This window comes from Nicotiana tomentosiformis, chromosome 10, assembly GCF_000390325.3.
Source record: "Nicotiana tomentosiformis chromosome 10, ASM39032v3, whole genome shotgun sequence".
NCBI lineage: Eukaryota > Viridiplantae > Streptophyta > Magnoliopsida > Solanales > Solanaceae > Nicotiana > Nicotiana tomentosiformis.
This window is the reverse complement of record NC_090821.1, coordinates 72,095,763-72,167,851: the sequence shown is the minus strand read 5'-3', so window position 1 is coordinate 72,167,851 and position 72,089 is coordinate 72,095,763. Positions and strand designations below refer to the sequence as shown.

At 38.9% G+C, this 72,089-nt stretch overlaps 2 protein-coding genes and 2 long non-coding RNA genes across 5 annotated transcripts; 3 read left to right on the top strand and 1 right to left on the bottom strand.

Annotated features, from left to right (window-relative positions):
* Positions 1-25,326: 25,326 nt before the first annotated feature.
* Positions 25,327-27,272, bottom strand: LOC104102670 (protein ASPARTIC PROTEASE IN GUARD CELL 1). Its single transcript, XM_009610449.4, has one exon. It carries the CDS (start codon positions 27,157-27,159, stop codon positions 25,693-25,695), a length of 1,467 nt encoding a protein of 488 aa, XP_009608744.1. The 5' UTR covers positions 27,160-27,272; the 3' UTR covers positions 25,327-25,692.
* Positions 27,273-30,282: 3,010 nt separating this feature from the next.
* LOC117278350 (uncharacterized) lies at positions 30,283-31,986 on the top strand. Of its 2 annotated transcripts, none has more exons than XR_011411628.1 (2): positions 30,283-30,665; positions 31,843-31,986. It is a non-coding gene; the product is annotated as an uncharacterized lncRNA (long non-coding RNA). The 2 variants fall into 2 exon arrangements; XR_011411629.1 differs by lacking the exon at positions 30,283-30,665 and adding an exon at positions 30,680-31,098.
* A 1,039-nt stretch (positions 31,987-33,025) lies between these two features.
* LOC138891439 (uncharacterized) lies at positions 33,026-34,486 on the top strand. Its single transcript, XM_070187121.1, has 2 exons — positions 33,026-33,413; positions 33,621-34,486. Exons 1-2 carry the CDS (start codon positions 33,026-33,028, stop codon positions 34,484-34,486), a joined length of 1,254 nt encoding a protein of 417 aa, XP_070043222.1.
* A 3,107-nt stretch (positions 34,487-37,593) lies between these two features.
* LOC138900647 (uncharacterized) lies at positions 37,594-38,967 on the top strand. Its single transcript, XR_011411764.1, has 3 exons — positions 37,594-37,717; positions 38,040-38,103; positions 38,880-38,967. It is a non-coding gene; the product is annotated as an uncharacterized lncRNA (long non-coding RNA).
* Positions 38,968-72,089: the final 33,122 nt, after the last annotated feature.

Here is a 72,089-nt window from a genome sequence, read left to right as displayed (position 1 = left end):
TCTCGGTTACCTACCATGTAGGGTTTTGCACACATAAAGAAGGGAGATCTTGGGATTTTTTGACGTTAGTTACTTGGGTCAATTGCAGATCTAGAGGAAAGTAAATATTTAACTAATAAATCCCCACATACAGTGCCATATTGTTTGATAAAAAAATATATATCTTGGTTCAAATAATTAAATTTATGTGAACAAGGGTTAATCTTAGCTAACAATAATATCCTTAGATGAGATTCTTTAAAGAAGCAATGAATATCGTGTGGATCTGGTCGGACAGTGATAATATCATATAATAAATGATCTGGGAATCAGGAGCAATAATGTAACATTCAATAATAATGAACAACAATAAATGATATTTAAGTAGATAGGAGGAATGAATCACCCAATAAAGGATGGAATAAGTGGAGCTTCCTCCTGACAATGAGTGATAGACAGATCTTTGAATATTCGACTTATTCTCGGATCTGATGGAAAAGCATTAACAAGAATCTCAGTGAAAAGGTGATGTTTGTTTCTTAGCAAGTGAAAGCTGAATCTTTAAGTCAAAATGTGCTCTTTACAAATGAATATCACATGCCTCCTAACAGTCTCTCTTTTCCAATTTATATGGGACATGTTTCTATAAACCCCAATAGTACAAGTGCAGAGAATATCCACTAGAATATTCTCTTTAATATTTTATCTTGAAAACTAGCCGTTACAGCTCTATCAACGGTACTCGACCTCGACCATTTTTGACACCTCGACTACGGCTCTTGTTGACTCTTCGACCACAAACTTTGCTGCTTCTTGGGCCATCTCGACAAGCGACGACTTGGAAACTCTTTCCTTAGTATTATCCTTGCTTAAATATTCCGAAGATAGATTTTGACCCATACAACAAGTCATAAGTCTCTGCTAACAAATTTTATTCTATGCCTCACACAACTGATATTAGTTGTGTGAGATTTTATTTTATCTCAGAATAAAATGAACACAAGGTTTTGTGGACCCAAATATGTAAGAATTGTGACCACTTTGTTGAGAGACAAAAACAAAGCCTCACACAACTGTTTACCCGTAAAATAGTATAGTTAAATTTATTCGTGGTTTCTAGACAAGTAAACTAATTTGATCCTGAAATAATGTAATAATTGAAGAAATATGCAATACTTAGCCTTAAAATGTAGATGAAACAACAAAGATGGCAGTTTCGGGAACAAGATTTTCGGACACAGCTATGATGAGATCAAAAAGCAAGAAAGTAAGATTATATTAAGCTTTGTATAGAAAGTAGTGTAAGTTTAGCAAGAAAATTTGTGTCCTCTATAATGATAACTGGGATCATTATTTATAGATGTGTCTAGGGAAGGAGGTCCTAGGATCGTGCCCTCCTTTAAAGTCAATTATGAAGGTCATTGATGAAGATGTAACGGTGAATATAAATGCCAAATTCTTTGTATCGGGAAGTTGCTCTTAATGCTCCAGAAAATTTCTTATTAAATGCTACCAGGCGCAGAGCATTTAATACACCTTTATGAACATTATCCCTTCCGGTGACAAGCGGAATGGCTGCGTTCGGTCTTCAGCCATCCCCGTCTAGGATTCCACGTGTCTTTCATTTAGATGATCACGTGTCATATCAAATTTCACCCTATACAGATAGTCCCCCATGCTTTCCGATGACATAACTTTGTGTTATTTGAAAGTTGGTATAAACACTCTTTTGGCGGGAATTACTATAACTCCCTCTCAAGGCTTCTGACGATTGATTAGACGCACGTCTCTCCACATTTAATGCCCCGAACACGCGTCATCCTATGATTCAGCATAACTTTTGCCGATTATCGAGGTAATCATGGCCATGAATTTAGCCGCCAAAATTTCACTTATATGCATCATTCTTTTCCTTTGCACTTCATAATTTCTCAAACTTCTTATTTGTGTCTTTGTTCTCCACCCTTTCTCTAACTCTCTTCAAACAAAAACATTTTCATTCTTCTTATTCAATGGCTTCTTCCTCCAAGCGTGTTTGTTCTTCAAAGAACAAGAACAAAGCCGAGGACTCTGCTCCTCCAATGATGGGTTCCATCATCCCAAAGAGACTCAGTACCACAAAGGACTTAGAAGAGAAATTCCCTACTGCTAACCCTCGTACATAGGCTGTTAGTAGGTACCCTTCTTCCATTCGTCCTTCCTGTATTCCTACTATGAAGGAAGACTGTCGCTGCCATGAATTGGATATCATTACTCCGGATCTATCAGAGTGAGTGACCCTTCCCATGGAAGGTTTGACATACTTTTACGCATATCCCTTTACTTTGGGTGAATTTTCTTTGAGTGGAGAGCTTGATTCCGTGATTGCCGAGTTTTGCCTTCGCTACCAGGTGTATTTAGCATAGGTATGTCCTTCAGTGTGGAGGACGGTTGCTTGCCTTCGATGCTTGTGCAGGAGACTTGAGAGGAGCTAACCTTAGCTCATATGATGAATCTCTATTCTCCCAAAATCTTCCGCGGGGGAATGATAAACCTCTGCAAGCATGGCCACCATGATTTGTTGTCTAACATAGATGATGACAATGATTGTGGGGGGATGGAACGGTTCGTTATAGTTGCCACCAACGACATCATTCCGGCAACGACTTCATCCTTTTTGGCCGCTTGGAACCACACTCGTAAGCTCTTTGTTTCGTATTTCCTTTTATTAAATATTTTTCTACAGCCATATTGATCCTCCATCCTTCATTTATTTTAGTAAATCGATGAATCTCACCGGTGATGGAAGGCATGGACTGGTGGGTTCAAAAGATCTTGGACGTCACGACGCCCGAAACTCATTTGTGGAAAGGGCTGACCCTTAAATACGGGTGGAAGGCCAAAAATCATGGTAATTTTAACTTACCTTTCTTCCATATTTTTTTTGTATATGGAGAACTTGGTTGAACCCTTTTGACTTGTTCATGAAATTAGGTCTACCTGCGGGCTCTATTGTTGTCCCCGATGAGGACATCTTGGTTGATCCTGCTGATGCAGCGAGGCTGCTTCAGGAGGCACTTACTCGAACATGTATCTCCAGGCCTGTTACAGGCGCAAACACTTCTTTATGTAGTCCTCGGCCGGAGGATATACAACTGAAGAGAAGGCGTTCCTTCATGCCCGGGGAAAAGAATAAGAGATCAAAGATGATGCCCTTGAGTCATCTCCGGTGGCGATGGTGACTGGTCCTCCTTCCGGGCCGGTCATAGATACCGTGATGATTGATGATGATGAAGAAGCTAGTCATGAGGGAGCTTCTCTACATAGAAGACAACGATCCTCATCATCTCAATAGGATGCTCGACCTGTTGAGAGAGTTACACCAACAAAGGACGATGCATCGTCACTTTGGGGAGAGTTTGATTTGGTAGATAATGTCAACTCCTGTTTTTGGGCCCCAATTGTTGTTAGGTACTACGGGGCTAAGTACCGGGTCCTTGTCGTCTTTGGTTGAGATAATGTCAACCAGCACTGCATTTGATGCAGCTGCTTCTCACTCTTCAAATCCATCAGCTTCATCTCCATCTTCACCAATACCATCAACTGCTACATCACTTTCATCTTCATCCACTCTTCCACCAGTAGTTACTATATCACCTCCACCGGCCGCACCTGACCATGAAGAAGGTGTTCCTCTTCCACAGTCCCCAGTTCATGGGAATTTGGGGCAAAATTATGTTTCCCCTTCTAAAGATCCACAAAGGAAGAGGAACGTTACTTTTTCGGTCTCTATCGGATGTAACTTGCTATCCCGGCAGGTGGAGCTTGTTAATTATCTGAAGCCTTTAGTTCAGAAAAAGATTAGGAAAGGATTCAGGCACTCTCGGTAGAGTGTTTATTGAACAACGCCATGCACAACGCCACAGCGATATGTTCCATTCTTCCTTTATTACTTCTTCTATTTTTGGGTGTAAACATATCTTGAATTTCACCCTTCTTACTTTGTAGGCCAACTTTGTTGCTTCCGAGGGTCGTCAGAGATTGATTCGTGAAAAGGAAGAGATTACCTCCGTACGGGATCAACTTTTGACAGAGCAGGAGCAACATGTCGCTCGCCTTTCGGAGCTGGAAACCAAAGCTGCTGAGGTTGTTATGTTGGAAGCTCGTTTGAGGCAAAGTGAGCAAGAAGTGTTAACCCTTAGCCAAGAAATTGGTCCGCTGAGGGTTAGATTCGACGAACCTAGGGCCAAATGGTTTGAAGTCCATAGCGTCATTGTTGCTGCAACCGATCATGAGGCTGCCTCCGTTGAAAGAGTGAATAACTTAGAGGCAACCTTGAACTCCAAAATTGAGGAGCTTACTGATGTGGGGGCGAAACATGCCTAGCTAGAAGAGAAGTACCGAAAAATTGTCGAGCATAATAGGCTCTTTAGTTCAACTGTCCGCGACCTTGATGTCAGCCACAAATCTACTAGGTCCGCTCGGGAAAACCTTTCTGCCGAGGTAACCCAACTCAAAGAAAAACTCAAGCGCCGAGAGGCTTCCTTCATTGTTGAAAAAATATACGCCATGTGCAGTATGAGGAGAAAAACCTTGGAAGAGGCCAAAGTTGGTGTCATTGACTTTGATGCCAAAATTGCTAAGGCCCGAGAGCTTGAGTTGGCTGCTAAAAATGGACTCCCAGCGTAGTCTGATGCTCATGGTTTTTCTAGTTCTGGTTCCGAGTATTCGGGAACCAAAGAAGAATCGAAAGATGACGATGTCGAAGGCCAAACTAGTGAAAATGTTGAGCCATCGTTGGACCCACCTATTTCTCCCGGGGATGCGGAGAGTTCTCTTCCTCCTGGTTTCGGAGTCACTGCAGTTTAGCTTTTCTTTTATTTTTCCCATTTTGTACTTTTACCGTTTTGGCACATTCTTGTAAATAAAGATATATTTTTGCTCAAGTATTGTTTGAGTCTTACTTTCGTTTGAATATCCATGCAAGTCTTTAACCTTTGCATTTGTTTAAGAATTTTACACACGTTTTTCTGTTCGCGCTTTATTATCGGATGCATTTTTCTTGAAACACTTTGGTTTCGAGCATTATCCCTTTTACGTGAGGGTCTCTATAAGTATTTGCACAAGTTTATTTTTTGCGTCTTTTCGTGTATGTCTTCGGGTGCATTTTTCCTCGAAGGTATTTTGATTTCGGGCATAAATTCTTCCGAAACCAACCCTTTAACATAAGGGTCTTCATAAGAGAGGGCCCTCTTATGTTTATGGTGCTCTTGAATAGGACGTCTCTTGTTCATTACGATACTAACATTTGAAGTACTTGTTTAACTTTTAAATGACAAAGTTAGTTCATCGTCCAGACAAGAAACATGATAAAAGGATTTCATTTCATATAATTCCTTCTATTTGCAAAAGTACACATGCATTTATTATGCTTAAAAAGAAATTGCCATTACTTGTGGCTATATTGTACAACTTATTTCTACGGGGTTGGCTGCATAGTCCCCAGTCTCAATGATGCATTTGGTTTCTGAATTTTTTTTTCCCGGTTGACGTGGAAGTCAATGTTGCCGTATCCTCATATCATTCCCCCCCCTAGTGTTCGAATGCGAATAATCCGAATTGGAACACTAAAAGTCTTGTGTCTTCAAAGATTCCACCAATGAATTGCTAAATAATCCTTAACTCGTCAACATACCTTATTTCCCCTCAGGAATCCATGCTATCGAGCGAAAGAATATCTATCAATCCTCTAGTGGTTTGTGCTCGTGAACAGCCGGGTAATCTCTATTCGGTAGAAAACTTAACTTCCTAGTGAGAATTTATTATCGAACCAAAGATTATCTAACCATCCCCGAGTGGAAGCTTGTTTGTTTGCCTTGCTATCAAAGGTCTTATTGTTGTTGTCTTCATAGTATGCATTCTATCACTGCCTCATTAAATACCTTGCCAGAAAAATCCAATTGGGACAAAAACTAAACGAAGGGAAAAAGAGTGCAACACATACTTTCCGCTTGAATAATGTTCATCAACAATAATATCTTTTGAGGTGTGCCACGGTCCAGTTGCTAGGCAACTTGTCTCCATTATGGTTCTCCAACTCATATGAACCTTTCCCAGTGATAGCCTAAATCCGGTAGGGACCTTCCCACATTGGTCCTAGCTTCCCTCGTAGAGCTCCCGGGTATTTTTGGTTACTTTCCTCAGAACCAAATCTCCTACTTTGAAATAATGGAGGTTGGCTCTTCGATCATAATATCGCTCCATTCTCTGCTTTTGAGTTGCCATTCTTACACGCGCCAAGTCCCTGCATTCCTCGAGCAGTTCCAAGTTGATTAACATTTTTTCGTTGTTTGATTCTTCATTTTAAATCGACCACTTCGTGTTCTCCGATCTTCTGATAAGGACCTGCTTCCACCCATTTAGAAAAATAGTCAGTCAAAATTAAAAGAAACCTTACCTTTTTGGGAGCCGGTGGTAGCGGTCTGACGATGTCCATCCCTCATTTCATGAACGGCCATGGGGACAGAGGTATCGACAATCCCTATGGTGACCATTCTTCAATAGTGTTGCTACCTCTTCCCGGAGGTATCGACAGTCCCAAGTTCCGTGGCCGTACGTCTCATGGTATTCACACCACAAGTTGGGATCCCTCTGGCTAGAATCGAATCTCATAGGTCTCAGGAATCGTGCTTCTTTAATGTTTCTCATGGTTGACACCAACCCCACCATACTGACGATGAAGTTATATTCCGATAACTTGTGTAAGAAGGATCCCGAGACCCCAGCGTCTCTTTACTCTGAAGTGATATATTGTTTTGACCAACTTGTTTGCTGCCCGGAAGTTTTTGCCAAAACCTTCGGTCCGCTCGTAAGGCAAAAATCGGCCCCTCGTAGTCCCTCCGTCCGTGTCGTAGTCATCCTTTGATTTTTCTCTTTTCTTATCCCGTCCCTTGGCCGACATTGTAGAACCGACCTGGTCATCTTCGATTCTTATCTTTGACTCGTATAGGTTGTGGACAGCTGCCCAAGTTGTTGCTTGAAACTCAAGAAGGCTCTCCTTCAGCTTCCGGGAAGCGTCTGAGCTTCTCGGATTCAATCCTTTAGTGAATGCTTCAGCTGCCCATTCATCCGGGACAGCCGGGAGCAACATTTCTTTTTTCTAGAATTGGGTAACGAACTCTCGTAATAATTCGGATTCTCCCTGTGTGGCCCTGAATATGTCGGCCTTTCGGGCTTGTATTTTTCTAGCCCCGGCATGAGCCTTGATGAATGAATCCGCGAGCATCTCAAAGGAATCTATGGAATGCTCAGGTAATAATGAATACCATGTTAGAGCTCCTCTCATGAGAGTTTCTCCAAATTTCTTTAGCAACACAGATTAGATTTCGTGAGGAGCTAAATCATTTCCTTTTACCGCCGTTGTAAATATGGTAATATGCTCATGTGGGTCTGAAGTCCTGTCATACTTTGGCACTTCAAGCATTTTGAACCATTTAGGGATTAGTTCTGGTACCGCACTCAGCTTGTACGACAATTGAGTATACTTCTCCGAGTTCGGGCCCTTTAATACTGGTGGCGCGCCCGAAATTTGGTCCATGCAGGTATTTACTTCCCTCATAAACCGTAAAAGTTCATTTTTGAATGGGCCATTCTCATTGTTGAGACCGGATCCACTCCCCCCAGCCCCGTCGGAGCTGACTTCACCTCTGGGAGTGTTGTTGTCGACTCTCTGCGTTATTTGATTTTCGGGAACACCGGGAGGAATTGAATCTTGTCTGTTTGCATTATTCGAAGCCTCCGATAATGCCTGCTTCAGCTCTGTCATAACCTTATCTTGTTGCGTGAGATAGCCTAGAATGATCGCTTGTTGCTCTTGCAGGACCCTCACCGCATCTACAACATGCTCCTCATCAGAATCATCGGGAGTTGTCTGCCGAACCTGTTGAGGGTACTTCCTGTCATGCACCGGCGTGGCGTCATTCCTCTCATTGGGGTGTCACTGATTGAATCCTTGAAATGAGGTTGATCCCCTCGAATTTCAGGGTTGTGTGTGTTGTTAACAGTGTTATCTGCCATTTTTTATGATTTTTTCTAAGACAAAATAATCAAATCACGTTAGTAAAAAGGCAATGATCAATTTAATTGCACGACTGTCTAGGCCTCACGGTGGACGCCAAATTGTTTACCCGTAAAACGATACAGTTGAATTTATTCGTGATTTCTAGATAAGTAAACTAATTTGATCCTGAAATAATGTAATAATTGAAGAAATGTGCAATACTTAGCCTTAAAATGTAGATGAAACAACAAAGATGGCAGTTCCGGGAATAAGGTTTCCGGACACAACAATGATGAGATCAAAAAACAAGAAAGTAAGATTATATTAAGCTTTGTATAGAATATAGTGTAAGTTTAGCCAGAAAATTCGTGTCCTTTACAATGATAATTGTGCTCACTATTTATAGTTGTGTCTAGGGAAGGAGGTCCTAGGATCGTGTCCTCCTTTAAAGTCAATTATGAGGGTCATTGATGAAGATGTAACGGTGAATATAAATGTCAAATTCTATGTAACGGGCCGTTACTCTTAATGTTGCAGAATATTTCTTATTAAATGCTATCGGGCGTAGAGCATTTAATACACCTTTATGAATGTTATCCCTTCCGGTGACAAGCGAAATAACTGTGTTCGATCTTCAGCCATCCCCGTCTAGGGTTCCGTCTTTCCGTTAGATGACCACGTGTCATATCATATTTCATCGTATATAACAACTAATATCAATTGTGTTGGACACATAGTAAAGTTTTTTGTCTCTTCCACCACATTCCTTTGTTTTCAAAGTCCTTTTCCTAGTACGCTTTCCGTTTACTTGACTGGTTATGAAATTCAAAATAATAAAAAATGTACCAAAAAAATAAACACTGATTATTACATTTTTCTCGTTATATCAAAATTTAAACTCTTGAAATTGTACAAGGGATATAAATTGTAATATTATTAATTGATTGTCTTAATTCAATCATTTTTGAAACATAATGTTTCTAAATGAAAAAGGTATCATATATATAACTTAGATAAAGAGGTGTGATATTATTGGAACAATGGAGAAATGGGAAGATTTTGGTGGTTCATAATAGAGAGTTATCTATAATATTTATGCTAAAACACAAATAAAAATAATAAGAAATTAAGGGAAGACGTAACTAAGTCTTGCACCATTGGACAATTCATTGTACAAGGTCACTCACGTATGATAAAGACTAAAAAGGAATTAACAAAAAAAAAAGTGCCTCTTAATTTGAGTCCTAGGCTCATTTTACTGAGGTTTTCGTGCATTTTTTTAATTATAAAAATGTCCAAATTAATTTACGTGTACTTTGATTGTTCCACCGAATGTCTTTTGTCTTCTACCAGAATAATTTCATGTGTTTTCCTCTTCTTTCTTTTTAGTCATTAATCAATTGATCATATTCTTTCTTAGTTTTTGAGTTTTTATTTAACAACAGTAAACACATATTGATTATAGCAGTTCCATTAGTACTAGGAAAAAAATAAAAAGTTTCCAGTGTCCCTTAAAAGCGTTGACGCATTAACTATTTTGGGAGTCGAAAAGACTTTTTTCCACACCATTTTACACTCAAAATGTTTGACATTTCCTAGTTGTCTTTATTGCATTTTCCTTTTTTCAACTAGTAGTGCCTGTGTAAACACGCTATCAACTGGTAAATTTTAGTAATGAAGAATTGGATTTCTTCTTTGAAAACAATATACTCCCTCCGTTCACTTTTACTTGGCACGTTTTGACTTTTCACGTCCCTTAAAAAATAATAAATAAAGTGCATAATTTACCATGATACCCATATTAATTGATGCATATTTTATTGAATTTGAGAAAATGATTTGAAATGAGTAATAAATACTGTGGGTATAACATAAAAAACAAAATTATCTTCTCTTGATATGCGTAAAGTGACAAGTAAAAATAAAAATTTATTTTTAGTATACACGCCAAGTAAAAGTGAACGGAGGGAGTAGTATTTGTTTACCCAAAAAACGGATAGAGTTGAATTTATACGTAATTCTAAGGGTATGTGGTATAACTTGACACAAATCGTAAAAGTAAATAGAAATATCGAGTGTTGACTGTAGAGAAAGAAAAATAAGCAAAGTTGAAAAAAGGATGATTTATGGATTAAGCAAGATGAATCAATCTATGAAGCTAAAAAAAAATAACTCTTCAATATAGGAGTGTATGATATCTCAGTTACAATGTATGCCAAACTTGTCCTTTACAGAAATATAACCATCCCTTTTATAGTGGGGGAACCCTACTTTAGATATAATTAAAAATACATAGTGGGGAACCCATGATAAATCAGCTTTTCCTTAATTCCCGCCGAGATTCACTCCCTTAGTGCGGCTGCAACGACTCTTGTCTATGAGCTCGATCTTGATCGGACTCAGTATTGGTCGGTTTTCAGTTTTAGAGCTCGATGCGGGTTTGAGCTTGATACCGACTCGGGCTTGGTATTGGTTGACCTCGGGCCCTTAAGATCGATTCTATCACATCTCATCATAGTTTGATTCAGACCCGAGCTCGATAATGACTTCGAGCTCGGTATTTGACTTATTCCTGAAACTTGAAGCTCGTTTGTGCTTTCTTCGGATACCATCTCGATATTACGAAGACTTTCTTCGGTCCATTATGTTCCCATCTCGATCATACGTACGAAGGTCGAAATCAGTTTCGACCGTATACAGATAGTCCCCTCGTTTCTCGGGAAGGATATGGCGAGAAACGATATGATTTCCCGAACGATATGAGCCAGTATCGAGGTATATGTGTTCGATAACCGAGGGGCACCTCGAACAGCTAAAGAAAGATTGTAATTGGGAACAAAGATGTGGTAATCCCGTTTCCTGAAGAAGATATCACCACTCACGTGAAAGGGTTTTTAAGTGTTTATACTTACCCTTTCACGTTAGGTCCTCTCGACCCTGTTATTATCGATTTCTGCCGTCAATATCAAATAACCCTAGGCCAGATCCATCCTTCTTTTTGGTGAATCGTTATTTTGATCCGTTTCTTCGTGAACAAAATCGAAGGGATGCCTTTTACCCTCGACCATCTCGTTCGATTGTACTGCCCTCGCCTCTTTCGAGGCGGGTTAATAAAACTTCAGCACCGAGCTACCAAGGTTCTGTTCTCGAGCATAGACGAGGACAGGGATCGAGACTGGATGTGCAGGTTCGTTCGAGTGAAGACTTCGGACCTGATTCCGAATGAAAAGATGCAATTTTTCGAGGAGTGGAACATGAAGCGTAAGTGTAATTCTACTTTTATCTCCTACTATTTTGACCCTTCATTTCTTTTCTCACCGATATCCCCTTTTTGTGATGCAGCGGTTCCTTTGATGCCCGGTGTAGTTCCCGACCTCAAGAACTGGGTACGGGATCTAGCTTCGACCTCCATATATGCCGAGCGCTCATGGCGTGATTTGTCAAAGGACCGATGGGAGGCCAAAAATCATGGTAAACCTCTTTCTCGTATCTTTGATAGTTCGAATGAGATGCTTTTCATATACTTAAATCAATTTTCTTGTATGTAAGTCTGGGCAAAGATGCGGTTTTGAGGCCCCCGCCCGTTGAGAAAGAGGCTTCGACCTCTGTTCTAAAACCTGTGAAGGATAATAAGAGAAAAAGGGCCTCTACTTCCGAAGATCCAAAACCGAAGACGAGGATGGCTCGTAAGCCGAGAGAAGAATATCATCCCTTTTACCATAAAATCAGTTATGCATCTAAGGGATGAAGACGAGGAAGGGGAAGAAAATAACGGGTCCGTACTGGTGGCCCGAGCGAAGGAAACCATCGATGCTTCGAAAGCAGCTGGATCGATGGTGGTTTGTGTGTCTCCGCCTCGAACTGAGGTGGTATCGGAGAAAGATTCGGGTAGAGTCCCCGAATTGTTAGAAATCGAGGATACTTTCCACCGAAGTCAAAAAACGGTGGGTATATCTGAAGGAGCCAGTCTTGAAGCTCTCCGAACTGAGGAGAATGCCTCAAGCGAGTCGCTTGGGTCAATAGTAATCGGAGACTTTCCCACTCTCCCTACTTTTTCCGAAAGGACGATTCGGGAAGCCCAAGATTTGGGGGCCCTCGAGATAAACTGATCTCATGAAGGGGAGGACCCCTTATGTGATTTGTTTACTGGTGTCGAGGATGTTGCTGGCCCTAGTGATGTGTCGAGTCTTTTCTGTGAAGTGTAACAAGATCTAAATCGGGTAAGCTCTAACTCCCTTCGTTGATATCACTTTCATGTTTGCTATTCTTTTTTAACTTCTTTTCTTCTTTCATCAAGAAGCATGTTCTCGGTCTCGAGCTGAGCTGCGTCGGTATGAGGCCGACCTCCGACGGGTCACGGAGGAGAGGAATGCCCTTAGATTCCTTTTCGGACAAAGGGAAGTAGAAATCAAGGACCTCCGAGTTGAATTGGCCAAGGCTCAACAAGACCAAACCGACCTGACCGAGCAGGTAATGGTAATCTTAAAAACCCATGGGCTCAATTCTGGAACGGTGGCTAATATTTCGATCTCACAGCTGCAGTAGAAGCTTGAGGTTATTGGGAAGTTTCGTGAGAAGGTTGATATGATAAGGGCAGAGACCTTGGGATGGAAAGATGGAATGGACCGTCTTGCCGTAGAAAACGAAACTGCTAGAGCCCAATTATCATTGGCCGAAAACCAACTTCAAAGTATGAAGGAGAAAAGCTCGATTCAAGCAAGAAGAATAAAGGAGCTCGAGGCTCGGTTGGCCTCCGAACTTGCCAAGGCCAAATCTGACGCCGAAAAGGCAAAGACCGATGTGGATGCATTCGTGGCCGTCTATCGGGCCGATGCTAAAGCTGCTCAGGAACATCAAGAGAGGCAGCCGAAACCTCCAACACTCAAGCACATTGGGTTGTTGAACTTGCTAAGTGCCAATCTCGGAGGGAGACCCTCGAAGAGATCCATGCTCGAGGTTTCGATCTCACCGAAGAGATAAAAAGGGCTAAAGAGCTCGAAGCCGATGTTGAAGCCTTGGCTTCCGATGATGATGATGGCGATGATGGGAGCAAGAGTGGGTCCGAGAGCGGGGAGAAGCCCGATGGAGAAGAGACTGTCCCCGTAGATAACCAAGAAACTTAGCCCTTAGTTTTCATTTTGGATTTTTTGTGTAGGGTCCTGTTTGGATGTTGTAAACATTCTTGTATGTATATATATATATATATATATATATATATATATATATATATATATATATATATATATATATATATATATATATATATATATATATAAAGATCTTTTTTTTCCCGACTTGCCTCTGTTTTCTGCCTTGTGAAGATCTTGTTTCATTCATGCCTTACGGAGGTTTTTATAAGGTTTTAGGCAATTTGATCGAATTCGGACCTTGTAGCTATTATGACCGGGTGAGTGCTTGCTCAAACTTGAAATAAGGTAGCTCGTAGGCTTAGTAGCCGAGTGAGTGATTACTCGAACTCGAAGTAATATAGCCCGTAGGCTTAATGGTTTAGTGAGTGATTGCTCGAACTCGAAATAAGAGTAGCCCGTAGGCTTAGTAGTCGAGCGAGTGATTCGAACTCAAAGTAATGTAGCCCGTAGGCTTAATGGTCGAGTGAGTGATTGCTCGAACTCGAAGTAGTGTAGCCCGTAGGCTTAATGGGACTTGATCGTTGATTTTTCGGTTGGCAGTCCCCGATTTATGGGGTAATGGTCGGCCCTTAAGCCTGCTTGCAAAATAGATCACAAAATAGAGGATGGATTCTGAGGTATCGGTAAGAAATTCTCTTTATGTCATTATACGTGTGTTCATGTTCTGTACCATGGATCGAGCAAACTATATGAGCATGGTTCGTTTTGACCATTTGGCTCTTAAAATTTTTCCTATCGAAACCCTGTTGTTATGAAGTAAATTCCTTGCATCGAACTTGATATATTTGAGGGTAATTCCCCCCCCAATATTCGAGGTTGATTGTAAGGAGGCCTCAGATACTGTTGAATTGTTCTAAGTTAGCACGATCAATGGTTGCCTCATTAAAAACCTTGCCGAAAAACCCATTTGGGATAAAACCGGTCTAAGGAAAAAAGAGTGCAATGCATGCTTTCAGACCTAAGGTTTGGTAGTTGTTTGCCGTTCATAATACCGAGCTTGTAGGATCCTTTACCGACGTTTTCGAGTACCTAATACGGTCTTTCCCAATTTGGACCCAATTTTCCTTCATTCAGATATCGGGTGCTGAGGGTGACTTTCCTTAGCACTAAGTCCCCGATTTTAAAAAGGCGAAGATTGGTTCTTAGATTAGAGTATCTTTCGATCCGCTGCTTTTGGGCGGCCAATTGGACGAGAGTGGCTTCTCGATTTTCATCCAATAATTCGAGGCTAGTATTCATAGCCTCGTGATTTGACTCTTCTGTTGTATACCTAAACCTGCCACTGGGTTTGTCACGACCCGAAATTTTCCACCGACGGGACCATGATGGCGCCTAACATTTCACTTGCTAGGCAAGCCAATGTTAGAGAATCATTAAACCAATTCTTTATTCCCATTCCGTAATTACAAGCATTCTACAATTTACTACAAGTAATAGTCTGAAGAAATACAACTGTCTGAATGAAAGAAACAATAGAACAAAAAATATAGATGGGGACTTCAAGGCCTGTGAACGCCGACAGATCTACCTTGAGTCCCCGGACAGCAGACCAATAAAAAAATCTCGATCAACCCGAGCCGGTATCAAAATCTACACAGAAAGTGCAGAGTGCAGTATCAGTACAATCGACCCCATGTACTGGTAAGTATCGAGCCTAACCTCGACGAAGTAGTGATGAGGCTAAGGCAAGGCGCCTACAAATCAACCTGTACAATTTAACAATGTATATGCAAATAACAGAAATAAAGCACTAAACAGGAAGTGTCGGGTGGGGAACATGCTGAGGGGAACACAAGATAAAGAACTACAACAGAATAATCACCGGAGCAGTTAATATGCCATGAATCAACAAGAATAGTGAATACAGTAAGGAAAAATGCACGGCATGACCCTTCGTGCTTTTACTCTCAATCTCACCATAAAATTAATAGAAACGGCACGGCATCACCCTTCGTGCATTAACTCTCATATCATAGCACAACATCACCCTTCGTGCATTAACACTTACAATATGGCACGACATCACCCTTCGTGCATTAACACTCACAATATGGCACGGCATCACCCTTCGTGCATTAACACTTACAATATGGCACGGCATCACCCTTCGTGCATTAACACTCTCCTTACCATAATGCAATGCATAAATAACAACAGGGAGATAGAATAACAAGTACAAACCTTACTTCAACATTTGGTTCCATAACATCAATTTCAACTTTGAAATAAAAACTCAATTATCACCAGATATTCCGTAAACATGATAAGAACGATAAATTGAGCAACACTAATATAACACATAACAATTTGGCATGGGAATGAGACAATATAAGAAAAACTGAGAAACATGGAAAACAGGTAAATTGGTGGCGCATAAGTACTCGTCATCTCACATATACGCCGCTCACATGAATTTCACTTAGCAAGTAATCTAAGGTTCCTAATTCCCTCAAGTCAGGGTTAGACACAACACTTACCTCGCTCCGAAAGCCACTTAATTCTCAATCATAGCTTTTCCTTTGGAATTCACCTCCAAACCACTCGTATCTATTCAAAAATGACTCAATAATATCAAATATTGCTAAAGGAATCAATTATATTGCATAAATTAAATTTCCCAAATTTTCTTCCAAAAAGTCGAAAAATCGACCCTGGGCCCGCTTGGTCAAAACCCAAGGTTCGGACCAAAATCTATTTACCCATTCATCCCCGAGCCTGAATATACAATTGGTTTTGGAATCCGACCTCAAATTGAGGTCTAAATTCCCAAATTCCCGAAATCCCTAGTTTCTACCCTAACCCCTAATTCTATCATGAAAACTCTAGATTTTAGGTTGCAAATTCAAGAAATGTAATGGGTAATTGAAAGAAAATGGTTTAGAATCACTTACCAATAATTTGGGGAAGAAATGGCTCTTGAAAAATCGCCTCTCACCATTTGGTTTTTTGAGAAAAATGAGTTTTTGGCTAAAATCCCGTTTTTGGATTCTGTTAAGTGATGGGCGACAGTGTTCATCGTGTTTGCAAGAGCACTGCCGCGTTCGCGAAAGTACTGGCTGCCAAGCTTTTGCGTTCGTGAGACACTACTCGCGTTCGCAATGGTTACTCCCCCCCGGACTTCGCATTCGCTAGGCATTGCTCGTGTTCGCGATGAAGGAACGACCAACCCTCCCCCAAGTCCCCAAGTGCTTCGTGTTCGCGATGAGCAGGTCGCGTTCGCGAAGGGTAAATCCCCCATCACTTTGCGTTCGCGACCAGGCCTTCGCGTTCGCGAAGAAAAATTCTCAGCCTCACCAGATTACTCTTCGCGTTTGCGAGAGGACCTTCGCGAACGCGAAGAAGGATATGCCAGACACCAAAATCTGTAGAAAACCAGATTTTTTCCAAGTCCAAAACTTCTCATGGCCTATCCGAAACTCACCCGAGCCCTCGGGGCTCCAAACCAAATATGCACACAAGTCTAAAAAATCATACGGACCTGCTCGCGCGATTAAATCGCCAAAATAACGCCTAGAACTCCGAATTTAGCACCAAATCAAATTAAATTCTCAAGAACACTTTAAAATTTTTATTTTTTCAATTGGACGTCCGAATCATGTCGAATCAACTCCGTTTCTCACCAAATTTCATAGACAATTCTTAAATATCATAATGAACCTGTACTGGGCTCCAGAACCAAAATACGGACCCGGTACTCACAACACCAAACATCAATCAATTCTTCAAAATAATTAATTTTCAGACTTTTAATTTTCATCAAAAATTCATAGCTTGAGTTAGGGACCTCCGAATTCGATTCCGAGCATACGCCCAAGTCCCATAATTCGATTCGGACCCACCGGGATTATCAAAACATGGATCCGGTCCCGTTTTCCATATGCAGTCAATGTGAACCAAGCAACTTTGGTTCGTAGAGCCCTCGAATTTTTAGGGTCCGATGGGAGCTTTCCGTTCTCCACGTATTCAATACACTTATTCCTCCAATCCCAAGTTAAGCTTGTAGAGTTTATCTTGGCATGACCTTCCTCGATCACGAATCTCGAAAGTTGAACGACAGTCCCCGAGCTGATCTCATATTCCCCGACCGATGACCCCAAATTTGCAAGTGCATCGCCCTCACTGTTTTGTTCTCGAGGTACATGTTGTAAGGTTTATTCTTTGAAATGGTGTAAAGTTACCTGTAGTTTGTCTAAATACCTTTGCATTCTATCCTCTCGAACTACAAAGGTTTTTGCTTACTTGATTTACCACCAGCAAAGAGTCACACTTGGCTTCAATGACTTCTGCTCCCAAGCTTTTAGCTAGCTCAAGACCTACAATCATGGCCTCATACTCGGCCTCGTTGTTAATCAACCTAGTAGTTTTGATAGATTGCCTAATAGTGTTACCCGTGGGCGGCTTTAAAACGATGCCTAGCCCAGACCCCTTCACGTTCGAAGCCCCGTCCGTGAAAAGGGTCCATACCCCCGATGATGTACCCGATTTCAATAAGAGTTCTTTTTCAACTTCGGGTACGAGGGTTGGCGTGAAATCGGCCATAAAAACGCTAAAATTTGAGACTTGATGGCCGTCCGGGGTTGATATTCGATATCGTACCCACTGAGTTCGATGGCCTATTTGGCCAATCAGCTTGATAGTTCGAGCTTGTGTAAAATATTACGAAGTGGGTAAGTGGTTAATACGCATATGAGGTGACATTGAAAGTATCGTCTTAACTTTTTAGAGGCGCTTATCAGTGCTAGTGCCAATTTCTCTAAGTGTGGAAATCTAATTTTTGCTTCCCCTAAGGTTCGACTTATATAATAAACGGGAAATTGCGTACCTTGCTCTTCTCGAACTAGGACACCACTTATCGCTATTTCCGATACCGCCAAGTACAAGTAAAGTTTCTCATCTGCCTTCGGAGTGTGAAGCAGCGGTGGGCTCGATAGGTATTGCTTCAATTTCTCTAATGCATGTTGGCATTCCGGGGTCCAGCCGATATTGTTCTTCTTTTTGAGTAGAGAGAAAAATCTGTAACCTCGATCCGACGACCTTGAAATAAATCGGCCTAAGGCAACAATTTGTCTCGTTAGCCTCCGCATGACTTTTAAATTGTCCATGACGGCGATATCTTCGATGGCCTTGATTTTATCGGGGTTGATCTCGATCCCCCGATTCGATACCATGAAGCTAAGGAACTTGCCCGAACCGACTCCAAAAGCATATTTCTCGGGGTTGAGCTTCATGTTGTATTTCCTTAAAATCTCGAATGGTTCCTGCAAATGAGCCAAATGGTCCTCTGCGCGTAGGGACTTAACTAGCATGTCATCAATATAAACTTTCATTGATTTACCTATTTATTCCTCGAATATTTTATTTACTAGGCGTTCATAAGTAGCTCCTGTATTTTTTAGCCCGAAGGGCATCACATTATAACAATATGTTCCATTCTTGGTGACAAATGAAGTTTTTTCCCGGTCTTCCGGGTTCATTTGGATTTGATTATACCCGGAATAGGCATCGAGAAAAGTAAGGATCTCGTGACCGACTGTGGCATCGATCATGCGATCGATGTTGGGCAGCGAAAAAGAATCTTTGGGGCACGCCTTGTTTAAATCCTTATAATCTACACACATTTTAAGTTTGTTCCCTTTTTTAGGGACTACAACTACATTGGCTAACCATTCGGGGTATTTCACCTCCCGAATGGACCCTATTTTGAGAAGTTTAGTTACCTCGTCCTTTATAAATATGTGTTTTACCTCGGACTGGGGTCTTATCTTTTGCTTCACCGATTTGAACCTAGGGTCCAGGCTTAGCCGATGCATCGTTATATCCGGTGGGATCCCTGTTATATCTAAATGGGACCAAGCAAAACAATCTATGTTATCGATAAGAAATTGAATAAGCCTTTTCCTGAGTTCGGGGGTTAATCCCGTTCCCAGGTATACCTTTCGTTCGGGTAAATGCTCGATTAGTATGACTTGCTCTAGTTCTCTAATCATTGATTGGGTAGAGTCGGAATCATCGGGGACCACGAAGGATTGAGGGATCCTTTGATCATCATCTTCGTCAATCTTCTGATTTTCTAGTTGGGTTGAAACTGACGTCTGTGATTGCTATTTGGCATCTCATTCCCCTTTTTGAGTTTGATCCCTTTGTTGACGAAGGTGAGGATATCGGAATTGCTTCTTCGATGGCAAACATTTTTCTTGCGGCCGGTTATTCTCCGTACACTGTTTTGACTCCCTCCGATGTTGGGAATTTAAGAACCTGGTGGAGGGTCGAAGGTACAGCTCTCATATTGTGGATCCATGGCCTTCCAAAAAGGGCGTTATACCTCATTTCGCCTTCGATTACGTGGAACTTCGTTTCCTGGATGGTCCCGGCCACGTTTATCGACAGAATTATCTCGCCTTTGATGGTTTCACATGCCATGTTGAATCCGTTTAGAACCATGGTTGCGGATACGACCTGGTCCTATAGACTGAGTTGTTCTACAACCTTCGATCCAATAATGTTGGCCGAGCTACCTTGATCAATTAACACACACTTAACTTTAGTTTTATTCATAAGTACGAATATTACCAGTGCATCGTTATGAGGTTGCATGATTCCTTCTGCACCTTCATCATTAAAGGACAAGGTTCCTATGGGTGCGTAATCTTGAGTTCGATGTCGCTTTTCTCTTATAACCGATGTCTTAGTGCATTTAAGCACTGGCCCTTGAGGGGTATCGACGTCACCGATGATCATGTGGATGATGTATTGCGGTTCTTCCTGTTCGTTTTGTTTACCGAAATCCCTATTTTTAAATGGTTTTTGGCCATGTCGCTTAAATATTCTCGAAGGTGCCCTTTGTTGAATAACCTGGCTACCTCCTCTCTTAGTTGCCTACAATCTTTTGTTCTATGGCCATGGGTGCCATGATATTCGCACATTTGATTGGGGTTCCTCTGGGAAGGATCGGTCTGCATGGGTCGAGGCCATTTAGTTTCTTTGATGCGTCTGATAGCCGATACGATGGCAGATGCATCGATGCTAAAGTTATACTCCGATAACCGTGGTGCTTCCTTAGGTCCGGTAGGCCTGCCGAACCCATTTCTGCTCATCAGCCCCCGAGACCCTTGACCTCGATCACTCCTTTTATTACCTTGTCCATGGTTACGTCTCAATTTATTGATCATGTGTTTTCCGCTATATGGTCGGTATCGGTCCCTGATCGGACCTTGTTCTTGATTGATTTCCCTTCTAGCAGCGGGTTCAAAACCCAACTTATCGTCTTCGACTCTAATTTTTGACTGGTACCGATTATGCACTTCGGCCCAAGTAATAGCTAGATACTCGATCAGGTTATGCTTCAACCCCCGTGAAGCTGTCAAGCTTCGTTCGTTCAAACCTTGAGTGAAAGCCTGAACAGCCCAATCGTCTGTGACTCGTGGCAGATCCATTCGTTCCATTTGAAAATGAGATACGAACTCCCTTATCATCTCGTTATCCTTTTGTCTTACCTTGAATAGGTCCGACTTCCTGGTCTCAACCTTTATGGCCCCGGCGTGCGCTTTTATGAAAGAATCTGCAAGCATAGCAAAAGAATCGATAGAATTAGATGGTAAATTATGATACCTTATCATTGCTCCCTTTGACAAGGTTTCATCGAATTTCTTCAATAATACGGATTCGATTTCATCGTCCTCTAGGTCGTTCCCTTTAATGGCACATATGTAAGAGGTGACATATTCGTTGGGGTCGGTAGTTCCATTATATTTAGGAATCTCGGGCATGCGGAATTTCTTTGGAATCGGTTTAAGAGCCGCGCTTGGGGGAAAAGGCTTTTGTACGAATTTTTTGGAATCTAAGCCCTTCAATATTGGTGGTGCCCCCGGGATTTGATCAACCCTGGAGTTATATGTTTTCACCTTTTTGTCGTTTGCTTCGATCCTCCTTTCTCCTGATTCTATTCGTTTGGTCAGTTCTTCAAACATCTTAGCAATTTCGGGATTAGTCCCCGACTCTTGCTCATTTGACCTTAGTATAGCTGGTTCTGTTCTGTGGGCGATTTCTCGGGGTGGACTGGGCTCCGGCCTTCTCGGTATCTGGGTTTGACTTTCCAACTGAGCTATTGCTGCTTGTTGAGCTTGCAACATTTCGAAAATCATACGCAAGCTGACGATGTTTTCCTCGACGTTATAGGTATCTCGAGCTGCAGATCGAGTGCCGCCATGAATGCTATTTTCAGGTTCATAATGTAGGTTTGCCTCAATGGCTACATGCGAATTAATGTTTAGTGGCACTTCGACTCAAGCTCCAACGACGTCGACAAGCGGCCTTTCGGTCGTGGGCATCAAGTTGTTGTTCTCGCCTTGAAGACCAGCTTCGTTGTCGATAGGTAAGGCCATTTAATTAATAGCTCGTCGTTGCTAATCCGAAATCAAAGATACTTCCGAAAACAAGCATAAAATGGCATGTTTTGCAGATTCGTATCAAATAACCACCGTTATCCTTAGCTCTATGGTGGGCGCCAAACTATTTATCCGAAAAACGGATAGAATTGAATTTGTATGTAGTTCTAAGGGTATGTGGTATAACTTGACACAAATCGTAAAAGTAAATAGAAATATCGAGTGTTGACTGTAAAGAAAGAAAAATAAGCAAAGTTGAAAAAAGAATGATTTATGGATTAAGCAAGATGAATCAATCTATGAAGCTAAAAAAAAAAAGATAACTCTTCAATATATGAGTGTATGATATCTCAGTTACAATGTATGCCAAACTTGTCTTTTACATGAATATAGCCATCCCTTTTATAGTGGGGGAACCCTACTTTAGATATAATTAAAAATACATAGTGGAGAACCCATGATAAATAAGCTTTTCCTTAATTTCCGCTGAGATTTACTCCCTTAGTGCGGCTGCAACAGCTCTTGTCTATGCGCTCGATCTTGATCAGATTCAGTATTGGTCGGTTTCTAGTTTTAGAGCTCGATGCGGGGTTTGAGCTCCGGTAATGACTCGGGCTCGGTATTGGTTGACCTCTAGTCCTTAAGCTCGATTCCATCACATCTCATCATAGTTCGATTCGGACCCGAGCTCGATAATGACTTCGAGCTCGGTATTTGATATGTTCCTGAAACTTGAAGCTCGTTTGTGCCTTCTTCGGATCCCATCTCGATATTACGAAGACTTTCTTCGGTCCATTATGTTCCCATCTCGATCAGACGTACGAAATCCGAAATCAGTTTCGACCGTATACAGTATTAAAGTGACTGGAGGTTTCTATAGCAGTAAATATCTCAAATATGTAACTTGCCCATACTACTTGCCTATTAATATATATTGATTATGTGTAAGATATGTATATTATACATTAATATGCAAAAAATATATATTTTACCAGCTGTTATTTTTGGAAACTACGATTCTGTAGTTTTCACAAGTATTATAAAGGCGATCCAGTGAGCCCAAAAATTCAATCCATGCTCGGGAAATTCAAAAGTCCAATTCAGTCATTTTGTTATAGCTTGCCAGCTCTCCTTTTAGTTTCTTCTATTTGGCCTTCGTTATTATTATTATTATTAATATTATTATTATTATTATTATTATTAGTATTGGTAAGCACCCTCCACTTCCAACCAAGAGGTTGTGAGTTCGAGTCACCCCAAGATCAAGGTGGGGAGTTCTTGGAGGGAAGGATGCCGAGGGTCTATTGGAAACAGCCTCTCTACCCCAGGGTAGGGGTAAGGTCTGCGTACACCTACCCTCAAGAACTTCAGTTCACAGTGGAAGGGCAAACTTCAGTTTTCCCTCATTTCATAGTACAAATTTCAGACAAATTAGTCTGAAGTTCTTCAATTTGTAGTACAAACTTCAAGAACTTCAGTTCATAGTGCAAGAAAAAACTTTAGTTTCCCCTCACTTCATAGTGCAAACTTCAGACAAATTAGTCTGAAGTTCTTCAATTTGTAGTGCAAACTTCAGGAACTTCAGTTCATAGTGCAAGGGCAAACTTCAGTTTTCCCTCACTTCATAGTGCAAACTTCAAACAAATTAGTCTAAAGTTCTTCAATTTATAGTGCAAACTTCAGGAACTTCAGTCCATAGTGGAAGGGCAAACTTCAGTTTCCCCTCACTTCATATTGCAAACTTCAGACGAATTAGGCTGAAGTTTTTTAATTTGTAGTGCAAACTTCAGGAACTTCAGTTCATAGTGCAAGGGCAAACTTCAGTTTCCCCTCACTTCATAGGGCAAACTTCAGAAAAATTAGTCTGAAGTTCTTCAATTTCTAGTGTAAACTTCAGGACAAATCAACTTTTCAGTGTAACTAAGAGCTGGTTTGGCATCACATCGGGTTTTACCTCATGGGGAATTCTTCATGTTCTTCATACTGGATTTGGAACTTTTGTATATTCAGTATGAGATAAACACATAACAAGACGAACTAGAGAGTATCTGTTGCGCTCTCGATGCATTTGGATTTGTATCTCGAGCTTGCAAAATAAAGGATTGTAAAATTTGCAGAAGCCTATGTTTTACCTTATGTTGGCAGGGTTTTTGAATTCAAATAGAGAACAATAACAATACTTTGTTTTGTTATTTTATGACAGTATTTGATCAAATGTAGGTTAAGTTGTTAATTTGACTTCACATTTTATTAGTGAATATATTAAAGTAGTGGTTGAAAAGTTAATTTGATAGGCAAGAAGAGGAGGAAGAAAGGAGTGCATAGGTCAGGAGGAAAAAGAGGAGGCATCTAAAGTTGTTAAAATTAGGGTATATATTAAATAATTTTAAAAATATGGATATATATTAAATGAGGGCGACTAAATTGGAGCCCATGCAATTTTTACCGTTTGATGCAGCACAGTTTACTACGTTTATTGGAAAGATTTTAAGTGACTTACAAATTGCGTTGACTCGTATTTTGAACCCTACATTCATTTTGGGACCCAGAAAGATAAAGAAATATTTGACCAATATTCTAATTTTCAATAATTATAATACTAAGATCAAGTTGTGAGGTTAAAATGTCACAGAAGTTTATAGCTTAGCAATACCAGGAGAGATTGTCAAGCTAATTTTCTAATTGTCCATTTTTTTCTTTTCCCTATCTCTATGTAATAGAAATTCTTTTTTAAAGAAAACGTCGTGACTTCAAACACGGTAAAGGTAATCAACCAGCCTTAAGAAAAGGCATCAAAATAAGCAAAACAAAGAAGACAAATGCAACAAAGTTTGCATTAACTTCTGTCAAAGTTAAAAAGCAGTGCCTTGAATTGAGGAGAAATCACTTTTGGAACTCCTACAATAGCACCAACCAAATTAAAGTGAAATGAACACAACACCATTGCACGGATTCAAACAACACAAATTCAGTATAATTTTACAAATGAAGTTAAGGAAGGTAATGTGTATGTATATTTTATCCCTATTTTGTAGAGATAGAGAAATTATTTCCGATAGATCATCGGCTTTAGTGACGTAGCCAGAAATCTTGCAGGTGTTCAAATTTTAAACAAATCAATAAATTCTTTTGTCGATGATTGGTGTACCAAAATTTTTAAAATTAATCTAAGTAATATTTAGTTAAACAATAAAAATACATGTAATCGAACTATAATTTTATAAATCAAAATTAACATAAAAAAGATAATAATAAAAATTTTACTAATAAAAGTAAGCACAAATTAAAGGAAAGAGAGAGTCAATCTGTAGAGAGCTTTTGTTGAAGATATATTTTTTAGAGCTTAACTTTTAAATTATATAATTTGTTCAAGAAAAAAACTACTTTTAAGATTAGTTATTTGTCTCTATATAAATTTAAATTCTACCGAGTTATTTTATTTAAAAATAATTAGATTGAAAAAGAGTTAAATAAATCATATGTTTAAATGACAAGCAAATGGGCTAAACAAACACCATACACGGCTGGACTGTCTCACTCAACTATATTAAGGATGTTCAAAATATAATATATAAGTAATATTTGACTAATATACATAGCGTAATTTTTTTGATTCTTGACCATCCTTGATATAGGTGGCCACTGCTCGGCTAAAAAAACATAATCACAACATAGTTTAAAAAAATACAGTAATATGAAAATCATGGAAGAAAAACAATAACAGCATGATTATACGATAATCGAAGCAAAATAGATAAACAATAGCGTGGATTCATTTTCCATATATCGCGCATTAAAATTACTTAAAAGCCAATCATTGAGCAACGTGTAAAACATGCATCGACCAGGTTATAAACTTTAACCATGATCCCTACTTCACCAAATCAAATCTACACTAATCACGTACTATTATCAGCAGCTTCAAATGCCATTAATACCCCTCACACTATCAATAAATTTACTATACAAAAAACACACTACTGAAATTGCAATAATAACACACACCCCCACCCTACTGAACCGGTCCCACTTCTCACGTTACACTTATTCTAAGTGGGCCCGACTAGTCTAAATGGAAAATAACTTTCTAACTAGGGGTAAAACAGGAAATAAATAATTTAGGAGTACCTATTACTAGTTACTAACATTTATTGGAAGAGAATCCAATGAGAGAGTTTTTCAGGTCGAAACTGACACGTGTCCCCTGCTGTTGAACATTACCGATAATTGACAGCGATGACGACGTTGGAGCAAAAGCGAAACAGAAAGTTCCCGACGAATCAACCGGTATCAGGTAATTTTTAGCCGGTAACGGTAACTCTTTCCCGTTAGAGAAATGAAACGACACCGTTGGAACTTCCACGCTTTTCATCGATTTCAAATCATAGCATGTGTCGAATAACGCCACGCTGTTAGTTGACGGCAAGTGCCTCGTTCCTTTCACGAACTCGTCACGGAGCGTGTTGTACACGTCTGTCTGAAGTCTGGTCACCGCCGTTCCGGAATCGATAATCACGCCGCCGTCGCCGTTATCGCTCACTTTGAAAGCTGACGGAGGAACTGAAAGCAAATTCCCCGCGACGCTGAGTCCCGTTAATTCCAGGTAATAGAATGTGTCGAGCTTCGAATTCCGGATTAACGGAGCAGTCACGGCGTCTGGCGATATCACTCCGCCGAACTCGAGAGTTGACGTCGAGTCCGAGTCACGATCCACTAAGCAATAAGAGAAAGAAGAAGCATTAATCTGTGAAGGAAATGATAACGCGCCGCCGCCGAGACCTAACAATCCAGCGGCGCCGACGAATAAACCTTCGTTATTATGTCCACATCCGATAGCTACATTCTCAACCGAAGCAGAGCCTCCAAAGGTAACTCTTTCCGTCACAAAATCGCCAACGGTGTACGAGCCATCGCCGTAGGAGACCTCATAAAGGCACGTGTCGTTCCTACATTCAGAAACATCAAGCGATTGGCACTGCTTTGTATCACAAGTGAGCGGCGAAAATGTAGAAGACGAAGCCGGCTCAAAAATCGGATCGGCTTGCTGGTAACAATCAGCGCAAGGCGCACACTGGATCCAGTTCACGTCACTTCCAGTATCGAGCACCATATAAACTTGATTTGGCGGGTGACCGATGCCAATTCGTGAGAAATACTCGCCGCTTCCTTGACTAGTCCCTGAAATAATCGGCCCTTCCAATTCCTCGGCTTGAAACTCGACTTCAACCGGTTTAAGATCCGATTTAGTAATCCGTTGTACAACCAGATCTACACGAGTTTGAAGCGATTTGACTCGAGCTGAGTCACGCTCCAGTCGAGCTAGTGTAAGTGAGTTGTAATCTCTATGTGAAGTACCACGTACTGATACTCGAGAATGCAGTTGAAGACTCAGCGAAGAAGACGATGACGTAGAAATGACATTTTCATCTTGTTTTAGTGATTTTACAGCTTGAGATGAATCCACTGAGAACGGGTTCAGGGTTTTTTGAATGGAGGATGGAACGCTAAGAAATGTTGTTCTTGAAGCATCTGGAGTTGTACGTGAAAGAGCTGTGACGAATAACAGAACAAGGAAGAAAATGGAGGAAGTGGAATTGGAAGTGGCCATTGTTGAAGGGTGAGAGAAAGTGGAAAACAGAGTGAGACTGGGACTGTGGGACTAAGCTTGGATTTATATATTCTGTGGAAAGAGAAACATGGTTGTAGAAAATTGAGAGTAGATAATTAGAAATTATGTTATAAACTTTTAAAGAAAGTCGCGTTGGACTTGTTGGAGGAGACAAAGAAGGGTAATATGAAGAAACAAGCTTTGAATGAGGTTACCTTTGAAAGAGTTTATTAGGTGATTATAAAAAAAATTCCTAATAAACTTTAATTGACAATTTATAAAAAATGATAACTAACCTATCAAAATTTATTGGTAATGTAAAAAAAGCTTTGTAGTATCGACATAATGTTTATGAAGTAACTTAAATCCCTTTGGAGTTGGTTTGGTTAATGGAATAAGAATATTAATCACAATATAAGAGGTGAGATAGATAATCCATGGGATATCCTATAATTATAATCACATGGGATAACCCAGAACTTTAGGGTCCGTTTGATTTAAGGGGGTTAGTTGGTATTTTTATATAAATTTTAAGATTAAAATTATCTCGTATTTGATTGGGGGTATTAATTAAAATTAGTATTATTTTTATATCAAAATTTTGATATAATTTATAATGAATAAAAAGGTGCAATTGATTATCCAAATTATATTCCCTCCGTCTCAAATTATCTGTCATGATTTTTAAAAATAATCGTCTCAAATTATTTATCATTTTAGAAGTTCAAGACAAAATTAATTATTTTTTCTCATTTTACCCTTAGTAGCAATTATGACGAATAACTTTATTCCTAATCTTATCTAACCTGGACCCTGATGTGCCTGCACATCCATTTCAACATTCTCCTGCTGCCTTGCAAAATAGTAAAAAATCCCGTCTAATTAATGCTTCAAATAAAGCTCTTCATTGCATGTTTTATCGTGTCTTGCATTAAAGAAGAAAGTAAAGGGGTTTAATCAAAGGAATTAATGCGTTGTACTTTGGTAGTTGCTATAGCGTGTGAATCTTTATTGACCAGTAATTGGATTGTGGTTATTAATCATGTCTTACTATTTCAATAACAATGTGATTTCACCAGCCAATGTCCTCAGTTTAGTAATCAAACTGTAACAATTATTTTAGTTAAGTATGTAAAGAAGTTGATTAGGGAATAGTATTGTTGGACGAAGATAAAACAATTTAGCCACCTTTTACTCCACCACAAAAGGATGGTATTTCAAGTAGATTTCTGTTTTAAGAGGATTTTGGGCAAGTGGGGTTGGTTTGATGTAGTTGAGCATATTAAGGCGGATTGATGAATGAAATGGGGCCAAGATGTGGGAGATTTTGGAGGTCAAAAGATAGCACATTGGAATGATGGAAATTATCAAAGTGGTGAAGCTGAAGCAAAGGCCATGGCCTTTTGTTGGTAACCTAAGCATAATTTCTGTAGACCTAAAGAGTAGAAATGATACAATCGAGGATGAAGTGCAACTCGGCGTACAAAGTATGCCGTGTTTATATAAAGTTCGAGTAATGACCGCACTTCATGTAAACAATCTGCCTTAATATAAATATTAGTTGTTGTTTTTTCATGACTCGAACTCGTGACCTATAAATCATACGGAAATAACATTACCGTTACTCCGAGATACCATCAAAAGGTATGGTGAATAATTTAAATTTTAAGATTTTGAGTTCGAGTTTTAAATATAAAGAAAATTATTGATAAGAAGCATTTTGTTCGAACCTATTAGGCATGAATTCGAATTTAATCGGATACCAAATGGTTAAAAAAAGAAAAAGAGTAAAAATGATGTGATTTTTCTTTTTAGACTTTGGGGTGATTATTTTGTCAATGTGATAGTGATTTTCATTGTCTAACGAATTTTATGTTGTGTGATGATTAGTCAAAGAGTTTAAGTGATCAACTTTTTTGACGTGAGGTTTCTCATGTCTTGTTCCATAAGATTGTATGTGCATTTACATACACAATGATATAATATATAGAACTTATTACAAATGATGAGCACACATTAAACTATCTCAATTTGTCTCTTCTTGTCATTATAGTAGAAATTATAGAAAACTAAACGTGATTGGAGGAGAAATTTTTGACCATAATACCAACTTTGACATTATAAAAAAAAACGCTACGTGAAGAAAAGGTGAAATCATACTCTAACCAAAACTATCAAATTTTTAGTCTAACTTTAAACTTTGACATTCTTCTCCTATCAATTTATAGTTCAACCATTGAACGGTGATTTTATGTGTAAACATAAGAAACTAATATTAGTATATATTGGAATTCTGACTCTAGCTTAAAACACATGTTATAACAACTCTTTTATAAGTGAATAATAAATGTTGTACACGTATTTTGTAACAAAAATAACAACTTAAACAAAGTACAAACATGGTGGTAAGGCACACAAATTTCAAAAATTTTAACAATCCATTTCACTAATTTCATAATAAACTTACAATAATATCAATAAAATTTTGTTATTGCAACTTGAACTCTAAGATTATCTATTTTATTGCTATTTTTTTTATAACTTAACTCACAAAGTCATTTTTACCTTTTTTGTGGCAAACCTTTATCCATGGTCCCCATAATTTAAATGGTGCACTTGAATAAGTATTTGCATTTCACTTTCTTTTTTCATTGAAAATGTTAAGTAATATTCCTTAGTCCCCTTGCTTTCTTACAATATCTTATTATTCTTGTGAAATAAACTATCTCTTGGTCTTTTAGCTTGAAGTTGATCAATGAAACTGGATGTTCTTCCCTCTTTTTCCTAGTTTTCCTTTGTTTATTTCTTTTTCTTTTTAAAAATCCAAAAAAGAAAAGAAAAGATAAAGCTATTACCAAAACTCCTCATTCAACGTACTAAAGTATATCTGAATAAACTTTGAAAAGTAAAGGCAATCCCTTCTGTCAATGTTCCCAAGAATCTTTGCGTTCTGTTTCTTACACGTAACACTTTGGTCCCTGACCACTAAAAAAGGTGGATAGTATTTCTTAACGCCAGATGTCTCGAGTTTAAATTCTAAAATTGCAAAAGATCTTATTTTGCCAGATCCTTTAATGGATATTAGGCGGCAAAAATTTAAATTAATTGGGACTTCAAAATGAGCCTCGAACATCAAGCAGAAAACAAAAATACACTTTGATTCCTCTGCTATTTTCTTTTCGATACACTATTATAAAAAGTTAGTCCGCGAGGATAATGAGGACATATGGGATATTTAGTGAATAATTTAAGTCCAAAAAAAAAAATTAACAAAAGAACTAACAAATAAAATAAAACAAAACAAAACAAAAAAGAAAAAAGGGATAAGGAATTGAAAGAAAAGGGCCGAAGCCCATTAGAACATATCTGCCAATTGAAAAGGGTTGGGGGAAGGGGAACGAAGCAAAAGCTTCAGAGAAACGAAAAAACAAAAAACGAACAGAGAAGGAAAGAAAGAAAAGAGAAAAGAAGGAGGAACTAGCTGATGCAGTGCGTTGGAACTATAGGTATAATTGTTGAGGAATCTTAAGCACTGATTGTGTCTTACGGGTATTACTTGAGTTTCTTCTTCTTCTGGTAGATTTTAATTTCGATTCTCATGATTGGAAGATTCTACAAAGTAATAGAAATTACACTAGTTCATTCACACAATTGAGAATTTTCTTCCTAAAGAATCGATAGAACTTTATGAAATTGGATTAATAAATTATATGAATAGGTTGGAGTTGATAGATTAGTAATTACTCATATGTGGGTAAGTATAATTCGGCGAATTAAGAGTCAATTATGAAATCTCGAGGGTTGGGTATTCTAAATTAGCTATGAATAAGCCTAAATAAGGAAATTAACACGAGATCGATATTATGTAATTATAGATTAATTGGAGGAATTTGTACGAATTGCTCGAGGTAAAGGATTTGGTATTTCGGCACGAGTACTGTGAGTAGTAATCTTACCGCAATTTGTGTTTTCATAACTTGCATGATTTACACTTGATTTTTAATATGAATATGTTACCGATTATTTTGAGTTGCATGTGGGACAAGTCTTTTACTCGATATGATACCGAAATAGTTATTTGAGATGATTACCGTTATTTTAAATATTCGTGTTGTCACTAAATATGTTTTACCCTTACTTGAATTTACGGTTATCGAAATAAAATTACATGATTTGATAAGAACCGAAATTTTCTATATTGTTTTAAAATATTTTCTTATGAGTATATACGGATTTACAAAGACAAGTATAAATGGAAGTAGACTTTGAAGGATCCCGTAGCTAACGGCGGGTTCGTTAGACCTGATTTCCCTCGAGTAGGTAGAACTAGCATACCGTTACCGATTTTCCTCGAATAGGGACTACCATTATATTTGACTTCTTGCGAAGAAGTCCACAGTTATACCGATTACATGATCCATTTATTGAAACCTCCCAAACATGAATATTGATATTACACAGTATTTACCGAGCTTATTACCGAATTGTCAATTGATTTATATTACATGAAAAACATAATGATACTGATTATTATTTATTGTTTCTGAAAGTGCATTCTTATGATATTTTCTGTTTAAAATATATACTAGCATGTTTTCTGACTTGTCGCCAATAAAAACGGTTGTGGTTTAAGTGTTATTACTCACTGAGATAGCGACTCATTCCCCGCTAATTTTTTTACAGAGACAGCAGTTGACGCGGGCGAGGATTTCGTTAATTAGAGCGCACGGGTTGATAGTTCTTGATGAGCCTCGCACTTGTTCGCGTGGGCGGAGATTTTATTTATTGTTATGGTCTTTTCTTTGAACTCTTAGAGTCGCTCCATAGTCATTCTTTTAGTATCTTGAGTATTCTTTTGTTATTATAGACTTATGTTGAGTATCACTCATTCTTATCAAAGTTGGAGATACAGTAGTATTTCTAGTTGTTAGTGGGTGGACTATTAATGGTAGATATTTATTTTGGTTAATTGATAAATTCATTATCGTTTGAATTGATATTAGGACGTTTGGTTGTTGATTTGAGACAGAGAAATTTTTGGGATAGTCCAAAAACAGGGAAAATTCTGTCCGATTTTCTGTAAAATACCGATGAGGCTTACTTGGGGGCACTTGCTCCTAAGTGCCGGTCATGATCCTAAATTGGGTCATGACAAAGTTGGTATCAGAGTTTAGGCTTTAAGTGCCGAGTCATGGAGCAATGTTTAGTAAAGTCTTGTTCATGGGTATGTAGGCGCCCATACTTATGATCTTGAGGCTACTGAACATCTAGGAATATTTTTCCTTCTTTCATTCTTTGATCGTGCATTGAGATAACTTGAGATTGAATTTGGAGTATTTCTTTCGCAGATGGCTAGGACACGCACACCTTCATCTGCTGGATGTGGTGCTAGACGTGGTACTACCTGGGGTAGCGGTCAAGTTGGGGTTCATCAAACTAGAAGACAGGCTGCTCCTCAACCTGAAGTTGGAAACATGGGTCAACCCCAAGCTACTATGCCATATCAAGTGCAAGAACAGGTGGTTCTGGACGCTCCATTACCAGTGCCAACTGTTGTACCTATTGTTGCCTTACCTGCAGACGCAATGGCAAGGTTATTGAATGTGTTAGAGGCATTGATGCCTACTCAGGGTGGAAGTTCAGCTCCTCAGGCTACTTTACAGACACAAGTACCTGCACAGACTCAGACTTTTGGGAATAAGGAAGTATCCCTATAAGAGTTCCTGAAATTGAAATCACCAAAATTCACAAGTTCTGATAATTCAGCAGATCCTCAAAGTTTCTTGGATGTGACACTCAAGTCATTACGTGCTCTAGAATGTTCTAGAGATAGAGTCGTGGAGCTCGCAACATAAAACTAGAGGATATGGCCAATACATGGTATGAAACTGTGTTGCTGGGAAGGCCATCAGGAGCAACACCACTGACATGGGACGAGTTCACTAAGTTGTTCATGAATCATTTTCTTCCAGACAGCCTGATGCAAAAATTTGCTAAAGACTTTGAGAGATTGGTTCAGACTCCAGATATGGATGTGTCAACATATAACACCAAGTTTTGTAAACTGGCCAGATATGCTCCTTACTTAGTGCCCACCGAAGAAGCTCGAGTTCAGAGGTCTGTTGATGGATTGGTTGGTCGTCTATACACTGCAGTAGACCCGCAGATGAAGACTTTATCCTACTCTGATGCAGTCGACCTTGCTAGAAAGATTGAAACCAAGGGACGTGATGAGCATGCAACTAGTGATTTACGTAAGAAGGCCAAGACATGAGGGTCTTTCAGTGGCGGATTTAGTGAAAATCGAAGAGTAGGAAATCAGAGACAACAATAATAGAGTTCTCAGATAGGAACACACCTGTCTTCACAGTCCACATACAGACCACATTACAGATAGGGTACTAGGGGGCCATCATCATCTGGACATCGTAATTCTGGGCAGATATATGCCACTACTTCAGTCTGCCAGACCTGTGGTAGATCACATTTGGGCCAATGTCATGTTCTAACTGGAGAGTGCTTTCGGTGTGGCCAGTTGGGACATCACTTTAGGGATTGCCCTCAGCCTCCGAGAAATTTCAACCAGGCTTTTATTCAGTCAGTTGCACCTACTCAAACTACTCGTAATACTTCAGGTGCTACAGGTACAGGAAATAGAGGTCGAGGTGCTGGAGACCGTGCTATTGTGAATAAAGGACAAGGGAATACTGGTAGAGGTCAGGCGAGAGTTTTTGCATTTACTAGACAATATGCTCATGCCTCGAATGCTGTGGTCACATATATTTTTTCTATCTGTTCATTTGATGCACTTGCATTGATTGATCCGGGATCTACTCACTCCTATGTGTCCTCGTACTTTTCTTTGAGGTTTAATAGACAACCTGAGATATTGAATGATCCTTTTCTAGCTGCTATTCCTATTGGGGAGTCTCTATTAGCTGAATATATGTACCGTGCTTATCAGATTCGGGTTGAGGGCAGAGATACTCTAGCTGACCTTATTGTACTTAATATGATTGACTTTGACATACTGATGGGAATGGATTGGTTATCTTCTTTCTATGCTATCGCAAATTGTCATGCAAAGATAGTTAAGTTTGAGATACCAAACGAACCCAGTTTTATTCTAAGAGGGAGTCAGGTTCGAGAGATTTGCAAAGTTGTATCTTTTATGAATGCTCAACGACTTCTGAAGAAAGGTTGCTTGGGTCTCTTAGCTATTGTAAATGACACAAGAAAGGAAACAGTTAGTATAGAAAATGTACCAGTAGTGAGAGAATTTTATGATGTATTTTCTGAGGATTTATCAGGATTGCCTCCAGTATGAGAAATAGATTTTGGTATTGATTTGCCACATGACACACAACCCATATCAATACCCCCATATCGGATGGCACCAGTAGAGTTGAATGAGCTAAAACAACAACTGCAAGATTTATTAGATACGGGGTTTATCAGATCAAGTATATCTCCATGGGGTGCACCAGTACTGTTCGTAAAGAAGAAAGACGGATCCCTGAGAATGTGCATTGACTACAGGTAGTTGGACAAGATAACAATATGCAATAAATATCCTTTGCCTCATATAGACGACATGTTTGATCAGTTACAAGGAGCTGCCCATTTTTCAAAGATTGACCTCCGTTCTGGTTATCATCAGCTTAGAATCAAAGATGAAGATATTTCTAAGATTGCTTTCAGAACTGGATACGGGCACTATGAGTTTCTTGTGATGCCTTTCGGACTAACTAATGCTCCAGTTGCATTCATGGATTTAATGAATAAGGTGTTCAAGCCGTTTCTAGATAGATTTGTAATAGTATTTATTGATGATATCCTGATATATTCTCGTAGTCAAGGAGAACACGAGAATCATCTCAGGATTGTGTTGCAGACATTGCGAGAACATAGGCTTTATGCTAAGTTCTCGAAGCGTGAATTTTGTCTAGACTCAGTAGCATTTCTGGGGCATGTTGTATCCAAAGATGGAATTGTGGTAGATCCTAAGAAGACAGAAGTTGTGCAAAAATGGCCCAAACCTACTTCTCCGAGAGAGATTCGTAGCTTTTTAGGCTTGGCATGCTATTATAGGCGTTTTGTGCAGGATTTCTCCAAAATAGCAGCGCCACTAACTAAGCTAACACAGAAAAATGCAAGGTTTTAGTGGATGAAATAATGTGAGCAGAGCTTTCAAAAACTCAAAATGTGTCTGACAACCACACCCATATTAGCCTTACCATCGGGTTCTGATTTACAGTATTCTGTGACGTCTCGAGGGTGGGATTAGGATGTGTTCCCATGAAAAATGATCGCGTTATAGCTTATGCATCGAGACAATTGAAAAGGCACGAGCAAAACTATCCTACACAAGATTTGGAGATGGCTGCAGTGGTATTTGCTCTAAAAATTTGGAGGCATTACCTATATGGCGAAACTTGTGAGATTTATACTCACCATAAAAGTCTGAAGTATATCTTTCAGCATAGAGATCTAAATCTTCGGCAGTGTCGGTGGATGGAACTACTCAAGGACTATGACTGTTCTATTTTGTATCATCCTGGAAAAGCCAATGTGGTGGCTGATGCATTGAGTAGAAAATCTATGGGGAGTTTGGCACATATAGCTCCTACAAAGAGACTTTTGGCCAAAGATATTCAGAGACTAGAAGGTGCGGGTATCGGATTTAGTGTCGGAGATTTAGAGGCATTGTTGGCTTCTGCTCACGCTAAGTCTTCATTAGTTGAGCGCATTAAGGCCACCCAATATGAGGATGAGTGATTTTGCAAATATAGAGATGAGGCCTTAGCTGGTAAAAGCAAGGATATGATTGTTGAAAGTGATGGTGTTCTTCGAATGGGTGACAGACTATGTGTCACAGACGTAGATGGGTTGAGGCATGTTATTCTTAAAGAAACTCACAACTCTAGATACACTATATATCCTGGATCCACAAAAATGTATCATGACCTAAAGTAATTTTATTGGTAGGAAGGTATGAAGAAAGATGTTGCTAACTTTGTTTCTAGTTGTTTGACTTGTCAGGAGGTCAAGGCTGAGCATCAGCGACCCGCAGGACTGTTACAACAAATTGAGATTCCAGAGTGGAAATGGGAAAGAATTACTATGGATTTTGTCACCGGTATACCACGAACCCTTAGAGGTTATGACTTAGTATGGGTGATTGTAGATCGATTGAAAAAATTAGCACACTTTTTGCCAGTGAAAACTACATATAGTGGAGTAAGATATGCATAGATATTTATGAACGAAATTGTCCGACTTCACGGAGTTCCAGTATCCATCATCTCTGATAGAGGATCACCGTTTACTTCACACTTTTGGAAATATTTTCAAGAAGCATTGGGTACACGAGTAGATCTTAGTACTGCATTTCACCCACAGATAGACGGCCAGTCCGAACGTACTATACAAATCTTGGAGGATATGTTGAGAGCTTGCATTCTTGAGTTTGGAGGTAGTTGGGACGCTTATCCTTTAGCTGAATTTGCTTACAATAATATCTTCCACTCCAGTATTCAAATGGCACCGTACGAAGCACTATATTGTAGAAGATTCCGTTCTTCTATCGGATGGTTTGAAGCTAGTGACACTAACTTATTGAGACCCGACTTAGTACAAGAAGCTATGGACAAGGTCCAGTTGATCAGACAGAGTTTGCTTACAGCTCAAAGCAGACAAAGATCTTATGCAGATAAGAGAAGAAGAGACTTAGTTTTCGCAACTGGAGACAAAGTATTCCTACGAGTCTCTCCTATGAAGGGTGTGATGCGACTTGGGAAAAGAGGCAAGTTGAGCCCCATATTTGTAGGACCGTATGAGATACTAGACTGAGTGAGAGCTGTGGCTTATCGTTTGGCACTTCCTCCTGAGTTGTCTTTTATTCATCCAGTATTTCATGTCGCTATGCTTAGAAAATGTATATCGGACTCCTCTCATGTGCTTGAAGCACCGACTATACCGCTTGATGAAACGTTGTCTTACGAGGAGAAGCCGATGGCAATTGTTGATAGACAAGTAAGAAAGCTACGGTCAAAGGAAATTATGTTCATGAAAGTCATATGGAGAAACCATACAGTTGAAGAAGCTACATGGGAAGTGGAAGATGTTATGCGAGTCAAGTATCCTTATTTATTTCAAACTACAGATACGTACTTGAGTTAAATTCGGGGACCGAATTTCATAAGGTGGGGAGGATATAATACCCCAATATTTTAAATGAGGACATATGGTATATTTAGTGAATAATTTAATTCCAAAGAAAAAAACAATAAAAGAACTAACTAATAAAACAAAAAAAGAAGGAAAAGGGGATAAGGAATTGAAAGAAAAGGGCCGAAGCCCATTAGAACATATCTGTCAATTGAAAAGGGTTGGGGGGGAGGGGAACGAAGCAAAAGCTTTAGAGGAACGAAAAAACAAAAAACAAGCAGAGAAGGAAAGAAAGAAAAGAGAAAAGAAGGAGGAAGTAGCTGATGCAGTGCGTTGGAACCATAGCTATAACTGTTGAGGAATCTTAAGCACTAATTATGTCTTACGGGTATTACTTGAGCTTCTTCTTCTGGTAGATTTTAATTTCGATTCTCATGATTGGAAGATTCTATAGAGTAATAGAAATTACACTAGTTCATTCACACAATTGAGAATTTTCTTCCTAAAGAATCGATAGAATTTATGAAATTGGATTAATAAATTATATGGATAGGTTGGAGTTGATAGATTAGTAATTACTCATATGTGGGTAAATTTAATTTGGCGAATTAAGAGTCAAATATGAAACCTCGAGGGTTGGGTATTCTAAATTAGCTATGAATTAGCCTAAACAAGAAAATTAATATGAGATCGATATTATGTAATTATAGATTGATTGGAGGAATTTGTACGAATTGCTCGAGGTGAAGCATTTGGTATTTTGGCACGAGTATTGTGAGTGGTAATCTTACCGCAATTTGTGTTTTCATAACTTGCATGATTTACACTTGATTTTTAATATGAATATGTTACCGATTATTTTGAGTTGTATGTGGGACAAGTCTTTTACTCGATATGATACTGAAATAGTTATTTGAGATGATTACCGTAATTTTAAATATTCTTGTTAGCACTAGATATGTTTTACCGTTACTTAAATTTACGGTTATCGAAATGAAATTACATGATTTGATAAGAACTGAAATGCCCTATATTGTTTTAAAATATTTTCTTATGAGTATATACGGATTACAAAGATAAGTATAAATGGAAGTAAACTTTGAAGGATCCCGTAGCTAACGGTGAGTTCGTTAAACCTGGTGCACTCTGTAATTACCGAGTACAGTAATAGCCCTCACTAGTGGGAAGGTAGAACTAGCATACCGTTACCGATTTTCCTCGAGTAGGGACTGCCGTTATATTTGACTTCTTGCGAAGAAGTCCACAGTTATACTGATTACATGATCCATTCATTGAAACATTCCAAACATGAATATTGATATTACACAATATTTACCGAGCTTATTACCGAATTGTCAATTGATTTATATTACATGAAAAACATAATGAAACTGATTATTATTTATTGTTTCTGAAAGTGCATTCTTATAATATTTTCTGTTTAAAATATATACTAGCATATTTTCTGACTTGTCCCCACTAAAAACGATTGTGGTTAAGTGTTATTACTCACTGAGCTAGCGTCTCATTCCCCGCTAACTTGTTTACAGAGACAGTAGTTGACGCGGGCGAGGATTTCGTTAATTAGAGCGTACAGGTTGATAGTTCTTGATGAGCCTCGCACGTGTTCGCGTGGGCGGAGATTTTATTTATTGTTATGCTCTTTTCTTTGAACTCTTAGAGTCGCTCTATAGTCATTCTTTTAATATCTTGAGTATTCTTTTGTTATTATAGACTTATGTTGAGTATCGCTCATTCTTATCAAAGTTGGAGATAAAGTAGTATTTCTAGTTATTAGTGGGTGGACTATTAATGGTAGATATTTATTTTGATTAATTGATAAAGTCATTGTCGTTTGAATTGATATTAGGATGTTTGGTTGTTGATTTGAGACAGGAAAAATTTTGGGATAGTCCAAAAACAGGAAAAACTCTGTCCGATTTTCTGTAAAATACCGATGAGACTTACTTGGGGGCATTTGCTCCTAAGTGCCGGTCATGATCCTAAATTGGGTCGTGACAAAACTCATGTAAGGCGTAAGGTGTTATGTAACGATTTCACTTGAAAAAGTTACGCATTTACTTTATTAAATGGGAAAAGGTCCAAATTCTACTATTAAATATTGTCTACATCTAACATTCGTTATACTATTCGATCAAATTTATCCCTACTGTTATATTATCTGACCAAATTTATCTCTATCATCAATAAACTTTTAAAAATTACCTCTCAATCCGTCAGATGACCCAAAATCTCCCAAACCAGTTTAGTTAAGTCACTTGTTCTTTTTCTTGATCCATTATTTTCAAGATGACCCTTGAAAATTTTGTATTGTCGAATTCAACTTTGCTTTAATCAAATACCTACGCATTGTGCACTATTAAGTTAGTCGACCGAACTCTATACTAACTAGACAATTATAAAATATATTCAAATATGTATGTACATGCATGATGAGTAGCCACATATAATACCTAACAAATAGACCCACAGAATTCTGTGGTGTATATATGGTTGAAAAATTATAAAAAATTTAAACCAATTCCAAAACCATTATCACAAGTAGAAAATTTGGTGCAATGGTAATTAAAAATATTCGTGAATAATTTATATAGTTTAGTACTTTTAACAATCACTAATAGTAATTTCTGAAAATAGTGGATCAAGAAGAAGAACAAGTGATTTAAATAAAAGGAGTTTTTTACAAAGATGATCTCTTTATAAAAATTATTTTCGTAACTAATAGTATTTTCTGTTTATTCCAAATATAGCATATTTTATTACAGATATATAGCATTAATAAAAAAACTCATTAATTGTTATCCCTTAAATACCGCTATAAGGGGCATCCTATTTAATAGCCAAAATGCAAGCACCCCATATCTAAGGAAAACATTGCAATCTTCACTAATACTGTGTAAACATATTGCATAGTTTTTCTTTCCATAAACAAAAAAATACGAATAATCTCAAATCTATTTCGCTGATTTATGCCATCTTATTCAAATAGGATTATTGTATTTGTCGAAGATACCTATCATACCTTTGTCCTTCAATATTATTATGCTAGTACATAATAAAATATTATTGTAAATATATACACTATTAAATACCATCATTATACTATATATACATATTTATACATAATTATATACTATTATAATATTGTGTATATATGTATTCCTTGTATATAATTATTATCTACTATTATTAAAATTAATAATACACAATCAATATACACATTAGTTATAATGACCCGACCGGTCGTTTTGAGTATTACAACCCCGTTCCCGCATTTACTACTCAAATTGTGCTTTACAATTATTATATGACTTGCCGGGGTAATTGGTTCGGGTCCGGTGAGGTCTTGGAATGAATTGGAACACTTAGTTCCAAAGTGTAAAACTTAAGTTGAAAAGGTTGGCTGGATGTCGACCTATGTGTAAACGACCCTGGAATAAAGTTTTGATGATTCCAATAGCTCCGTATGGTGATTTTGGACTTAGAAGCGTATCCGAAAAATTATTTAGAAGTTCGTAACTAAATTAGGCTTGTAATGGCGAAACTAGAAATTAAATTTAGAAGTTTGACCGGGGAGTTAACATTTTGATATCGGGGTCGAAATTCAGTTCTGAAAATTTTCACAGGTCCATTGTGTTATTTATGACTTGTGTGCAAAATTTGAGGTCAATCGGGCTTGATTTGATAAGTTTCGGCATCGGATGTAGAAGTTGGAAGTTCTTAGTTTCATTAAACTTGAATTGGGGTATGATTCGTGGTTTTAGCATTGTTTGATGTGATTTGAGACTTCTACTAAGTTCGTATGATGTTTTAGAACTTATTGGTATATTTGGTTGAGGTCCTGGGGGCCTCGGGTGAGTTTCAGATGGTTAACAAATCAAATTTGGACTTAGAACAATTGAAACTTGCTGCTGCCTACTGATGGAATTGCACCTGCGGAAATTGGCTCGCAAATGCGAGCCCGCAGATGCGACAAAATGGTCGCATATGCGGCCTGGGCTAAGAGGGGACTTGCATCGCAGAAGCGAGTCCGCAGAAGCGAAGGCAGTCGCAGAAGCGGTTGCTTCACCGCAAAAGCGGAACCCTAGATGCGGTTAAAATTACGCAGAAGTGGAACCTCTGGGCAGTGTACAAAAATTGAGGGTTCCGACATTTTTGTTATTTTGGACATTTTCAACACGGTTTTGGGCAATTTTTCAGAGAGAATTCACGGAAAAACTTGAGATACGAGACTTTCGGATATCAATTCGCAAGGCAAAGGCATAGCGGAGTAAAGAATTACATGGTTTGAGGTAAGTAACACTTCTAAACTTGGTTCTGAGGGTATGAATCCCCTAATTTGGTGTTATATAAATTATTTGGAGGTGACACACATGATAGTTGACGAGCGTGTGGACGTGCACCATAGAAATTGTGACTTGAATATATTCTGTGAAGTTGTAAAATTAAAGAATCATGTTATTATCCGAACATTTTTCTCGTGTTAGGGAAATTGAGCTGAGAATTGTATTAAAGATTATGATTGGGCTACGTGCCGATATTTTTGGGACCCACAAGGTCGTGTTGCTGTTGAATTTAATTATTTTAAAAATGTATATTTCATACTTAGTCATGTTCATCCATTATGAGTATATAAATGGGATCGGGGTTGCCCGCCTGCAGCAGGCCATATTGGCTTTATATATATTATTACTATATGGAACGAGGGTGCCCATCTGCAGCAGGACTTATAGGCTTTATTATTATACGGATCGGGATTGCCCGCCTGCAGTTGGCCATATCGGCTTTATATCACGCTTGGGCTGAAGGAGCCCCTCCGAAGTCTGTACACACCCCTAGTTAGATGATTATATATTCGGGATGGACTTCCCAGGGCATGTACTTGCCTTACTTATTTATATTATGATAAATTTTCTCTGGACATGGATCTTGTCCGTATCATTTACATTTGGGGATAAATTACCCTAGGGCTGGATTGGCCTTATACGGTACTGAGTGACTGACTGTCAGTCGATGTGTATATATATACGGGATGGAATATCCCTGGGCTAGATTGGCCATAAACAGTACCGAATGATTAGTGACCAGTAGTACATGAGGTCTTTCCACTGAGATGTCACATTCCTCATATCATGTAGTATTGATCTATTTTGTTTGTATTGAGTTTAATTGTTGAACTTGAAAGTATGCCTACATCTCTGTGCCATTATTTATGTACTAGATTTTACCTACGGAGCTCGTCACTACTTTCAGCCCAGAGGTTAGTCTTGTTACTTATTGAGTTGATTGTACTCATACTACACTCTGCACCTCGTGTGCAGATCCAGGTGCTTTCGAACACGGCGACTGATAGATCTCAGAGTGCTATCAGTTGGAGACTATCAAGGTAGCTGCCTGGCGTCCGCTGACCTTGACTCTCTTTCCTTCAGTTTTATACTGTTCTATACTTTCAGGCAGTGTTTCATCAGTCAGACTTTGTATTCATATTAAATGCTCATGTACTCAGTGACACCGGATTTTGGGAGTGTTTATATCTATATTTGTGAGATTTCTTTCGCTGAATTTAAATATTATATTTTCAAATTTAAAAGATATGGTATTTTATTGAGATTGTCGGCTTGCCTAGTATTGAGATAGGCGCCATCACGATAGGTGAGATTTTGGGTTGTGATAAGTTGGTATCAGAGCCTAGGTTATATAGGTCTCACGAGTCATGAGCAGGTTTAGTAGAGTCTTGCGGATCGGTATGGAGATGTCTGTACTTATCTTCGAGAGGCTACCGAACCTTTAGGAAAATTTCACTTTCTTATATTCTGTCGTGTGAATTTGTTGATTCCGGAAACTAAAATTCTGTTATTCTATTCTCTCACAGATGGTGAGGGCATGTATTACTAGATCGGACGATCAGCCACCAGTTAGAGCCGCGAGAGGCCGGGGCCGTGGTAGAGGCCATGGCCGTGGTAGAGGCCAAGACCGAGGTAGAGGTCGAGGTGTAGCTCGTACAACAGTTGGAGTAGCACTTGTAGCACCACCAATTGCTCCAACTCAGGAGCAGATTCCATATATAGCTGAGCCAACAGGACCATCTCAGGCACCAGTTGTGCCCATTGTGATTCTAGGCCTTCAGCAGGCATTGGCCCATATATTGACAGTTTGCACTGGTCTTGCTCAGGTGGTTTTGGATCAGGCCGCACCTGCCACTTCTCACGCCGGGGAGGTACTCATACCCTTGTTGCACGTACTCCAGAGCATGTAGTGCAGGGACTTCAGATACCGGAGGCACTACCAGCCCATCCAGCTGCAGCTGCTCAGGCCCCGGTAGTCCCCATTATGGCAGATGATGAGCAGAGGAGACTTGAGAGATTTGGGAGGCTTCAACCTCCATAATTTAGCGATGCTGAGTCACAGGATGCTCAGGGTTTTCTGGATAAATGCCAGCAGATGCTTCGGACAACGAGTATTCTGGAGACCAGTGGGGTCTCATTTACTACTTTTTAGTTTTCTGGGGCTGACTTTAGATGGTGGGAGGCTTATGAGAGGCGCAAGCCGGTCGGTGCAGCACCACTTACATAGCAGGAGTTCTCTGTTCTCTTTTGGGAAACGTTCATGTCACAGTCTTGCAGGGAGGAGCAGAGCAGACAGTTTGAGCAGCTTCAGCAGGATGGCATGTCTGTGACCCAGTACAAGATGAGGTTTTCTGAGTTGGCTAATCATATAGTTTGGTTGGTTCTCACTAATAGGGAGAGGATTAGGAGGTTCATTGATGGCCTAACGTATCAGCTACGGTTGCTTATGACTAGGGAGAGGGTATCTGGTGCCACTTTTGATGAGGTGGTTGACATTGCTCGGCAGATAGAGGTGGTCCGTAGCTAGGAGCATAGTGAGAGGGAGGCCAAGAGGCCTCGAGGTTTGGGCAGTTCTGGTGGGGTACCTTCTGGAGGGCAGTCCTACAACAGTAGGGGTCGCCTTTACAGGCATACTTAGATGGGTCGTCCAGTTTACCGTGGTGCATTATCCAGCCATGGTTCATACAGTTCTCATTAGGTTCAGTCATCTCTCAGTGCCTTGCTAGCCCAGAGTACGTCCCGTGCTCCTTCAGTTCAGGGTTCATTTGCACCAGGTGCTTCTAGCAGTTATTCTGGTTCTCGAGGTACGCCTCAGAATCACCACCATTTTTCGAGAGGGATTGTTATGAGTGTAGAGAGCTCGATCATGTGAGGAAATATTGTCCCCATATGTCGTGAGGTCCAGTTCAGCAGAGGAGTCAGGCTACTACTTCTGCACCAGTTGCTCCACCACCCGCCCAACCAGCTCGAGTGTGGTTCAGTCAGCTAGGGGTCGCCCAAGAGGGGGAAGCCGATCAGGTCCGATCAGGTGGCTGTCAGGCCCGATTCTATGCTTTTCCTTCCAGGCCAGATGCTACTACTTCAGATGCAGTGATCACAGGTATTGTCTTAGTGTGCTAGAGGGAGTCTTCTATATTATTTGACCTTTGTTCCACTTATTCGTATGTATCATCGTACTTTACTTATTATCTGGATATGCCTCGTAAGTCCTTAGTTTCACCTGTTCGTGTATCTACACCGGTAGGTGATACTATTATTGTGTACCGTGAGTATCGGTCATGTGTGGTAACTATTGGGGGACTGGAGACTAGAGTTGATCTCTTATTGCTTAGTATAGTTGATTTCTATGTAATCTTGGGTATGGATTGGTTGTCTCCATGTCATACTATTCTGGACTGTCACGCAAAAACCGTAACGTTGGTGATGCCAGGTTTGTCGAAGGTCGAATGGGGAGGTTCTATAGACTATGTTCCCAGTAGGGTAATTTCTTATTTGAAGGCCCAGCGTATGGTTGGGAAGGGGTGTTTGTCATATTTGGCCTTTGTGAGAGATGTTGATGCAAATACTCCTACTATTGATTCAATACCTATAGTGCGAAACTTTCTGGATGTATTTCCTGCAGATCTATCGGGTATGCCACCCGACAGGGATATTGATTTCGGTATTGACTTGGTGTCGGGCACTCAGCCTATTTCTATTTCTCCATATCGTATGGCACCGGCTGAGTTAAAAGAATTAAAAGAGCAACTTCAGGAACTTCTTGATAAGGGGTTTATTAAGCCTAGTGTGTCGTCTTGGGGTGCACCGGTTCTGTTTGTGAAAAAGAAAGATGGTACTATGTGTATGTGCATCGACTACAGGCAGTTGAACAAAGTTACAATCAAGAATTCCCTTGCCACGTTTTGATGATTTATTTGACCAGCATTAGGGAGCGAGGGTATTCTCCAAAATTAATTTGAGATCTGGGTATCACCAGTTGAAAATTTAGAATGCGGATATTCTAAAGACGGCATTCAGAACTCGTTATAACCACTATGCATTTCTCGTGATGTCTTTTGGGCTGACCAACGCCCCAGCAACATTTATGCACTTGTTGAATAGTGTATTCCTGGCATATCTTGGTTCATTTGTCGTATTATTTATTGATGATATCCTGGTGTACTCACGTAGCCAGGAGGAGCATGCACAACACTTGGGTATTGTATTACAGAGGCTGGGAGAGGAGAGGATTTATGCCAAATTCTCTAAGTGTGAGTTCTAGCTTAGTTCAGTGGCATTCTTGGGGCATATAGTATCTAGTGAAGGGATTAAGGTGGATCCGAAGAAAATAAAGGCAGTTCAGAGTTGGCCCAGGCCATATTCAGCTACTGAGATTCGGAGTTATCTCGACTTAGCCGATTATTATCGTCGCTTTGTGAAGGGTTTCTCGTCTATTGCATCACCTTTGACTAAATTGACCCAAAAAGGTGCTTCATTCAGGTGGTCGGATGAGTGTGAAGAGAGCTTTCAGAAGTTCAAGACAACCTTGACTACAACCTCAATATTGGTGTTGCATACAGGTTCATGGTATTATACTGTGTATTGTGATACGTCACGTATTGGTCCCGGCGCAGTGCTGATACAAGACGGTAGGGAATCGCCTATGCGTCCAGACAGTTAAAGGTACATGAGAAGAATTATCCGGTCCATGACCTTGAGTTAGCAGCTATTGTTCATGCTTGGAAGATTTGGCGACATTATTTGTACAGTTCTATTATGAGGTTTATACCGATCACCAAAGTCTACAACATCTGTTTAAATAAAAGGATCTTAATTTGCGGCAGCGGAGGTGGTTGGAGTTGCTTAAGGATTATGATATCACCATTCTCTATCATCCCGGAAAGGCCAATGTGGTGGCCTATGCCTTGAGTCGTAAGGCGGAGAGTTTGGGTAGCTTAGCATACTTACCGGTAGCAGAGAGGCCTTTAGCCTTGAATGTTCAGGCCTTGGCCAACCAGTTTGTCAGATTGGATATTTTCGAGCCGAGTCGAGTTTTGGCTTGTGTGGTTTCTCAGTCTTCTCTTTATGATCGTATCAGAGAACGCCAGTATGATGACCCTCATCTACTTGTTCTTAAAGACACGGTTCATCACAGTGATGCCAAGGAAGTCACTATTGGGGATGACGGTGTATTACGGATGCAGGGAAGGCTCTGTGTGCCTAATGTTTATGGTTTGCGTGAGTTGATTCTCCAGGAGGCTCACAGTTCGCAGTACTCCATTCATCCATGTGTCACGAAGATGTATCAGGATTTGAGGCAACGCTATTGGTGGAGGCGAATGAAGAAAGATATAGTTGGGTTTGTATCTCGGTGTTTAAATTGTCAACAAGTGAAATACGAGCATCAGAGACCGGGCGGATTGCTTCAGAGACTTGAAATTCCGGAATGGAAGTGGGAGTGTATTACCATGGACTTCGTAGTTGGACTCCCACGGACTTTGAGGAAGTTTGATGTTGTTTGGGTGATTGTAGATCGGTTGACCAAGTCCTCACAATTTATTCCAGTCGGTACTACTTATTCTTCGGAGTGGTTGGCGGAGATTTATATCCGCGAGATTGTTCGCCTTCACGGTGTGCCAGTGTCCATCATTTCGGATCGGAGCACACAGTTTACATCACAGTTTTGGAGAGCAGTGCAGTGAGAGTTAGGCACATAGGTTTAATTGAGTACAACATTTCACCCTCAGACAGACATGCAGTTCGAGCACACTATTCAGATATTGGAGAATATGCTACACATTTGTGTCATTGATTTTGGGGGTTGTTGGGATCAGTTTCTTCCACTTACAGAGTTTGCTTACAATAACAGTTACCAATCGAGCATTCATATGGCTCTGTATGAGGCTTTATATGGGAGACGGTGTCGGTCTTCGGTGGGTTGGTTTGAGCCGGATAAGACTAGGCTATTGGGTACTAATTTGGTTCAGGATGCTTTGGAGAAGGTTAAATTGATTCAGGAGCGGCTTCGCACAATGCAGTATAGACATAAGAGTTATGCCAGCCGAAGGATCCGTGATGTCGCTTACATAGTTGGGGAGAAAGTTCTGCTCAAGATTTCGCCCATAAAGGGTGTGTTGAGGTTCGGGAAGAATAGCAAGTTGAGCCCTCGGTATATTGGGCCGTTTGAGGTGCTTAAGAAGATTGGAGGGTGGATAATGAACTTGCATTGCCGCATAGTCTATCGAGTATTCATCTAGTGTTTTATGTATCTATGCTCTGGGAGTATGTGGGGGATCCGTCTCATGTTTTGGATTTCAGCACAGTGCAGTTGGATGGTAATTTGACTTATGATGTGGAGCCGGTGGCCATTTTAGACCGGCAAGTTCGAAAGTTGAGATCAAAGAACATAGCTTCAGTGAAAGTGCATTGGAGAGGCCAGCCAACCGGGGAAGCTACTTGGGAGACTGAGCGGGAGATGCGAAGCAAATATCCACACCTATTTAAGGCTCCAAGTATGATTCTAAACCCGTTTGAGGACGAACGTTTGTTTAAAGGGGGAGAATGTAACGATCAGGCTGGTTGTTTTGAGTATTACAACCCCATTCTCCTATTTACTGCTCAAATTATACTTTACAATTATTATATGACTTGCCAGGATAATTGGTTCGGGTCCGGTGAGGTCTTGGAATGAATTGGAACAATTAATTCCAAAGTTTAAAACTTAAGTTGAAAAGCTTGGATGGAAGTTGACCTATGTGTAAACGACCCCGGAATAAAGTTTTAATGATTTTAAGAGCTATGTATGGTGATTTTGGACTTAGGAGCGTGTCCCAAAAATTATTTGGAAGCCCGTAACTAAATTAGGCTTGTAATGGTAAAACTAGAAATTAAGTTTAGAAGTTTGACCGGGGAGTTGACTTTTTGATATCGGGGTCGGAATCCTGTTCTGAAAATTTTCACAGGTCCATTGTGTCATTTATGTCTTGTGTGCAAAATTTGAGGTCAATCGGACTTGATTTGATAGGTTTCGGCATCGGATATAGAAGTTGGAAGTTCTTAATTTCATTGAGCTTGAATTGGGGTATGATTCGTAGTTTTAGCATTGTTTGATGTGATTTGAGACTTACACTAAGTTTGTATGATGTTTTAGGACTTGTTGATATATTTGGTTGAGGTCCTGTGGGCCTCGGGTGAGTTTCGGATGGTTAACGGATCAAATTTGGACTTAAAACAATTGAAACTTGCTGCTGCCTACTGATGCAATCGCACCTGCGGAAATTGGCTCGCAGGTGCGAGCCCTAGAAGCGACAAAATGGTCGCAGATGCGGCCTGGGCTAAGGGGGGACTGACACCGCAAAAGCGGACACTCATTTGCAGAAGCGAGTCCGTAGAAGCGAAGGCAGTCACACAAGCGGTTGCTTTACCGCAAAAGCGGAACCATAGATGCTGTTAAAATTCCGCAAAAGCAGAACCTTTGGGCAGTGTACAAAATATAGGGTTCCGACATTTTTGTTGTTTTGGACATTTTCAACACGGTTTTGGGCGATTTTTCAGAGAGAATTCACGGGAAAACTTGAGATACGAGGCTTTCGGCGACCAATTCGCGAGGCAAAGGCATAGTGGAGTAAAAAAATACACGGTTTGAGGTAAGTAATACTTCTAAACTTGGTTCCGAGGGTATGAATCCCCAAACTTGGTGTTATATAAATTGTATGGAAGTGACGCACATGATAGTTGACGAGCGTGTGGACGTGCACCATAGAAATTTTGACTTGAATAAGTTCTGTGAAGTTGTAATATTAAAGAATCATGTTATTATCCGAACATTTTCCACGTGTTAGGAAAATTGAGTTGAGACTCGTATTAAAAATCATGATTGGGCTACGTGCCGATATTTTGGGACCCATAGGGTCGTGTTGCAATTGAATTTAATTGTTTGAAAAATGTATATTTCATACTTAGTCATGTTCATCCATTGTGACTATATTTATGGGACCGGAGTTGCCCGCCTGTAGCAGGCCATATTGGCTTTATATATATTATTACTATATGGAACGGGGCTGCCCGTCTACAGCAGGCCTTATAGGTTTTATTATACGGATCGGGATTGCCCACCTGCAGTAGACCATATCGGCTTTATATCACGCTTGGGCTGAAGGAGCCCCTCCGGAGTCTGTACACACCCCTAGTGAGCGTAGATGAATATATATTCGGTATAGACTTCCCAAGGCATGGACTTGCCTTACTTATTTATATTGTGATGAATTTTTCCTGGACATGGATCTTGTTCGTATAATTTACATTTAGGGATAAATTACCCCAGGGCTGGATTGGCCTTATACGGTACTTAGGGACTGACTGTCAGTCGATGTGTATATATATACAGAATGGAATATCCCTGGGCTGGATTGGCCATTGTAACGACCCGATCGGTAATTTTGAGCTATAGCGCGTCGTTTGGCGGTTTGAGGCCATGAGCAGCTTCACTTCAGGTATTATGATTTGTGTACAAAATATGAGGTCAATCAGACGTGATTTGATAGGTTTCAGCATCGAATGTAGAAGTTGAAGTTCTAAAGTTCATTAAGCCTGAATTGGGAAGCGATTCGTGGTTTTAGCGTTGTGTGATATGATTTGAAGGCTTGACTAAGTCCGTATAGTGTTTTAGGACTTGTTGGTAGGTTTCCTCGGGGTGGTTTCAGATGGTTAATGGATCAAGTTGAAGCTTCAAGGATGGCTGAAGTGCACCAGTTCTGGTGTAATCACACCTACGCAAATTTGACCGCAGGTGCGTGACCGCAGAAGCAAGGAAATCATCATAGGTGCGGTTTGGGCGAAGCTGGGCAGTGACCGCATGTGCGAAGGGTTGTCCGCACCTGCGAGGTCTCAGATGCGGAGGTGTGTCGCAGGTGCGAGCATGAGAGAAACCTGGGGGCGCAGGTGCGGGAGTATATCCACGGATGCGGATAGGAGACCGCATATTCAGAAATGGACTGAAAGCCCTAGATCGCAGAAGCAATGGGAGATCCACATAAGCGGGACCACAAATGCGGTCAAGTAATCCGCAGAAGCGAAAACTGTGTAGAACATAAGGGATCGAACTTGGTCATTTCTTTATTTTCATTAGGGATTTTTGGAGCTCGGTTATTGGGCGATTTTGATGAGTCCTCATCATGTAACACAAGGTAAGTAGTTTCTTACTTGTTATGAGTATAAATGTAAAGTTTATATGTGGATTTAAAGAGGAAAATTTGGGGAAATTGTGAGATTTTTGGTAGAAAACCTAGATTTGGTATTTTTGGATTTTGACCACTAATTAGGGCATGGAATTGGAAATAAATTATATATTTGAGTTTGTGAGGTTATGGGTAATGGTTATCTTCTAAAAGTTTTGGAATTCGGGTATGTGGGCCCGAGGGTGATTTTTATCGACTTTTCGAACGGAGTTGGGAATTTGTCTAGATTGATTTGTTATGAGTATTAGAGTATATTCTTATTGGTTTGCACATTGTTTGACTAGTTTTGGAATGATGTGCACCGGTTTGAGGTGTTAGAGTGATGTTAGAGTCGGTTACGGAACTTCGGAGCGAGGTAGGTGTCCTGTCTAACTCTGTGAGGGGGAAACTACCCCTAGGTGATATATTTAATATGTGAAACTTGTTGCGAGGACTACGTACGCCCTAGGTGACGAGAGTCTGTACGTAGTTAGATCCATGTTATTGTCCGGGTAGACTTAGGTTCACCCCATGTTGTACTTGTACTATAGGGATTATCCTTGCTCGTTTAATTCTTTTATTTCGCATTACAACTTGAGACTAGAGATGCGTAGAGTAATAAACTTGCTATTGTAAAGTTTTCGCGAGTTTCATGACTTGCCACAGAATAATTGTGTTCCTCTTACGGATTTCTCTTGCGCTATGCGTTTTCATCGAAAGGTTTTTCTTAAAATTATAACTCACACGTTTATTTGTGAGTAGGGTCAAGGACCCGTTAAAGCTTCTTATTCTAATGGGATCGGGTCGTTCGCTTTGGCAGGATTATGTACTACATTCTAATGGGATCGGGCCGTTCTCCTCGGTAGGATTTATGTACCGCACTCTTATGGGAGCGGGTCGTTCGCCTCGGAAGTTTAATAGATGTATCTATGGTCCGTGCCGTTCGACCCTCGGCAGTGCACAGTTTATTATTTATGTTGGATCAGGCCGTACGCCTCGGCATTTCTATAAAAATATTCTCATGGAATCGTGCGTAATATTTGGCAAGAAGCCAGAGTATCTGTAAGTTTTTCTCTAATTCGAATTAGAACAACCTATTTGGTGAGGTTCATTATATATATATATATATATATATATATATATATATATATATATATATATATATATATATATATATATATATATATATATTGAGAGCTTGAGCCTATTGTAGAGAGAAGGATTATATCACGTATTTACACTTGTTTATTTCGTTTGTTTACTCTACTCCATATCTGTTTACTTCTTATTATAACTGTCTTATTGGATCACTAGTAAGTGTCGATGTCGACCCCTCGTCACTACTTCTCTGGGGTTAAGCTAGATACTTACTGGGTACACGTTAATTTACGTACTCATACTACACTTGCTGCACATTTTTGTGCAGGTACATATATGTCTAGTGGCCTTGTGAGAGCAGAGCCGTGTTTATATGCGGGGACTTAGGTGAGATGCATTCCATATTACGACCCGCAGTCAGCAGAGTCTCCCTCAGAGTATTTATATATTTTTTTTTCTGTCCAATTTGTATTCTAGATAGATGCTGTATTTTATTTTACATTTCTAGTTGATGCTCATGCACTTGTGACATCGGGTTTTGAGGTAATTATGGGTTGTTCAATATTGAGATTGTGAAAATACTTTCATTTACTCTGAAAATTCCATATTTTACTATTAAATTAAGGGAAATTATGATTTCAAAATACTAAAATGGGTATTTAAGTTAATCAAGTATTGGTGGCTTGCCTGACAGCGGTGTTGGGCGCCATCGTGACCTTTAAAGGATTTTGGGTCATGACAACATGGTATCAGAGCGTTAGGTTCACATAGGTCTCACGAGTCATGAGCAAGTCTAGTAGAGTCTTGCGGATCGGTATAGAGACGCATGTACTTATCTTCGAGAGGGTACAAGACTGTTAGGAGCACTTCCCTTCTTAATTCCTCATCGTGCGATTTGATTCCTTTGAGGCTTATGCCTTCATTTCTTTCCTATTCAATCTTATGCGACGTGAAGCGCTTGTTATCAATTGTGAATCGAAGAATTTTAATGGTACTGTAGAGGTGGTGCAGGATGTTTCTCCCTGCGTATTCGATTGGGTTAATGTCATCGCCTTGCGGAAGGATGTTCTGTCATTTCAGCTCAGTAGCTGTATTTCTGATGGTTTTGGGGCTATGCACTAATTGCTATGATGTTCATGAGTTGTTATCGCACAGTATTAAAGTAATGGTAGGATACTTCTCAATGCATGATTCGGAGGTTCGGTGTTTTATTTCAAATGGAGGAAAGGCAATCGGACTAAGAATGATCAAGTTTGGGTTGATGGAGTAACGAGACTTGGTATTTTCGAGCGTGGTGGAATCTTCATTCGTGATGTGGTGTCATCGTCCTTGATGAATGTGTTAAGTTCGTCGGTGTTATGGTTTTCTTCAATTCGCCTTAGGGGCAGGGTATTGTGAAATGGTATTGACGAAGCTTCTGCGAAGAATTCTACTGGCTACCCGGTGTGAGGTCGAATGTGTGGATGTGGCTAGGGATTCAGAGCATTCATGAAATGGTTAACAGGAAGATTTTGAGGAATTTGGCGGGTCGATTGCGCGAGGTCATGTCAGTAAGGAAGAAGGAATCTTGGTAGGTTCCAGGGTTATGTAATTGTAGCTTCAAGCTAAGTGGGAGAGCCCCACCGTTTATGATTGGATTAAGTGGTTGTCTACTCGTACGGTTTCTGGTTATCGGTGTATTGGTGGGTTATTACGACTAAGAAAAAAGAACATCAGTGGTGATTTGAGCAAAAGATTTGAGGAATGTGTGCTATAATTGGCCTTATTGATTCATGTTCAGGCTTTGGGAAGACTCGGGATTTATGCTTCGTGTATATGTGGTGTACAAGAAAGGTGATTCAGTCGGGTGCTTCTTCGAGAGGGCGTTCATGTACTAGCAGAGCCTTGGAGTTTGATCATATTTGGGAACAAGTCAGAATGGGTGACTCTCAATAACGGTCCTAGTGAATTCAAAAATTTAAAGTGTGGTGCCTAAGGATTTCGAGTCCGTAGTATGGTTAAGTATCGAGCATTTCAGTGGATTACGAAAAATAGGCTTGGAGTGTTCTATGTTATCATCGGTCTGCGGTGTAGTACTGGAGGAATGGGAGAAAATAACTTCGGATTCATAAAGGAAATATCAGAATGGGTGTACCAGTTGAAGATGCGAATGTGCGCACAAGGAGGGTATGAGAAGGTTTGTGGGTTTTGAGACAACATGGTCTCGTGAAATAGGGTCCTTCTGGATGAGTGCGAATTGGGTTCATTATGTTTGAAATGGAACTACTATTATTCATAAGGAAAGTCAAGAGTAAATTAGGAAAAGTCGGATCGGTTAGCAATGGTTGAATTTGCATGGTGGTGGCAACGATCAGTTCCTTCAGCATGTTAAGTTATGCATGTGATTTGTGGCGGTACGTGCGAGGCTTGACGGTCGCCGTAAATGATTTTACTTGGAGGCATTCAAGTTATTATGGCATGTTATGTGTAGATGGGTTCCGGAAGGGTCATGGTGGTTTAGACCACTAATTGGGATTGTATTTTCTGCGGTTTGAGAATTTAGTTACGTGTTGCATTGGTTCTTCTGAAATGAGCTAAGTAAAAGGTTTCTATAAGATGAAGTATTTATTCTATTAGTGGATCGGGGGTTATTATGGAATTCTGGTACTCTCACGTATTGGCAGGTTAGGTGCAGTGAGCAGCATGGGAAATTGGAAGCTGAGGACCAAGGTTGCGGTTCAGTGTTGACAAGAATGTCACGAGCTCGGACGAGCAGGAAAGGATTCAGTTGGTTAGAGTAAGCTGGTATTGTCTTTAGCATCACCTAAGATTGGCGTCATGTGTAAGAGGCTTTGTGTACTGATTTACGGATCCTTGATTCGCTTTACGGCATTAGTATGACCGGTGGTATGGATGTGCATACTTGTTATCTGGTGTGGAAGACCGTGGGAGCGTATCCTGCGGGAGGATTGCATAAGTGTGACATGTAGTCACTTGATTGATTAAAGATTGGAACCAAGTATGAAGATTGTGGTACTACCGCTAATATGAGAATTTGTCCCTGAAAGGCGCTCTATTCAATTGGTTGTGAATTGTGAAAGTTTGTTCCGAATTCGATGGTTTTTCATGTGTGGCATGGGAAAGAGGTCGTTGTGGATCATTGAGAGGTTATTTGCCCAAGCATGAAATGATCAGAATTGGTTTGAGGCCCGTTGACAGGTTCGATGTGGATGTGTACTCTACACCAGCCTGGGTGTGTTCATTCAGCATAGCATTCCTTATGGAGGAGCGTTCGGGCGTTGGATGTTATTTTCGTCGTCAGCTATTTCATGTGATACTCTATTGTGCTGTGTGGGTTTGTGAGGCGGATTGATTATTCGCACATGTGTTGTGATCCGGTGTAGCTTGTGGTGTTATATAAGCATGATGGCTCTCGAGATGCAGGTCATTCACCGCACCTTAGTCGTGCTTGAGTTTTGTAGCGTATGGTATCTGTCTCCCCAGGATTTATATTATGCACTTCACGTGCTTATGGTTAATATTCGAGTATTTCGTAGGTATAAACATTTCTGGGTTGATGGGTATTTCCCTATTTATTATTATGTGTGGATCGGGTGGCACGCCGCCACAGAGATGTTGTTTGGATCGGGTGGCACGCCGCCACGGGTATCATGGTTGGATCGGGTTACACGCCGCAACGGTATCATGTGTGGATCGGGTTGCACGCCGCAACAACGTTATGTTGAGTACAGTTCCCCATATCTATTCTTGTGTGCTCTATTTCTCACTTTCTAAGGAAGGTTCATAACATCCTTTCGATTGTTTAACTAGCTACGTGGGTAGAGTAGCTCTTTCCAGAGTTCGTTTCCTTATATATCACATTTGAGTTTGTAGTTTGTTGGTACCTTGTGGCATCATACGAGATTTTTGGCAGTGTGTGAGGTGGCTTATTGCGTGAGCATCTTGTACTGGGAAAGGCGAGATTATTGGACCTGGGATCAGTGCGATCAGATTTATATGAAGCATATTAAAGAGCAAATATTGTTATTTGGTTCATAATGAGGTGATTGTTCTTGTGAAGAGGAGAGACAAGATGATTTGTTGACTTGGCAGTTGGTTATGAATTTCTACACATCTCTTCCGTCGTGGAAGCATCGCAAGAGTTGGAACAGGACTTATATGTGTTATGAGGTGCGTTGTGGGCATCAGATTCGTGGAATTTCGGCTATTGTTATCAGAGGACGTTATTATGGTCATATGAATCATGCGGTGCATGGTGTGAATTCAGTAAGGGTATACAATCATGTTTGGTACAGTTTGTAATGATTGATACGGTGTTCGTATGCTGGAAACAGGCCTAGTAGAGAATTTCAGATGTTGGAATTTGGCTCTAAGGCTAACTTGACTAAATAAAAGGGAGAATCTTCAGATTTCTCTAGCTAATGTGCTCAACTGGGTTGTGGTAGCACGGGTAGGTGCACGAGGTGTTGACCAGTGATTTCGGACAACTCCAGAGCAGTTCTTAGCACGTTCGAGGATGAACGTATGTTTAAGTAAGAGAGAATATAACGACCCGACTGGTCGTTTTGAGCTCTATTATGTCGTTCGGAGGTTTGAGGCCATGGGCAGCTTCACTCCAGGTATTATGACTTGTGTACAAAATTTGAGGTCAATCGGACGTGATTTGATAGGTTTCAACATCGAATGTAGAAGTTGAAGTTCTAAAGTTCATTAAGCCTGAATTGGAATGCAATTCGTGATTTTAGCATTGTGTGATGTGATTTGAAGGCTCGACTAAGTTCGTATGGTATTTTAGGACTTGTTGGTAGGTTTGGTTGAGGTCATAGGGGGGCCTCGGGGTGGTTTCGGATGGTTAACGGATCAAGTTGAAGCTTCAAGTATGGCCGAGGTGCACCAGTTCTGGTGTAATCGCACCTGCGCAAATTTGACCGCAGGTGCGTGACCGTAGAAGTGAGGAAATGGTCATAGGTGCGGTTTGGGAGAAGCTGGGCAGTGACCGCAGGTGTGAAGGATTGTCCGCACCTGCGAGGTCGCAGATGCGGAGGTGCGTCGCAGGTGCGAGCATGAGAGAAACCTGGGGGCGCAGGTGCGGGAGTATATCTGCGGATGCGGATGCGCATCTGCGCATGGGAAACCGCATATGCGGAAATGGGCCCGAGGGTGATTTTTATCGACTTTTCGAACGGAGTTGGGAATTTGTCTAGATTGATTTGTTATGAGTATTAGAGTATATTCTTATTGGTTTGCACATTGTTTGACTAGTTTTGGAATGATGTGCACCGGTTTGAGGTGTTAGAGTGGTGTTAGAGCTGGTTACGGAACTTCGGAGCGAGGTAAGTGTCATGTCTTACTCTGTGAGGAGGAAACTACCCCTAGGTGATATATTTAATATGTGAAACTTGTTGCGAGGACTACGTACGCCCTAGGTGACGAGAGTCTGTACGTAGTTAGATCCATATTATTGTCCGGGTAGACTTAGGTTCACCCCATGTTGTACTTGTACTATAGGGATTATCCTTGCTCGTTTAATTCTTTTTATTTCGCATTACAACTTGAGACAAGACATGCATAGAGTAATAGACTTGCTATGGTAAATTTTTCGCGAGTTTCATGACTTGCCACTGAATAATTGTGTTCCTCGTATGGATTTCTCCCGCGCTATGCGTTTCATCGAAAGGTTTTTCTTAAAATTATAACTCACACGTTTATTCGTGAGTAGGGCCAAGGACCCGTTAAATCTTCTTATTCTAATGGGATTGGGCCGTTCGCCTCGGCAGGATTATGTACTACATTCTAATGGGATCGGGTCGTTCGCCTCGGTAGGATTTATGTACCACACTCTTATGGGAGTGGGTCGTTCGCCTCGACAATTTAATAGATGCATCTATGATTCGTTCCGTTCGACCCTCGGCAGTTCACAGTTTATTATTTATGTTGGATCGGTCTGTACGCCTCGATATTTCTATAAAAATATCCTCATGGAATCGTGTGTAATATTTGGCAAGAATCCAGTGTATCTGTGAGTTTTTCTCTGATTTGAATTATAACAACCTATTTGGTGAGGTTCATTATATATATATATATATATATATATATGCTCCATATATATATCCTCTGGTTTAGGAGGAATTTGCTAATTGAGAGCTTGAGCCTATTGTAGAGAGAAGGATTGTATCACGTATTTACACTTGTTTATTTCGTTTGTTTACTTTGCTCCATATCTGTTTACTTCTTATTATAAATGTCTTATTGGACCACTAGTAAGTGTCGATGTCGACCCCTCGTCACTACTTCTCTGTGGTTAGGCTAGATACTTACTGGGTAAACGTTGATTTACGTACTCATACTACACTTGCTGCACATTTTTGTGCAGGTACATATATGTCTAGTGGCCTTGTGAGAGCAGGGGCGTGTTTATATGCGGGGACTTAGGTGAGTTGTATTCCATATTACGACCCGCAGTCAGCAAAGTCTCCCTCATAGTATTTATATTTTTTTTCTTGTCCAATTTATATTCTAGATAGATGCTGTATTTTATTTTACATTTCTAGTTGATACTCATACACTTGTGACACCGGGTTTTAAGGTAATTATGGGTTATTCAATATTGAGATTGTGAAAATACTTTCATTTACTGTGAAAATTCCATCTTTTACTATTAAATTGAGGGAAATTATGATTTCAAAATACTAAAATGGGTAATTAAGTTAATCAAGTATTGCTGGCTTGCCTGACAGCGGTGTTGGGCGCCATCGCGACCTTTAAAGGATCTTGGGTCGTGACAGCCATAAACAGTACCGTGTGACCGAATGATTAGTGACCAGTAGTACATGAGATCTTTCCACTGAGATGTCATATTCCTCGTATAATGCAGTATTGATCTATTTTGCCTATACTGAGTTTAACTGTTGAACTTGAAAGCATGCCTACATTTCAGTACCATTATTTATGTACTGGACTGTACTTGCGGAGCTCGTCATTACTTTCAGCCCAGAGGTTAATCTTGTTACTTATTGAGTTGGTTGTACTCATACTATACTCTGCACCTCGTGTGCAAATCCATGTGCTTTCGGACACGGCGACTGTTAGATCTCAGAGTGCTATCAGTTGGAAACTATCAAGATAGTTGCCTGGCATCCGCTGATCTTGACTCTCTTTCCTTTAGTTATTGTATTGTTCTATACTTTGAGACAATGTTTTATTAGTCAGACTTTGTATCTATATTTGTGAGATTTCTTTCGCTGAATTTAAATATTATGTTTTCAAATTTAAAAGATATGGTGGTTTATTGATATTGTCGGCTTGCCTAGTATTGAGATAGGCGTCATCACGACAGGTGAGATTTTGAGTCGTGACATTAGCTGAAGAATTTATGATAAAATATAACAATAACCTATACATGGGTTTTACTTAGTATATTATCTGGTATAATTTATACATGATTTACATTGTGTATAATTTATCTATTATAATTTATACGTAGTTTATTAAAATTTATATATGATTTATATAACATATATTATTGCAATTAAGAGGTTATATTCCAAGCTTCGGTATGTATATTATTATACATGTTATTTTCCAAATTTATTAATTTTATTTTTGTAAATGAGAACAAATGGGTTATGAAAAGTGAGCAATAAGCGTAAGTATTTTTTTGGATAGTATAACTTGATTAGCATTATATTTTTGTATATAAAAATGATAAATAACTATTGTCATAAAAATATTCTCTAGCAAAAATATGGGAGACAAATGTTTGAAAACATATATATATATATATATATATATATATATATATATATATATATATATATATATATATATATATATGAAAATGAAGGGATTCAACCGTTATGAAGCTGATGTAGGGCGCTAAATTAGGCCGTGAATCAATTTAAAGAGAAGATTACGAGATAAACTAAACCCCTTTTGACTTTTTGTTAGAAAATTAATGCTTTAAATTTCTTTAAACGTGATTATCGATCCAAATTTATAACTTTTTGCTAGGGGTGTATTTTTCTTGTTGCCATGTATGTAAAATACCTATTGCCGCTAGCATTATGAAAGATTTTCGTAAATTTTGGCTGTTTATGTTTTCTTCTCAAATAAAAGAGATTTGGGAGGTTTTTGTTACCTAACTGACTGATGGGTAATTTTTAAAAGTTTACTGATAAAAGGGATAAATTTGACCGAATATTATAATAGTAGGGACAGATTTAGTCGAATAGTATAACAAAAATTAAATGTAGACAATATCCAAAAGTAGAGGGATAAATTTAGATCTTTCTCCTTAACTACTTAATTGATCATCTCAAAAAAGAAAAAAAAAGGGAAAATGGCCAAATATACCCCTCTACTTTTGGATATTGTTTACATTTAACCTTCATTATACTATCCAGCCAATTTTACCCTTACCGTTATACTATCCGGCCAAATTTACCCATGCCATAAGCAAACTTTTAAAAACTATCTCTTAGCCCGTCAAATGACCCAGAATCTCCCAAATTATTTTAATTAAGTCACTTATTCTTTTTCTTCTTAATTCACTATTTTCGAAATAATTGACATTTACCTGCTTTTTAAATTGGAAAAAAGGAAAGAAAGAAATATTAAAATAATACAACGGTTAGTAAATAAAGTATAGTAAATTGAAGAATCTAAATTAGGTAGCATATCTAAATTCCAAAAGTATTTACAACAACCCAACTTTAATGAATCGTTGCACCAAAGGAATGGATACTTTACTAGTATTAGTAATAGATGTTGAAGTTCCTTGAAGATTTTACATTGTCGAATTCAACTTTGCTCTAATCAATGCTTACACATTGTACACTCTTAAGTTAGTCGATTGAACTCTATACGAACCAGACAATAACAAAATATATTTGAATATACATGTACATACATGATGATCAGCTGCATATAATATACAATAAATAGACCCACTGAATTCTACGATAAAAAAATAAATAAAATTTTAAACCAATTTCATCCATTATCACAAGAAGAGAAGTGTGTGCATTAGTAATTAAAAATATCCATAAATAATTTGTATAGTCTAGTACCTATAGCATTCCCATCAATAATAATTTCTGAAAATAGTGGAGCAAGAAGAATAATTAATGATTTAAATAATTGAAAATTAAGAGATTTTGGATTACTTAACATATCAAGGGGTAATTTTTAAAAGTTTACTGATGAGAGGGGTAAATTTGGCCGGATAGTATAATGGTAGGAGTAAATTTGACCAGATAGTATAACGGAGGTTAAATGTAGATAATATCCGAAAGTAAATGAGTATATTTGGCCATTTTTCCGAAAAAGAAAAAGAAAAAAAAAGAGGATAGGCAAACTAGGGATTGGTTTTACCATTTAAATATGTTAGGGATTGGTTTCAAGAGAAACTATAGGAAAAAATCATAAAAAGTACTAGGAAAGTTTTTATTAACGAAATAAACGCACTAGGTGCATGATTATAGGTACATGATTTAAAAGTGTCTGCTAGAAATATAATTATTTAGTTGTCATGTATGTAAAATAGCTAATGCTGCTATGTTTATGAAAATTTTCCTTAAATTTTGCCTATTTATGTTTTTTGTCTAACTTGTGATGCTCCTCCATAATTGAAGATATAGCCATAGTCTATCTCATCCTCACTTCGTTCTTGTTACCAAAATGGCCTCCTTTTCACGCTAAAGTCAATATATTTGTGCTGTTGATTTATGAGAGCTTTTGTAGCCCAACCTCGAGGTTAATTTAGCGTTCTGTAATTAAATCAAGGACCAAATGGATTTGCGATCATCACATATAACACTTTGGGCTGATCTATAAAAGCTAATATTTGGCCAAATCAATTAACATTAGAAACAACATCCCATAAAGGATAGACACTCTTGGTGGTGGGATCTTTACACAAATAGTCGGATAAATTTACTATTTATTTTTTCTAGCCGATATACATAAATTATACACAATTATATATATATATATATATATATATATATATATTTTACATGAATTATATATATTACATTTTACAGTCGCATGCTATTTTTAATTTAAGCAATTGAATAAGCGACTATTCAAGTTAATTCTTCCTTGATGATTTGGTGTTTTGGTTTTAAGGGCACAGATCGTCCAGCCCAATAGTCATTCACATGTTGCAAGTCCATGTAAATGCAATCTATGACTATTTGTCGAATGCCACGTAGAATATATGGAATTTAAGAACCACAAGTTAATGAAAACCTTAGTATATTCATAATTTTGGTCACTGCTATGTACTAATCGAGTCACTTTCGGACTCGCACACTATGATTCATTATCTTTACATTTTAATAACGTATTCGTAAAATCTAGCTTTGACACGTGATAACTTACGTGACGATACGATGCTGCTTGGGATAAGTGTTATTCTCGAGAATGAATAAATAAACTCTTACGAGAAATATCTTCGCCCCGGTAACTCCTTTCCGGGGAAATAGAAGCAGTGCCCGATGAGACATAATGAGACGAGCCGAGGGATCCATTAATGAAACTGTAATTTAGAGTCTTACTTAGTCTTCAACCGTCTCGAAATATTCAGAATCTACTCATATCCACTATGCCTAACACTTATGCCACAACCAATGAGTATCTCGACGGTTGCTAACCACCAAGAGCGACATGTGAAAATGGGACTAGGCATATGACCGTCGGGATTGTACTATAAATATCTCTACCTCCCTCACTAGTAATTCATTCATATTCTACTCAATTGACTCGTTACTATAAGCTATTGTATTTCGCTCTTGCCGAGCCGATCGATCGATCTTCACTTTGCATCATTGTGGCTCATAATAAATCTCAATAAGATTATTCTTTCTTTTGCTTGTCTACTTTAATCGCCTTATTATAGTCATTTATTAATTATTTAGTCTAATCATGTGATTCATTTAACTAAGCTCTGATTTGAACTAATTGTTAGTGACCTCATTAAATACAAATTTAATTATTTTATCCTGAAGCTATTTTTAGGTTAAACAAATATAACTTGATGACTTGCTCGACATATTTTTATTAAAAAAAAAAGTTTAGCTACGGAATTGAGACGGTTCATCCACATATACATAAATGCACATCGATTGGAATTCGTCAAGAGCAGTATAAATGATGTTAATAAAGCGATTTCGTAAAGTTGATTTTCAGTATTATGGAGCAACAACAATTAAATTGCGCTTAGAAATAAGAACAAGTAAACGCCATATAATTAATATTGCTAATTAACCATTCCCTTAGCCATAAATTAATTGTACGTTTATGGTTGGTGACTATTATGTTACATAAAATGTGTTTGAAATCAATATATATGTCATGGACCGTTACGTAACGCTTGCTTCGCTGCTATATAAATCGTCTTAGGGATTAATTATTAGTACTATAAATCAAGTTGTTAGTGTTGGTGGGGAATTATGCATATAAAATAAAATAGATGTCTTATGCATGACTCTTGATAGAGCTTTAGTAGGCTTTAGGACATAAAAATTGTAATTTTTGAAAAAAGTAGTATTTGGAGTTAAACAACAACAACAACCCAGTGTAATCTCACAAGTGAGGTCTAGGAAGGGTAGTGAGTACGCAATCCTTACCCCTACCCCGAGGAGTAGAGAGATTGTTTCGAAAGACCCCCGGCTCAAGAAGACGAACAGTGACAATAAATCAGTACCATAAACAAAAATCAAGAAATAATAACAACATAAGGACCAGAAAATAAATAAAAAATAATAACAGTAACATTTGGAGTTAAGTTGAAAAATGATATTTGGAATTTGAAATTATGTTTGGATAAGCAGTTCACTTGAAAAATATGGCAGTTTTGTGAGTGGGTAAAGAGAAATTTTCTAAAAATTTTGAAAACCACTTTTTGGTTTTTGTTTATAAAAAACTCATTTTCGAAAAATTTCAAAATACTTGCAAAATTTCATGGACAAACACATTTTGAAAATATGAACAAACGGGGCCTTAGTATTAACTTCTTCTTTTTTTTCATTTCTGTTTCCTTTCGAGGATGTCATAGTCTATGAGGAGGAATATATACAACTAGAGAATTTGTCCGCGCTTCGCGCGGTTGCAATAAGTGTCATTGAACAAAATAATTATTTTAAATTCAATCCAGATATAAGAGATAATTGTTTTTTATTTAAATGCATATAAGAAATTATTCTATATATTGATTAAGTTACAAAAAATAATATTCTTATTAGAAGTTGAGCTTAATGAATCTATCTTCTTATCAGATTTTTTAATAAGAATTTTAAGGAGACTTGTAGTTTGTATAAGGCAGAGTTGTGCGCATATAGTTTTAATACTTGTTTTTTAATATACATGAATGTGTACTTAGATATGCATTTGATTTTTTTTCTTTTCACTAAATAGTAAAACTTTTAATAAACATGAAATGAAAAATAAAGAAACTAAAAATAAAAAAGAAAATCCATTGGTTAAACTCAAGTCATTTACACTTTTTCCTAATTGCTTTTCCTTTTATTGATCTTGTTTTTCTTTCCTTCTCAATTCCCTAAACACTCTACTATTTTTTTCCCTATCTTATACTTCCTCTACAATTTTTTATTCTTTCTTTCCTTTTTTCTTTCTCTTTCCTATTTCAATTTGCCTTATTAAATTTATTCTCTTGGCAATTATTACTATGCAAAAATCGGAAAGAGGGGAACTTTTTTAAAATTTCTTACCGCAGTCAATTCGTTTTTGGAGATACTATATGTACACCTTAAATAAAGGGAGGAAAAAGAATTAAAATTGTAATATACTTTTAATTGCGCAGATGCCAAAAACTGATAAAAACAATTGGTCATTTTAGTTCTAGAAAAGTGTCACGTTATATCTCCACAAATCAAATAATTGGACAGAATAAGAGAAAAATGCCAAAAAGTGATAAAAATAATTGGTCATTAGTATTGGAGAAGTGTCACATTATATCTCTGTAAATTAGATACAAACTATTCTTCACACAATGGCAAATAATCTCCTAGTAAAACCCAATAAAATATAAGAACTTTTAGAATATATTTTCTACTCTACAAAAAAGCAAAATATCACTAAAATAATATTTGTGACAACACGGTCACCATTACGACCCACATGATGATCCACATATGATAGACACAAACAAAACAACATAAACACTCTGAAGTGAATACGAACTACAAAGTAATATTGAATCAACTTCATATAAAAGTTTGTTAAACTTCTTCAGCAGCTCGTGGAATTTGATAGAAAGATATTTCTAATATTATCATCACCATCAATTGACTTAGTCTCCTCCATATCTATATACATAAATAGAGTATGACATGTATAATGTGGATACATGAATAATTGGTGATATATTTGATTTTTACTCTAATTTCAACATGTAATACAGAATACTATTAAGATGAAAAAGGAATTGAAAACTCACCACAATGTATTTGGTATGCAACCAGAGACTATTATATATAGTTGGATTAGAAATTGGATGGTCAGGTAGAAAATTGGAAGAACAACAAATAAATATCAAATTAGATACTATTTACTACTCATAATTGTATCATTAATTCTAATAACGGTTGGAAAAATAATACAATTGGGATGAAGAAAAATAAGATGAGTGAGGATTCACCGGAGAAGCCGTTTCTGATTTAGAATACTATACTTCCTTACCAGGTTTATTTTATGCATTTTCTTCTTTAAGTCATTAAAGCTGCTTATTTTGCCCAATTAAATTGAATTTCTTCCTCTCCCTTATTTAAGACTAATAATTGACGTATGTAGGGGAAGATGTAATTCAATTCCAAAATTTCCTCCTCTTCCCTGGTTTAAGACTCATGATAATTATGTATAGGGAAAGCATTTTAGTAATTGAGATTGTATTGAAATAAGGATGGAAATTCAAAAAATCAGGAAAAATGATATATATAGATGCTGGGTTTTTGAGGTGCCACATCACTATTTCAATTCCTAACTTAATATTTATATATAGATTGACGATGTTCAACGAAGTCTCTCAAATAGAATTTGACAAGAAAAAGAAACAAAACACTATTATGTCGTTGTAGAATTTGTACATCAAATAGACGATAATTAAAATTTAAAATGTCACGACCCCAAATTTCCTCCGTAGGATGTCATGATGGCACCTACTCTCTAAAATTAGGTAAGCCTAACAATGTGGAATAATAATAAATATCTGAAATAAATAAATTACAATTCAAACAATTTCAACTCCCAAAACCCGGTAGAAATAAATCACAAGTTTCTAAGAATTTATTCTCAATATCTTTATATATCAAGGTCTAAATAAAATATAAGGAAACAACATAAAATGATAGAAGGGGACTCCGGAGTCTACGAACGCTGGCAGATATACCTCGAAATCTCCGTGCGCAGGTAACTCACTGACGTCTAGGCTGGTAAGATGTATTTGGATCTGCACAACAAGATGTGCAGAATCGTAGTATGAGTACACCACAATGGTACCCAGTAAGTGTCAAGCCTAACCTCGGTACAGTAGTGACGAGGTCAGGTGAGGCCCTACTGAAATATAATAATGGCATGGTAAAATGTTTAACAATATAGTAAAATAAAATGACATTGGAAATGAATCAAGTAGTATGTCACCATTTAATTATGCAAAATAATGACAAATGATATCTCGTGGAAACAAAACAGAATTTCCTTTCAACATTAAGAAAATCACAACAAATAATCAAGGCAACTGCGGCCACAAATCAATATCAACAAGGGCACTCCCGAGATACCGCCTCGTAGTCCCAAATCATAAATAAACTTACAATATCATATTTCTTTATCTCACCGCGGGAGCCTTCACAATTTATTTTAAAGAAAATATTTTTTCCGAAATAGCATCCCGCGTTTTAACCATCCTTATCACACCGCATGACTTCTAGTAGTTTTTCCTACTAACCACGAGTATCAAGCCACCCTTATCTCACCGCATGCGTTTCAATACCCAGACCTTATACCACCGCATGCGTATCAATATCACAATATATCACAATCTGCACCTCAATTTCTCAAATAATTTATCTTGTCAAAATAATTCAACAACAATATTTTTCCACAATAAAGAGCTCACGACTCATGCCAAAATAAATCATCAATAGTATTTTTCCACAATAAAGAGCTCACGGCTCCATCACAATGAATACAAAAATCTTACAAAAATATTTAAGAATAAATAATTCAGGAAAATAATATTTAAAAATCTTTAATACGTTGCATTCAATATCAAATTTTAAAATGTCAAATACTTCTTATTAATAACGTTTAATTTAAAGAAAATCACCCTTCAAATAATGCACAGAGTAAAAGAAATTAAGTTTCAACTAAACAGGTATAACAATTAGCAGGAAAAGGTCAAACAATTTAAAGTATATATCTTAGACCAATGATGAAGAATATGACAAGATAAAATAATTTAATAAATACGCAACAGTGATCTACACAATTTAAAAATATAAACTTTCACATTTAGTCCGTGTACACACTCGTCACCTCGTGTACACGACTTTCAACACATTTCAATAATCACATCAATATCAATTCTAGGGAAAAATTCTCCCACACAAGGTTAGACAAGTCACTACCTCGACTTGCTCCAATTTAACCAAGTATTATGCTTTTTCCTCGATTTTTCGACTCCGATCGACTCGTATCTAGTCATAATTAATTCGATACAGTTAATAAAAATTATAGAAATCAATTTCATAAGAAAATATTATATTTTTTAATAAAATTCGAAATTAGCTCAAAAATTGCCCGTGGGGCCCACATCTCGTAATCCGGCAAAACTTATAAAATCTGACAACCCATTCAATTACGAGTCCAACCATACCAGTTTCACTCAAATCCGACTCCGGATCGACACCGAAATCTCAAAAATTTGTTTCTATGAGATTTCTAAAATTTCCCAAATTTCAATCTCAAAATACTAATTAAATGGTGAAAATAATGATATATTCGTGTATATTGACCAAATCCAAGTTATTATCACTTACCCAAATATTTTTCCTTGAAAATATATCAAAATCGCCTCTCCTCAAGCTCCAATTCGTCAAAAAGGCAAATGGGACAAAGTCCCCTGTTTTTATAACTTACAGATTTGTTAGGGAGCTTGATTTTGTAAGGGAGCTCGATTTTGTGAAGGAGCTCGATTTGTCAGAGAGCTCGATTTTGTCAGGGAGCTCAATTTGTCAGGGAGCTCGATTTTGTCAGGGAGTCCGATTTTGACAAAGAGCTCGGTTTTTGACAGGGAGCTCGATTTTTGACAGGGAGCTCGATTTTGACAGCATTTCCAGCAGAAAAATTGCAGCAGCTTTTGCAGCAGCTAAGTCCCATTTTTGATCCGTTAACCATCCGAAACTCACCCGAGGCCCTCGGGACCTCAACCCAATACGTCAACAAGTCCTAAAATATCATACGAACTTATTTGAAACCTCAAATCGCATCAAACAACGCTAAAATCACGAATCATGCTCCAATTCAATCTTAATGAAACTTAGAATTTCCAACTTCTACATTCGATGTCGAAACCTATCAAATCAAGTCCGATTGACCTCAAATTTTGCACCCAAGTCATAAATGATATAACGGAGCTGTGAAATTTTTCAGAACTGGATTCCGACCCCGATATCAAAAAGTCAACTCCCCGGTCAAACTTCCAAACTTTAAATTCCTATTTTAGCCATTTCAAGCCTAATTTCACTACGGACTTCCAAATAAAATTTTGATCATGCTCCTAAGTCCAAAATCACCATACGGAGCTATTGGAATCATCAAAACTCTATTTTAGGGTTGTTTGCACATAATTCGACATCCGATCACTATTTGAACTTAAACTTTTAATTCTTTTCATCAAAATTTCGTATCTCGGACTAAGGACCTCGGAATTTGATTCTGGGAATACGCCCAAGTCTCAAATCATGATACGGACCTACCGAAACTGTTAAAACATTAATCCGAGTCCGTTTGCTCAAAATGTTGATCAAAGTCAACTCAGTTAAGTTTTAAACCTCTAATTCACATTTTAATATATTTTTTACCTGAAAACTTTTTGGAAAATTTTACGAACTGCACACGCAAGTCGAGGAATAATAAATAGTATTTTTCAAGGTCTTAGAATATATAATTAATTATTAAATTTAAAGATAACATTTTGGGTCATCACTTAAAATATCGAGTTGAACCAACTATACATGGTAAAATATGTTTATATTAAATGATCGCATGAGGAAGTGTCCCTTGGAGTCGAAAACAGAAGGTAATCGAATCCGGAGGCAACGATCCCGTCTATTACCAGAGAGAATGATATTCATAAAGATAAATAATATTTCTATCACCCGGTAGCATTTAATGAAGAATATTCTACAGCATTAAGTACGCGTCCCGTTACAAGGAATATGGCATCTACTGCCTGTCGTTACACATTCTTCAGTGACCCTCATAATTGTCATCAAAGAGGAGCTTGATCCTAGGACCTTGTTCCCTAAGTGCAGCTATAAATAGTGAGCTCTATTATCATTGTAAATGACATGAATTTTCTGACAAACATAAGCTACACTCTATTCAAAGCTCAATATAATTTTATCTTCTTGTTTACTGATATTGTTGCTATCGTCCCCGGAAGCCCTGCTCCCGGAATCACAATTTCTGCTATTTTATCTCCATCTCAAGGCTAAGTATTATATTTTCGTCTAATTCATCTATTATTTAGGATCAAATCAATTCACTTGAAACCGTGTATAAATTCAACGGTACCGTTTTACGGGTAAACAGTTTGGCGCCCACCGTGGGACTTAGATAATTGTGTAATTAAGTTGGTCCTTGCCTCTTTTACTAACGCGTTTGATTATTTGTTCTTAACAAAAAATCATAAAAAATGACAGATAATGGTGTTAACAAGACACACAATCTTGAGGCCCAAGGAAATCAGCCTCAACACAAGGATTCAATCAGTGATACTTGCAGTGAGGGGAATGAGGCTACACCGGTCCATGGAAGGCGGTACCCGCGACATGTTTGAGAGGTGAATCCTGATGATGCTGAGGAGGAGCACGTCGTCGAAGCGGTAAGTCGGCTTCGATGGGGCTAGGGGGGAGCTGATCCGGTCACAACAACGAGAGTGATCCCTTCAAAAACGAACTCATACGGTTTATGAGGGAAGTAAACGCTCGCATGGACCAAATTCCGGCGCACCACCAGTGCTGATTGGGCCAGACTCAAAGAAGTATACTCAATTGCCGTACACACCAAGTGCGACATAAGAATTGATCCCGAAGCAGTTTAAAATGCCAGACATGGCAAAATATAATGAGACTTCAGATTCTCAGGAGCATATCACCACCTTTACAACGGCGGTGAAGATGAACGATTTAGCTCCCCACGATATCGAGTCAGTTTTACTGAAGAAATTCGAAGAGACTCTTACGAAGGGAGCCTTGACATGGTATTCGCTTTTTCCCGAGCATTCCATTGACTACTTCGAGATACTCGCTGATTCTTTTACCAAGGCCCATGCCGGGGCCAGAAAGGTACAAGCCCGAAAGACCAATATATTCAGGATTGCACAAGGAGAGTCCGAGTTGCTTCGGGAGTTTGTAACCCGATTTCAAAAGGAAAGTATGTTGCTAGCGGTCATTTCGGATGAATGAGCAGCTGAAACATTCACCAAGGGTTTGAATTCGAGAAGTTCTGATACTTCCCAGAAATTGAAAAAAATCTTGCTCGAGTTTCAAGCGACAACTTAGATGGATGTTCACAATCGATATGAGTCAAAGATAAGGATTGAGCATGATCAACTAGGTTTCCCGACGTCGGTCAAGGGTCAGGACCGAGAGAAGAATAAAGATAAATCAAAAAACGATTTCGACACAGATCTACGGTCTTCGAGGAACTGTTTTTTTCCCTATGAATGGGCCGAAAGATGTGTCATAGGTTTTCGATCGGCGGATAGGTTCGATAGAAGAAATGATCGCGGCCGGAACAACAAGTTGTTACAGGACAAGGAAACGCCAGGTTCTCAAGATTCTTCCTACCCCAGACTTTCAGAATATAACTTCAACGTCATAGTAGTAGAGTTAGTATCAGCTATGAAGAACATTAAAGAAGTACGGTTCCCAAAGCCAATGCGATCCGATCCGAGCCAGAGGGACCCTAATTTGTGGTGCGAATACCACGAGACAAATGGTCACCGGATCGGGGACTACCGGCACCTGCGTGAAGAGGTGGAGACACTGCTGAAAAATGGCCATCTCAGGAAATTTTAAAGTGAACTGGCTAAAAATAATTACGGTCGAAATCGTGATAACACGGAGCCCTCAAAAGTAGGAGAAGATCCCTCGCGCCTGACGACCAATATGATTTTTGGGGGAAATAAGATTAACGAGGTTACATTCTCGACGAAAAAAAATAAAGGTGTCAGTACCCCACAACAAGAGGCTTCGGAAAGTCGCTGAAGACGACATCATTTTCACGGGGGAGGACACAGATGGATTGTTGCTACCACACAACGATGCATTGGTAATCTCTTTAAATGTATTAGATTTTAAAATCAAATGTATTCTGGTGGATCCAAGGATTTCGGCCAATATTATATAATGGAGGGTATTAGAGCAAGCTAAGCTCACCGGAAGCATCATTCCGACCACAAAACCCGTCGTCGGGTTTAATCTAGCAAGGGTGACAACCCGAGGAAAGATCCTGCTGCCCATGAATGCCGAATGGGTGAGGAAGACGACCCTTTTCAAGGTGGTGGATGGTGATATGGGCTACAATATTATCATGGGAAGACCATGGTTGCACGAGATGAACGATGTGCCATCGACATATCATCCGTTGCTGAAATTCCCAACTCCTGAGGGAATTAAACAAATAAGAGGTAACTAACTGATGGCAAGGGAGATGAATGCAATTTCGGTCTCCAATAGCATTGGGAAGGAGCATGCGGCATAATAATTACAGGAACCGGTGCATGATCCCAAGTCAAGCGAAGTCAACAAGAGGAAAGAGGCATTGGAATCTTATCAGGAGCCTGAACTAAGGT

Coding starts and splice junctions, on each gene's coding strand:
- LOC104102670 (XM_009610449.4), bottom strand. CDS start 27,159: ATGGCCACTTCCAATTCCACTTCCTCCATTTTCTTCCTTGTTCTGTTA.
- LOC138891439 (XM_070187121.1), top strand. CDS start 33,026: ATGGCCAATACATGGTATGAAACTGTGTTGCTGGGAAGGCCATCAGGA. Junction 33,414..33,620: donor GCATGCAACTAGTGATTTAC/GTAAGAAGGCCA, acceptor CCACTACTTCAG/TCTGCCAGACCTGTGGTAGA.